This window comes from Anas platyrhynchos, chromosome 4, assembly GCF_047663525.1.
Source record: "Anas platyrhynchos isolate ZD024472 breed Pekin duck chromosome 4, IASCAAS_PekinDuck_T2T, whole genome shotgun sequence".
NCBI lineage: Eukaryota > Metazoa > Chordata > Aves > Anseriformes > Anatidae > Anas > Anas platyrhynchos.
In genome coordinates, this window is record NC_092590.1 from 10,838,444 (window position 1) to 10,895,468 (window position 57,025).

General features: G+C 41.5%; 2 protein-coding genes and 1 long non-coding RNA gene across 5 annotated transcripts; 2 read left to right on the plus strand and 1 right to left on the minus strand.

Moving 5' to 3' along the window:
- Window positions 1–386: 386 nt before the first annotated feature.
- Window positions 387–22,471, minus strand: METAP1 (methionyl aminopeptidase 1). 2 transcript variants are annotated; one of them, XM_038179005.2, is made up of 11 exons: window positions 22,299–22,471; window positions 16,329–16,380; window positions 14,325–14,434; window positions 12,999–13,059; window positions 11,615–11,706; window positions 10,703–10,786; window positions 9,259–9,397; window positions 7,013–7,144; window positions 4,297–4,440; window positions 3,087–3,152; window positions 387–2,898 (listed from the first exon to the last, which is right to left on the minus strand). In XM_038179005.2, exons 1-11 carry the CDS (start codon window positions 22,410–22,412, stop codon window positions 2,738–2,740), a joined length of 1,155 nt encoding a protein of 384 aa, XP_038034933.1. In that variant the 5' UTR covers window positions 22,413–22,471; the 3' UTR covers window positions 387–2,737. The 2 variants fall into 2 exon arrangements, with proteins under 2 accessions (XP_038034933.1, XP_038034932.1); XM_038179004.2 differs by having other exon boundaries at window positions 14,325–14,437; window positions 22,299–22,468.
- A 59-nt stretch (window positions 22,472–22,530) lies between these two features.
- LOC101794146 (uncharacterized) lies at window positions 22,531–31,441 on the plus strand. 2 transcript variants are annotated; one of them, XR_011808862.1, is made up of 3 exons: window positions 22,531–22,809; window positions 27,385–27,528; window positions 30,669–31,441. It is a non-coding gene; the product is annotated as an uncharacterized lncRNA (long non-coding RNA). The 2 variants fall into 2 exon arrangements; XR_005265790.2 differs by lacking the exon at window positions 30,669–31,441 and adding an exon at window positions 28,598–30,109 and having other exon boundaries at window positions 22,532–22,809.
- A 1,453-nt stretch (window positions 31,442–32,894) lies between these two features.
- On the plus strand, window positions 32,895–56,131 carry EIF4E (eukaryotic translation initiation factor 4E). Its single transcript, XM_038179007.2, has 7 exons — window positions 32,895–32,987; window positions 41,123–41,229; window positions 43,409–43,504; window positions 45,492–45,555; window positions 47,431–47,544; window positions 50,003–50,142; window positions 51,565–56,131. The coding sequence occupies exons 1-7, from the start codon at window positions 32,970–32,972 to the stop codon at window positions 51,677–51,679; spliced, it is 654 nt and encodes a 217-aa protein (XP_038034935.1). The 5' UTR covers window positions 32,895–32,969; the 3' UTR covers window positions 51,680–56,131.
- Window positions 56,132–57,025: the final 894 nt, after the last annotated feature.

Genomic DNA, 57,025 nt, shown 5'->3' on the forward strand with positions numbered 1-57,025 from the left:
GAAAACGCAGCAGCACTGAACTAGTACTTGTTCCCTGGCCTCATGCTGTTCCTTTCATTCAGCATTACCTAACACATCATCTTTCCTTAAATATTCATGCCAATTTGCAAAAACAGCATGAAGTTTTCACACCATCATGTGTCATTTCAGAATTGGAGATGATAGTAACGGGAAAACACTTCCCGAGATTGTTTCAGAACAAACTGCACACTTGTGTTTTTTGGTAAGCGTGAACGACTTCTAAAAAGCACCATCAGAAAGTTAAAATCGTGTTGTTTTTCCTTTTGAAGTAGATAGCAATTCCTGCAAAAATCAAACACAAATCATTTCCCACATCCAGTCAGCACAAGTGCAATACATAATGTTCAAGCAAGGCTACAGCTAGATAGGTGAAAAAGGTCTTTTGCAATATTTTTATTAAATAAGTTCTGTTCTCCAGGCTGATGTGTCACCTCATGTTCAAAGAACAAGGCGGAGATGTTCATCAAACTTTCCACTTGTTTAAAAATACTGCAATCATATGAACTCGGTAGAAATTGTGGTTTGAATTCATAGGCAGAAATGCATAGCATCAGAGGTTACCTGTGTTGAAAACTTGCAGTGTTGGATTTGGTCGTATCGGTGCAACAACAAAGAGGTATTCAGGTTACACATGCACAGGTTGAAGACTGGTTTTGAACTGGCTGCATGCATCTATGAGTGGGCTTGCGCTAGTGCAAGCAATCCTGGATATAAGTGAGCACGCTATATCCGGTTTTGGATCACAAAAATGTAATTTCTGTTAAAAGCAGCTGCAACTTTTTTATTTTATAGACCAAAACTGAAGTCCCCCATCACGCGCACACACACGCACATAGAAAAGGCAAGACCGCTGTAACCATTCGAGCGAGTGATATGGTAGGCAAACCTCCAGGATAGCCACCGCCTCGGCACGTTACGTTTCGTTCAGCACAGGTAATTCCACTCGGAGTACTACAGTCTGTTTTGTTAAAATCTATACACACACACACGCATACGCACACGCACTCTAGATGCATCATTTCAGGTCACTTTACTGCATAATTAAAAATAATAATAAAGGTAATGAAAACATTGCAATGGAACTCTTACAGCAACAGAGGTCTGAGGCACTCAGGGCAGAGAAGACGGTTTCTGGTAAATTTGGTATTTGGTAGTGCGCGCGCGAGTCCAGTTCTGTGAAGCACTAACCCCTTTTCCCCACCTAAATTCTGCAGTGCCAAGGGGAGCCGAGGGGATCCAGTACCTCACGCTTGGGTCTAATGTGGCAGCAAATCCACCAGACACCTTGGTAAAAGGTGGGTTTTATGCCCGTGATGGTATGATTTTATGTCTGCATTGGTTTGACTACTTCTTGCATGACAGTGGTGTACGACTTCTAAGTCTGCAATGGGGTCTGAAAAAAGTTTCATTACGATTCAGAGAAGAAAAGAAAAAGTAATCCCCTCAGCAAAGATAATGGAAAGGAAGTGGGCAGGGGAAAAGAAATAGTAGAGAGAAGACAGAGGCTTAATCCACCCTTGTTAAGGTGACAGTTCCCAGCTCACTGTGACCCACCGATAGAGAAGTGCATATTGATTGTGAGATTGCCCACTATAAAGCCTGAGGACAAAGATTTGTTTTCCTATGTCCCCCTAAGACTTTTTTAAAACCACAAAACTCTCTCAATTGCTTGACTGGGGGAAAAAGACCTGTTTTAGAACTACCAAAGAAAAAAAAAAAAACAGCATTTAAGGTGTTTTGTCTTCTCACACTCGGCCTTTTGAGATATATACTCATCTCACTGTAAGTCTTGCAAATCCAGCCCCCCACAGCTACTGTGGATGTACCTTTATAAAACGTCCCACAGCTGACCCACGCAGGGATCTCATTTCTCGTGGAATCTTTTTGGTTCTCGTGTCATTCCTTTCCCTAGCCAAGTCTGATACATCAGCTTCACCAAGCGTTTGGAGCAGGAGACTGCCTGCAAGCGCTGCTCCGCAGAGAGGTGGCTTGTTCCAGGGAGCTGCATTTAAGACCAAATTTAGTAATTTTCCATGTAGGAAGCCCATACTACCCATCTCTGGTAAAAGAAGCCCTGCCACTAACACAGCGCGTCACCTACAGTCATAATTACCACGGAGGCCATCAGCAGAGAGATGGGAACAGAATTAAAGGTAACGGTCACCTACTCTTGGCAACATGCGTGTCTCTCTCCCCTCACCCACTTCTCAACTGATAAACAAGGCCCAGCCCATTAGAACAGTATCTGCAGAAGCAGGAACAGGTCTTTGGAACTAGAAATGCTTAAAATCTCAGGTGCCACTCACACCCAGAGAGACGGGGCACACTGAAGTAGTGAAAAAAAACCTGGATCCCAAAGTCCCAGTGGGAAAGGTTACCCACACTTTTCTAGCTAATACCATGGCGGCAACAGAAGCAACTGCAGGTCTAGTTGGAAGAAAGGTGCAAAAGAGATAATTGAAGAAAAAAGAAAAATACAGCTTTGAGTGTTGTAGGTAGGAGGAAAGCAGAAAATTCTTTAAATTCTTCTCTGCTTTACCAGACATTGGGTCAGGTTGTTCAATGTATTCCTCTCTTATCTACAATCAGTGAGAACAAAGTAAATGATGAAATTCCTCTCTATTCTGTACTCTTAAAAAATGCATAGAACAGAGACAAAAAAAAAAAAAAAAAAGAAAAAAAATGTATCGTTCAGATCCACCTGCTCAGTCTGCTATCACTGGGACATGAAATGGGGACGAATACTATCTAGCCTCCGAGTGAGGATCTCACAGCCTGTATCGGTGACCAGAAGAGTGTGTTCAAACTGGGCAGATCGCTTCCCATCTCTTGTTACCGCAGTCCAACCATCGGGCCATGTTTCATCTTGCCAACCACCTAGAAATATTAAACAAATCAAAAATTCATCATTTAAAGACCAGATATTAGTTCCCCCCAAAAGAACAGGACCAGCATCCTATTCCATCGCTTCTTAAGAGTCAGTATGAGTAACCATTTTACTCGGTTCAGGCATTATGCAGAATCAGTTTAGTTTAGTGATTTTTGGCTTTTGCCAAATTGCTTACCTTCACAGATCATTGGTTCGATTGTAAATACATGACCTGGCTTCATGACTCCAACGGCCTTATTTTCTGCAATAAAGCAAACAACCAGGTTAGAAAATTTATCCCATCTTAGGTAATAAACGAATCGAGTTCACTTGTCCATTATTTTTTATAATAAAATTTCCATTAGTTGTTTTTCCTTCTCTCCATGCTCTAACACTGATATATTTACTCAAGGAACGGTCAAGTAATCCCATGATTCCATTTATGAAAGACATCCTCATTACTCGGGAATACTAAAGAAGTCAAGGTAGTCTTGGGGTGATAATGCTGCATTTCCTTAAGTAACAATACTTTAAGTAACATTAAAGGAAAAAAAGAAAACAGTTTCCAGCACTGGAACTTTCTGATGTTAAATTCACCAAAAGCATTTGAGTGGAGGCATAAAATGCTTCTCCATCTGCAGAGTCCAGATTCTCAGAATTGTGGAATGACTTGGGTTGGAAGGGCTGGAACACTTCCAGGGATGGGGCATCCACAGCTTCTCTGGGCAGCCTTTTCTCTTCGTTTTACATCACAAAACTTAAATAATATGAATTCATACTTGTTGACTAAGAGATTTTCTCTGTTCTCTGAAAAATCATTTACAGAACTGATTTTCAGCAACCTGATAAACCAGGGACATTGCCGTTTCCAAAAACTAAAGCAGAGAACCTGTGCGGGCAGCAGGTCCCTCCTCCTCTACCACACACTACAAAAGTTTTCCAGGAAGACCACAACACTCAAATAGAGAAAAGCAAAATATAACAGGATCCAGATTCAGGCACACCACCTGCCTACACCATTCAAAAAACTTATTTACATCTGGAAACGGCATTAAGCTTTCACTTAGACCTTCTGACTGGAAACATTTGGCTATTTGGGGCAGACAAGGACTGATGTCTGAGGGATTAGTTGGGAATTCATGCAAGAATGTTGACCACTAAGTAGTTCAGGCGAGGGCTAATCATTAGCGTAGGCACAGATTGCCTCAGTATGTGACACAAGACACCTTGCTTAGCTTCATGAAGCACTCTATGGTCCAGAGTTCAGGAAAATATCTCACAAGTGCACAAATGCTAACTTGATGGCTGTCAGGCAACGTGCTATTAAAATATAAGCAAGAAATAAATTGGGTGCGCTCATTGCAAAGCATGTCCTGTCTGCAGGACAACACAACGGGAATACTCACTGGCATAGTGTGGCACATTAGGGGCTGTATGGAAAAGTTTATGGATTCCATGCCCACAGTAGCTCCGAACGACCGAGAATCCATTTGCTTGAGCGTGTTTCTGAATAATGTTTCCCAATTCTCTATACCGAACACCTGGTTTTACTGCAAAATTAAAAAGATAGTTACAAATTTATAGAGCTTCCTTTCAACATAAGTAACCATCTAACACCATTCAGGCTCATATCACCTCTGTAACACTCCTGGCTGGCGAGCCCATCTGTTCTAGTATGCAACCTCCTCTCTCCACTATGTTCACTTAATTCACCAAGTACATTAGTGAGTGTAATAACGTGAAAAAGGGAGTAAACAGCCTCACATAAAGGAGAAAGTGAGGAGGAAGGAGAGAAACTCCTTTGCAAGAACACTACTTATTTCCTTTCATGGACATAAGAGCTCATATATTAAAAGGATGTTGAAGTTGGAAACTAAAGACAAAAGATTTTCAACACGCTTGGCAACTTCTCATATCCAGAGTTTCAGTGCTTCTGTATGTATGAACTGTATTTTAATATGTACTTACCTCTCCACTATGTGAAAAATGCACACAAATTAATAGGGAAAATGATTACAGGTGAAGCACCAAGAAGGGAAAAAAGATAAAACGGTTATCTCTGCTCTCAGACTCGGTTTTTAATGGCAAAGCTACAGCAAATAAGAATGTTCATATGCAGGGCTAGCGTTTTTGATGGTCTTTTAGGGAAGCCTTGAAAATTAAGTAATTTGCCACTGATGAAAATGGTGTGAGGAATTCACTTTGAGCACAAGAGATTGATAGCACCATGAAAGCAACGATGCCTCATCTGTCAACTAATAAAGCTGCATACTGAAAGCAACCTTGAGCAGCTAAGAGAAAAAAAAAAAAAAAAAAAAAAAAGGAAATTTTATTTTATTTCAAGATCATTCAAAACTCCCTGAACATGTGCTGTTCTTTCAGGAGCCAGACCTTGGGTGGTTAAGTGGAGCCATGTTAAGCAAGATAAGCCTGAACAGTTCGCATACACAGCTCAAAGCTTGCATTAAGCAAGCCATATAGTTCACTTCTCTGCTAATGTGAACAACTGTAGCTTATCAGTTCTGCTTACTGAACTTCCAGAAAATGACAGGAAGTTTGGCTTACTATCAGAATGTGCATGCTTTTCCCAAAATATAAGACAGACACGGTGGAGAAGACGAAAAGTTAATCTGTTGGTGTTGTACTAAACAGTTGTGCAATAACCTCAGGCCTCACAATTCCAAGCAGCTCACTGCAATGCAACAAGGAGCTCTCTGCTGGGCTCTCTGACACGACTCCCCTAGTTAGAGCTTTGCTGGTCCAACAGCCCGAATTTAAGATGGCACAACCAGGGCTATAAATGAGACATTTGCTGCTGGAATTCCTATTAGCAGGGAGTGGCTGAAAGACATCAAAAACTGTTACAGCATCTGAAAGGGTACTAAAAAACCCACTTATACTGAGAATTTATATATTGGTATCACAAACACAAGAGTGAACCGCTGTAGTTTACACATCAAAGCCAGGATATGAAAGATAGGAGACAACATATTTAACTTTTGCTATAAAAAATTAAGTAGAGGAGCAAAGATAAACAATCTAAGTCTAGCTCTGGAAAATTAAGTCGTCCTTTCGGAGCAGTAATCCAACATAAATAACCTATGTCCTTCACAGCTCGACTCTACAGTATTTTCTCACTCACAGAACAGATGTGCAAGATATCTTTCACATGGATTTTTGTCTTTGCAGTTTGGTTAGCTACCTCCAAATTATTAACCACAGTAAGCTCACTTTTTTTTTTCATTTAATTAAATGCATGTTTAAAGCCTTCAGATATAGTAACGTAAACTTCAGCCTGCAGGGCCATGAAGTGAGTAAATTTTACTGGAGATTCTAAGAAGCTACAGGATATGTAACATGCAGAGGATACAATTATTTGCAGGGGCTTGAGAGATTTTTGTTTTCCCTGTTTGTCCAAGAGAACTTGGGATATTCATTTGTGAATACAGTTGAACACAGCATTCTTTAGCTACCTTTCTATCTTTATGTATGTCTCAGTGAAGGTGTCCTGATTTAATATATTTAATATATTTAATATATTTATAAGCAACATAATCAAAGTCCTGCAGCTACTGAAGGATATAGATCTCTCTTCCCCAGCACACTCTCAAAGTTTAAAATCTAAGCACGTAATTAGCTTTATAAAATAACCATCAAGTTTATGGGAGTAAAGGGGTGAGTTTAAAAGTCTTCAAACAATGTTTTACCTTATTGATTCATTTTACAATGCCACGTGTGTTAGAAAAGTAGAGAACCATACTCTCATTTTCCAAAACGTACTTTGTTCCTCACATTCCCTAAACAATTCAAATCAAGGACGTCTTACTCATCTAAGTAGCCCAAAAAGGCTATTTCCACGTAAATATCAGCGCTCGTGGATCACCTCAGCATCAGTTACATTTCCCTCATCAGCCCACATTTCAGATAAAAGTTGCAACCACCACCCACAGGACCGTAGGGTTTGAACCATCACCGTGTTATACAACATACATCATCTGCTAGTGACGCACACCAACACTTCTGTGTTCTGCAACAAAACTCATTCTCAGGGGATAACAAATATGAGCACTTGAGCTTGAGAACCAAAGCCGTGATGCTTCAGGCCTCAGCAAGAGCATTTACCTGCATCGATGGCTTGCATTAGGCACTCATACGTTGTTTGGACAAGCCTCCTTGCACCCTCATCCACTTCTCCAACGTAAAACGTCTCGTTCAGATCTCCATGGTAGCCATTACGATAGACAGTAATATCCACTGCAAAGAATACCAGACACGTCATACCACTGCCACTGTATTTTCCACTGCTTCTCTTTGTTTGTGAAAAGACAATAACCACATACAATGTGTTACTGTAATTGTGAAGTTATTTCTCTAATTGTGGAGAATTCCTCATATCAACTCTTCCAGCAGATTAAATTCTGACACTTACCCTGTAGAATTTATAGAATTAACTATTAAGATAACATTTCACTGCTCAATGATTTAAGAAAAAATAAAATGGAAAAAAAAATCCACCTGTGCAATACAGCCATGACAAGCTTATGATTGGTTTTCTAGACAAATATAAAAACAAGAAACAGATGCTCTTTACTCCATGGTGATTTACCTGGGTAAAATATTTCCTTAGAACTAACTCCAGCACTAACAGGAGGAAATTAAATTTAAAGTAGGAATGTAATCATGTTTTAAAGCCATATTTTAGCTTCAGTACTTTCAATGCACATTTAAAATAATAAGTCACATATTTGCAGGAATCAGAATGCTAAAACCCACTGTTTCCAGCCAAAAGGTAAAGTTTTATCGTGAACATTAAACACAAAGAAATTTTCCAATATTGTTCCTAAGAAAAAATACACCAGATGGCTTAAAACTTTTTTTTCTTTTGAATTAAATTATTTAAACATTCGGTATCAGGCAAACAGCAAGAATGAGAAGGGGTATGCTTAAAACAGCTTAAGTTTAAAAAACATAAAATTAGAGCTTATAACTATGTTGCAGCAAAACCTGGTGTGTAAACTTGCTTTGTGTGTAAAGTTGGTCATCAACTTAAAGTTATAAATTTACTCTTGACAAATATAAATAAATATAAGCAGTTTTATTGAATATGTATTTATATCTATCATTTTTAGTTTAGCCCACTCCAAAAATACATCTTTTTTAGAAAAAGAATGTCTGTACAAGATGTTCATCACAAATAGTCCTTTTATGAAACATGGGAACAGGCCTACCAGTTGAGACATAGATGTCATCTGCTCTAGAATCATGTCTATGATGAGCCAAATATTAAAAACTACTATCTATAATGACTGTATGATAGCAAACACACAAAAAACATCATAGATTTTCATGCCAAGTTGATGTCCTGTGGTAGAAGACAGTACTCAGCAATAATACTTAAAGAATACATACAGCATGTGAGCTGCTTAGCGAGACCAGCACAACCTCAATGGGAAACATAGGAAAACACATCTGTGTCTGTACTGATGGCAAACGTGGAAGAAGGAAACTACACTGCCTGTTATGGGTGCATGCATGTACAGAGCTACCCCATACTCACTGCGTGATTATGTGGTACATTTAGATCAGTGAAGTTACCAGTAACCCACCACACAGAAGCCAGCAGCCAGGTAACTTACCCAGGTAAGTTTCTTGCAAACTACGTTACCAGTGTGTACTTGCTGCAAAGAAGCTATTTCCGGAGGCTACATGAATATAAGACTTTCTCTTGACACTGCCAGACATGGCCAAAACATCTCACTTTACACAGAATCTGCACACAGGGTACAGTATGATAATAAAGTATTACGATGCTCAGCTCGGAGCAGGAAACTGGACTAGATGTCACCTGGCTGTACCTCCTGGTCTACATTTTCCTATGATTGTAATGAAAATCCTGTTTTGGACCTGAAATGGATACCTTTTGCTTCTACTAGGCTGAAAAGTTTTAGGTAAAGAGAAAAATGGATAGGCGCTCCCTGCGTTGTACTTTTTCCTATCCCCTCACTTTACCCTGTGTTCCTCTTTCTAAAGCACCTTTTGAGAAACTACCTTTCTAAAAGGAAGTCTGCAAGCCTTGGAAGCCTTTTGAGCCTGTGGGGAATGTACATTTGATCCACAAAACATGGACCATTTTCTAACAAGACCTACCAAGCAACGAAAGAGCCAACAAATTCTTCCAAACCAGAACAAAGCAGTAGGCTCAAGGCTTGCAGAAGTATACTCAAGGCAGGGATATGAGCAAAGGTATTCCTAAATCCTCTTATAAAAGGTGTTTTCTAGTGCTGAGGTGCAGCCCTTGCATACAAACTGGTAGAAGGTAAAAGCGTGAAAGGTTAAAATCGTAAAAGTTAAACTTTCATAGCACTTACCATTAACAATATCCCCCTCCTGTAATGGCCTCCTGTCAGGAATTCCATGGCAGATCACTTCATTCACTGATGTACAACATGACTTAGGGAAATTATAATAATTCAGAGGGGAAGGATAGCAATTCCTTGCAATACAAGCCTAATTTAGAAAATACAATTACATGTATTAGTGAGTTTCTTACAATGAAAAAACATAAGCACAACAGATTTACAGTAAGAATGATATTTTGAAATGCTGTGACTCCTGAAAATAAGATTTTTTGAGCTTTTTTTTCATTATGATATTTTCTTATGCTTTGCACTTCTTAACAGCAAGACAGTAAGACTAGTTTCATTTTATTTCTATTCATTTTTATGTTGAACTATGAATGCTGAAATATTCAGGTTCCGAACAATGCATGGGAATATTTATTCAGGTAGAAAACTGTCATTTTCAAGGATTGTTTTTAGCACCTGGTCTAAGATTTTTAATGTATTTGCAAAAGCCAATCCTTATGTGCTTCCTTTGCATTCACTTTAATAACCTTTCTGTGATTTTTGAAAAACTGACATATACATGCTAAGAGACATACCGAGCAACTATGGAAAAATAATACTGTCTTAAAACTGCAAAATTTCAGTCAGTATCAATCTCCTATGCAAAAGTTTGCAAAAGGTGGAGGGCAAGTATATTACCAGTTAAGTTTAATGCAGTTCCAGAGTCCTCAGGCCTAGTTAAACCATAGGAAGTGCCTCAATCTCAGCTCAACAGCTGCAAATGCAGACCTATCTACATCAAAATCCTGGCGTTCTCCACACTGCAGATTGGTATCCCTCAACTATCAGTTTAAACACCTTACAGAAAGCACAGCTAAGAAAAATTAATATTACACAACTCAACTTACCTATGAATCGGCAAACCAGAAAAATACTTGGAACATACATTTCAAATAGTTTTCTAGACTGGGGTTATAGTTCACCTGACTGCATCAAACACCTCATCCCAATTCTATCTCAGGCTCTGCAGTTCTGATTCCCAATCATAAATAACTGAACTTTCTCCTCTGTATTTCCTAACTAACAACACTGGGCACAAAAGTCCATGGCCTAAATATAATGCTTTTTAAATAGCGGTATCTGGAACCCAAAGGGTTTACAAGAAAAAAAAATGTGATGTTAACAGAGAAAACATGTGAGGAAACTCAGAGGGAGTCTAAAGCTGGAAATCATCTAAGGAGCTGATACAGAGTCCCAGGAGTTCCTAACTGAGGGCTTATTTTGAATCTGCCATTGTGCTCTAACATACTTCTAACATCTGCTCTACCTATTAGCTTCAAAATGAGAAACAGTTCAAAATAAAGAAAAGGAATTCATGCAACAAAGAAAAGCCCACAACACTCACTACAAAACAGAGAAAAAGAAGAAAGCACATAAAACCACCAGAAGAACAGTAAAATAACCTTACTAAATGGACAGCATGATCAATTTCTTCAGTAGTCACACCTGCTTTCACCATCATGGCAGCGACATCCAGTACTTCTCTAGCAAGCTGCAAACAAGGAAACAAAAAAAGACTGATTTAAAAATGAGACCAGGGCTACTCCTTGGAAGGTTAGCAACTTATTTTCTGCAGCTACACTGAGACTGCTAGGAAAGCTGGGTAGACTGGGACTACAGAAAGTCTTCAAGATGCCTGCAGTTTATAGTACTGAGTCACCTCAGTGACATCTGAAAATAGTTTTGAAAACACCCCAGTTGAAAATACCCCAATTAAGATTTCTATTAAGATTTCACAGCATCACAGAACGGTTGAGGAATGAAGGAACTCTGCTGGTCATCTGGTCCAACTCCCCTGCTCAAGCAGGACCACCTAAAGCCGCTTGCCCAGGACCATGTCCAGAGAGCACTGGATCATGATTTTGTCAAATACCACATACATGAACCAGACTACATCTCAAAGTTGGACTGGTTTTGATAGAACAACTCTTTTTCCAAAATTGTCAGGAATGGGATGCTATTTCGGTTTTGCTTTTTAGTTTTTACTTGGCACTAACTCCAGGAGAGGAAAAAATTCTGTTCTCCTTCACGCACTATAAAATATATTCCTAACAGTAACAACATTTCAGCCACAGACTATTTCTCACTAGTAACAACAATGCCAGAAAACAGATAAAAGTCATCTTTCTGCTTGCAAAATAATTCACTGCAAGTTGGAGTCACAAGGAGAAAGAAAATATGAGATTTCACAAACTATTTTTCAGTGCTCAAAAACGGTTTGAAAGTCTGAACTCTGAAGTATGCTGTCACAAACTGGTAAAATAACTATATATTTTTAAAGAATAAAGGCATTTTGTAATGAAAACCAAAACCTCCTTACCCTACACACTACTCGCATCCCTTCTATATCCTCAGGTGAAAGTATTTTTATTTGAGAGGTTCCTTTTAAAGCCTGTTCTGATTCAGACATTCCTGGGGAATAAACAAACAAACAAAATTACATGGAGGAATGATTGCTACACATGTCCAATCAAGGAACTTAATTAGCTTACCAACAGCAAGAAAAATATATACTTTCCCACCAGAGACTAAAATAAGAAACCCAGTTATAGCATTATCAACATTAACCAGATTAATTTGAATTCGTAAGCCTTCCACAACATCGTAATGTCCAAACGTGTTCAGGATGCCCAGTCACTTACATTCGCTTGCCCAGTCAGTCAAAACACTCTCAAAACACAACTTTAAGATTTCTATGAATAAAATACTTCCCTTGAAAGTGTAAAGTCTTTTTTTTAGTTACCCTGGAGATAATAAATAATACTATCTATAATAAATAATATTATGCTATAATAAATGTGTTATAATAAATACTAAAATATGTAATATTCTAAAGCAGACCTTAAAGGAATATGACTATATATGGCTATATCTAGTATAATATTATAGTATCTAATAAATGACCATATCTAGTTATAGAATTGCTTGGGTTGGATGGGATCCTTAAAGATACCTAGCTCCAACCCCCATGCAGTCCTACTACTGTAATAATCAAGTGATAAATACTTCTAAGTTCTTCCTATAAGGTTTTGTGCAAACTCAGTTTTACTGTTGAAGAACCCTCAAAAAAAAAACAACGGTATTTTGTGCTGTTTAAATGTTTATCTTCTGTAAAGAACTATTAAAGACCCATTGAAGATCTAAAAATAATTCCAACAGATTTTTTAGCAGTTTTTTGAGAAACACAAATCACCGACACCAATGCAAAAAGGGGGACAATACCAAAACAAACCCATAAGCAAGTAAGTTTGAATCTATCCTCTCTCTGTCTAAAAACAGCTGTAAATCACCTGTTTCCTTTTGGGTGTTGCTTACTGGGGTTTTGTTTGTTTTAGTTATTTTACAACACAGTTCCAAAATGCCACTGACAATGTCTTATCAAACCTCATCTGTGTCTGCCACCTTTTGCTATCTTTGCTGTTTGTTATGAAGTTAAACACAGGAATACAGCTTGTGGATTTTTTTGTCTTTTCTTCCCTGAACACCTTTGAAAGACAACTCATTACAAACTAATCATTTTTAGTCTTATTCTTTTAAATCAGTAAGTTAACGGAGGGGGCAGGGAAAAGAAGTAGATGAGAAGAACATAAAAAAGAAGAGATTCCCTGCTCCAGCATCTCCTTCATGCTTTAAAGGCTTCTTCAATCAAAGGAAAGACAAAAAGCAAATATAACACGCCATAATTGTGATTAGTTTCATGTTACCTAGTGGATGATCAGCATAATCTGGTCTCTGAATATAACTTGGCACAGGTCTCGTTGGTGTCTAAATAAATCATAGTCAAAGCGAGTTAGGTTGCAAGAATACATACTAGAGCCACAAAAGCAGAGACCCACACAATAAAATCAAACACAGTGAAACACGGCTAATTCCACACAGGAAAAGATGTAATTATGCAAACAGTCCAAAACAGCTCCGATCTCCAGTTCTCAAAGAATCTCCTGTTACTCTTTACTGCTTTTATACTATACACCCTCTAATAGCCAACTTCACAGCTTTATAAAACCAATTTTGTGTCTGTCACATAAATTGTAGCATTATTATTGTAGCACTTCCCAGACTGCAAAGGTAGTTGTTCCAGGCACCTCCTTCCTCTCTATGATTACTAGTGTATTTTAACAAGATTGTTATTTTTAATCATCGCCCTACTTATTAGGGCTTTTTATTATTTCATATACATCAATCCTACAAGAGTCAGGAGACAAAAAAAGCAAATGCTCAGCAGCAACACTAGTAAATTACTTGGCCAGTGTCATATCCAAAAACAAAAACAAAATTCTTCAAAGACACAAAGACACACACATGGGATCAGGTTCTGTTAGTCTCTTCTCTCAGCCTGTAACAGATGCTATGGAGAGGATGCCACAGGGGCAGAATTTCTAATAGAGGCCAATTAGAAAAGACACATGTAAATAAAATGCCATTAATTCTGTAAAAGTTTTGGCTTATTCCACGTACAAACTTGTACTGATTTTAAAAATATAGCTATACTGTCTTCTAAACCCATCTTTCAACTCTGAAGATGTTGCTGTCCTTCACGATTCCAGTGCTGGAAGTTACTACACGCTCTGTTTCATCAGCTTATTTCAAACCATTTATATACAATTATATCAAACTATTTATTTCAATTCTAAATTAACCCCCTGATTTATTTTTTTCTGAAGCAGACTGCTCCATCATTGGTAAGAGCAGCAGACAGATAGAAGACACCATCTTAACTATCAGCAGCTTTTTGCAGAATAAATGTCAGAACATACAGCCAAAAGGCATGAACTGCTGCGCGTTCTCTCACAGGCTTTTGCTTCATTTTAAATATACCAAGACCTAGATCAAGTTAACTAAAAATGAGCCACGATAATAACAGTCAGAGACGTCCTTCCCATAAGGTTCAGACTGATAAAGAAGCTTTCCTTCTTCAGCTAAAATATGGAAGGCAATCAGGTCAGGACATCTGGTCCATCAGTTGTTACAGAACATAACCTGCACCTTTTCCTCCAGTGCTGGAGTGCAGAGTGCCACTGAACACTTACCAGGGGATAATGTGGCCTGAGTTTCCCAGTATATCGATAACCAGACCAGGGATTTGTGTTAACGTCACCTTCCAGCATCCAGGAGGAAACTTCATGTTTAGCTTTTTCATCTTCTGAAAAGAAAACAAACAAACAAACAAAAACAACAGCAAAATCAGTCCTACCAAGAACCGTGGGGTCCAGAAGGCAACCTACAGTAGATAAAGCTGACATTCATTCTGGTGGTTTTTTTGTTGTTGGTTTTGATAGTACTGATAGATAAAAGTGCAGGTCGTAATTTTATTTTTTGATCAAGTTTTTCACATTCAAAAAAAAAAAACACAGCCTGCCAACCTCATCTTTTCTCATCAGCGCACCGTGGATTGTCAGGACAGCAGTAGTGCAGGCACGAAGGCAGTGTAATAGCTATTTGATTCGTTCTTCGTTTGTGGCTCTAAAACATAGTTCTGTGCTTCTTTTCATTCTTGGGAGATGAGCATATTTCTACAGAAACCCTCATTATCCCTTCAATTAGCAATCTGGCACTGCAGACGAAGACTGCTTGTCTGTGATTTTCTCCTGATTCAGTGACAGAAATGACCTGGGGTGAGGAGGAGGGTATCCAACAACCAGTTTTAAATTGGGAGCCTGCTATCCCTCCAGATCTGATGGTTTTAATGTGGAGGATTGAAGCAAGTTGATCCTGGGCATTTCCAAAAGGAGAAAAATAAAAAGGGAAAAAAAAAAAGATTTACTTGGAAGGAGGAGGCAAGGGTAAAGGAAGAGCTTGGCAGTGTTAATCTTTAACTCATAACCTGATAGCTTGAGTTTGTTTTCCCTTTTCATATCTAACAAGAATGAAGAAATGGCAAGAACTCTAACACAGCAAGCCCCAATATAAATTTCTCAGTCTCCACGGCTGACTTCTGAGCCACCTGCCCACCTGACATCCAGTTTAGACAAACCACTGAGAAATAATCTAAAAAGCTAAAGTTATCGTGAAGGCGTATTTGAGATTCCTTTGAGATGCTTCAGTAATTTGTGACACTGAGGGCTTGAGGGCTACCAGAGCCAAGACCACTCATGCTGAGCTTATCCTGCAGTTATCCAGGAAGCCAACAAGATCGTGGATTTGGCGGTATCATCGAAAAATTCTCTGTCAGATAGAAAATCCTTGCTACACTGCATCCTCCTACCAATTGCAGAATTAGTGCACAAACCCATTTTTGTTTTTTTTTTCCCCAGAGGGGTACACCCCAAACATGTAGACTGGCTGCACCCTGACTGGTGCTCTTGCATCCCAGCAAGCACTGAATCAAAAGGCTTCAAAAGCCTTCTGCACTGCCTCTTACTTCACCAGGCATCAAAATGGTACAAGTTTGGTACAAGCTGATGGGCCTCATCGTCGTGGTTTATTGTTGTGTTTGTCCTCTATATCAGGATCTCTCTCCTTCTCTTCACACACCTGGTAACTTGGCTCAAGGAATATGTTACGCAAAAATGGAACAGAAATAGGGATTTCTGTACCACATGTGGTCTCTGAAATTGTACATTTTTACTCTGAGATGTATCTAATCTGCAGATTGCCGGGAACTGAGCACAATTTCAGATATGCCGAACACAATGCCAGAGATCTTGGAAAAATCCTTATCACTTCTTGGCACAGAATCACAGCTCTCTCAGCCTTTCTTCGGAAGAGAAGTGCTCCAGTCCCTTGGCCCTCGTCATGGCCATTTGCTGGACTCTCTCTGGTACACCCACATCTCTCCTGTACTGGGGAAACCAGGACTGGACGTGCTACTCCAGGCACAACCACGCACTTAGGTGAAGAAAAATGCAAAGCAAATTGCACCGTGCTGCTCTGCCACCAATACTCACACACACACACTTTATTTTGAAGCTACATTAAATAAAACACGATGATGCTGAATTATAATGGGGTGCAAATGCACAAAAAAGGACAGTTTTCTATAGGCACATTCAAAACAGAATATTAAAAGAGATAATAAAATAAAAGCAACTTACTTGCTTTCTTGTGTAGTAACTTGTGAGTAGCCCAGCTTCCCTTAAAGCATTCCTAGAATTGCAAAAAAAAAAAAAAAAAAAAGAATAAATAGCCTTATCCTGGACAGACACATCACTCCCAGGAAACTGAGAAGCAACTGTATTTTAAAATACCAAAAGATGGAATTTACTAACCTTTGTAGCAACATGCAGTAAATGCTACTTTCGCTGCCAGTCTCTGCACCAGAAAATACCACTTGCAACAGCTAATGAGCCAAAACAGTCAGAAAGCACAGGCAAACAGATGCGCCCACCCAAATGAAACACGCTGATCTAATCCCATCTACTAAATATCGTCCCCTTGTCAACTTGAAGAGTAATTGAACACCGTGGTTGGCCGAGATGTTGCGATGTTCAGGGGCACTGATGTAGGAGTTCACCTGGCCTGTCTCCACACCTGATGTGGTGGCGTTGCAGTGGGCAGGGTGATCGTTCCCTGGCTCCTACAAGGAGCCATCTCCTCCTGCTGACTGCGTCCCTTCTGCCTCCTTCCCCAGCATAAGAAAGCAGCGGAGGTCAATCAGCGTGGTCACAGGGGAACAAATTAAAGAGATTAAGGTGGGGAAAAAGCCTGAGAGCTACTGCATGGAAATGGGAAATGTTAATCACAGCAACAACAAAATGAAGTGGAAATGGAAAGCAAGGAAAGAGTGCACGCGAAGGGGTTTGTGTTTTTCCCTTTTCCCCCCAAGCACGCACAGAGCAGCTCACGCAGTGAATAATGAGCAGTGGGGCAGGTAGAAATGCCTGGCAGCTGGAGGAGGGTAAAGGAAGACTGAGGTGAGGGAAAGGCATGGAAAAAAGGAGAAATGGAAACAAAAAAAGCTGCTGAAGTAGGCATTTAAAGGCGATCCTTTAAGATGCTGACTAGGAAATTGATTATTTTTATAGACAGAAGTGAAATTCAATGGCTGTGTGTACACAAGACAACCCTCAGAAAACTGCTAATTCCGGTTATTTACGATAATGCTGAGCTTGTTCTGAAGACACGGGCAGGAGGTTTTCCTTTCCTAGGAAGGACAATACTAGTGGCTGAAACATCATCATAAAAACACGGCCCAGAGCCAACGACTGATTGAGCCTAACATACACAACACCAACCCAAACCAGGTCTGAAAACCAAACCAAGAATCGTAGCTGGGGCTACAAAGCCCTGTTGGTGTGCCACAGCGTGCTGCACACACCCTCACCTTGACAGCAGGCTTCCTGACAAGCCGTGGAAGAAAGCCACTCTTCGCCACCATCTGGGCCACTCTGTGGAGAATTTGCTGGAGAAAATGCTGCCTGTCGCTGAGCCTCCTCTGCCCAGACGCTTACTGCCATCTTCCTATTAGCATCCCTGTCTCTAACGAGCCTTCCGTGCTCCTATGCCATACACGGATCGAGACAGAAAACTGTCAATGACTAAATAAACAAAGCACCCAGGGTGAATTTCAATATTGAGATGAAGAAGTGAACACGACTCCTTTCTAATATCGTCAAAAAAAAAAAAGGAAGACACGGCTTCGTGTGGCTATGTTTGAAAACATTAAGTAGCTTCCGAAGGAAAGCACGCAGGAATAACACGGTTTTGGCCCCGAGCTTCTTGGAAGACTTCCTGCATTTTATTTCAAACGTTACAATATCCATTAATATCCTGATATTAATGCCCCACCCCATCACTTAGAGCATTGATCTTTCTATTTCATGTGTTTTCCACGTAGCAATCAGGACAGAGGACTGTGCAAAGCGAGAGGTCGAACCCTGCGCACAGCCAGGCTGTCAGCAAGAGAAACTCGACTGCAACTTTTAGCTAAAGACCATTCACATATTTAAACCTTTAGCAACATCTCTGACCTCGATCCGATGTTCGCCAGAAGCTGTGCACTTACCAGAAGGTAACACAATCACGTTACGCTCTGGAAGGACTCTTGGACCAGCTCATGGAAGCCAAGCTATTGCTCTAAATGATTTGTACCTTAAGGACTCAGTCCAGCACCTCCTGGATGACACACTGACAGCAGCACGCAGCCTGGCGGAATTTGTTTTACAGTAGAGAGCATTTTTGTGTGAACACAGAGGTCACTACCAAATGCCTTTGGCTTTAAAAAACACCAGTCATTGAAAGAATTTCAATCCCGCAGCGATTTCCATCCTTAGGGCTGCTGCTTTCCCCTCCAGGCTCCTTGTCCCCTCAGGTACGCCGGGACAGTTTCGGGGAACTCCAGCTCATTCCTGACTTCGCCGCGCTCACCATTTAGAGCCCCGGAGCTGAATTTCCAGAAAGACAGCAAAAAAATATTCTGCAGCAAAAAAAAAGACAGCTGGAATTGAGACTGCGGGGACAGACTGGCTGGCACTCTGCATGTCATTACACTCCGAGCTGTAATAGTTAGGCAAACGCCTAGTAAGCAGTGCCAAGCAGGACGGTGCATTTAAAAATATTCCAAGTGATTTATTTTTTTTTTTTAAGTACAGTTTTAAAGTGCCCTTTGGAAGGTAAAATTGTCCCTGAATTAATCCAAGATCATGCAATTTTACTTAATGAGAACCAGTTTTTAACCCAACCGCCTTTAAGGTATGCCAATAAAACACAACAAAACCCTTGAGTGTGGCATTTAGCTTAGGAAAAATATCAGGTTATCGGCGCTACGTATGTAACATGGCACAGATTAACCTCACAGCTCACCCGCAAAGACAAGCGCCTCAAGGGCTGTGATTGCTGCTGCACTGGCTGGTAAAACAGGTGCCTTTAGCACGCTCAGCTCTGCTCTTCTAGGTGCTGAATGAGCCTCTAAGATACCATGCACGAGCATGGCACCAGCTTCTGGGAGCAGTGAAGGAACAACCAGCACGAGAAATTCAAACTGGACAGGCCTTTCAGTGCACTGAACCCAGCTCAGCCAAGTTTTGCAACTGCAAATTCATCTTAGGAAGAGCAACGCCACGCTTGAGATGCCATGCTGGACACCCGTGTTATTTCCAGGTTCAGGAGATACAGTAATTGAGCCTGTTGTGCTGATAAACCCATGCAATGCTGTTGCAAGTCTCTACAAAAGAGAAAGCGAGACAGTGAAAGATAGCTGGTGGCGACAGGACCTGATTTACTAGGCTAAATGAAGATGGTATCAAAGGTTAATAGCAGACAGAATTCCTCGGTAGAATATTCCCTCTCATTATCCCTTGGGCTGAAAAGAAGGAAAAAAAAAAAAAGGCCAGCATTCAACACACTGCTACAGCTCCTGTGCTACTAGGAACTGTCTTTACCTCGCCTCTATTACCTGTTCAAAACCCCACTGTTAGGGCAGGACTCGGCATCCTCAGCCCCTTTTCCACCCCAACCTTCAACAGCGTTCCCCGGTGCCAAGGTGCACAACACCCCACTCCCAGGTCAAATGGAGCAGCTCGAAGGCATTTCCGAGGAGGTCACATGCTTCAGAGAAAGCATTTCCAGGGCATGTTGTTGAGATGTCCTCTTTTTGATACAGAAGGGGGAAAATAAATGGCTAGAATGATGCCCTTTATTGAGGAAAGGAGGAGCACGAATGATAAATCCACCAGGGAAATCGCTGTCCTGGTACAATTTACCTGAAAAGTTCACTCCAATTCTCCACGAGCAGTGATGAAAAATAATTTTTAATACATCCTAAGATTACTTCCTCACTACACGAAGATTCTCAGTCCTATGCTGCCCAAAACATTGTCTACCTGTTAGAGTAGTTCACACTTTTCTATAGCTTCTTCTCAGCACCAGAGAAATGAACTCCTACAAATTTGATTTTAGCTCTTATCGGAGCCTTGGCTATATGAACAAGCTATTGCAGGCTTCAGGCAGATTAATTACCATAGCACGTAGCACGGGTGTAGCTGACACCTCTGTGTTCAAAAAGGAGGGGCTGACTTTCCAGCTGTGCCAAACTGGGTGCAATGGACATGCCTGCCCTCAGGCTGCACCGTCCTGAAGCACTGGTGTTCTCTGATCCTGCAGCACAAAGCCGTGGGAAGCTGAACTAGCAGAAAACTTCATGCAACTGCTATTGCTCCATTTAAAAAAAAAAAAAGAAAAAGAAATCCTAAAAACCCATGAAATGGCTCACCAAAGAGTCAGGTCCAGCTGAATGGAATGGGTGGAAACCTGCAGCCTTGGAGGGAGGGGACAGGACCAGGCCTTCAGGTACGCAGGCTGCACCATGGAGTAACATCCCAGTTCCACTTACTAGCTTATCAAACAGCTTTTCGTGTGTGTAATGCCTCAATGGAAAGGAAACCACTTAGGAGAAACCTTCGGAAAAGTTTCCCAAATGCTACCCATTCCAGTACTATAGGCTGAAACCTGCTGGAAGTTCAGAGAAAATTTGGTGGCTTTGAAAATTTCCTGCTGAGCGATGATAAGCCTCTCAGTGCGTGTATAAACAGCCAGGCGGTTGTCAGCAGCACCTCACCTACCTTCCTGACGGTACCTGGTGCCCCCAAGATGCCATCTCCTCCATCGGATGATGCACAAGACTAAGGGGGACCAAAGCTCCTCACTGCGGGCTGAACATGAGGACTCCTCTCTTAGTGAGTGACATCTTTTGCACATCATGGAAACAGGCAGCTGTTAGCTTCCTTCTCTCTTCCGTGAGACGCTTCACCCCAAAATTTCAAAGCACCTTTCATGGGGGAATAGCTATGCCTCCCTGCTTGACTGATCAAAGGAACGAGGAGAAACAAAACACCCAAGGTCTCCCAGAACTAAGGAAAGCGGGATTCCCAGTTCAGTGTTTTACTGCCTAGGCAAGACAGCTTTACAAGTAGTCAGTCATCCAGCAGCCTATTTTAACAAGCCAGTAAACATTTCCAGTAGTTTTACCTTACAGCAGTAGCAGCTATTTCAACAGCATTAAACCTAGCGGACAGACGAGCAGAATCTCCACGTCGTGCACAAATGTGCTGAGCTGGGGATGGGTCAGAGGGGAACGAAGATATCACTGGAACCTCCCACACAGGCCTGTCGGCGAAATTTGGGGCTGCAGCCGGTGAAATTTAGGCTGGAGGGGAAAGCCCCAGAAGCGGGTGCGTGAGGCGCACGTGGGAAGCTCTCCCCAGGTCCTATGCAAACGCTAACTACTGGTTCGTATCCTGACTCAGAAGTGACTTTTTTTTTTTTTTTTTTTGCTCGATCAGGAAGTTCCTCTAGCTGATACGACTAAATGCTTCTGGTATCTACCAAACTTGTGTGGTTTTACCCCAAATTATACTTCTTGAAGGGAGCTGCACCGCCGGTCTCCGGATCGCAGCTCCTCGCTTGATGCTGAGAGGAGCAGCACACATAGAGGGCTCAAAGTCTTAAGATATGTATTTTGCTCTGCGTTTTCAGGTAATTCAAATGAAATAAATAAAAAAAGCCGTGCTCAGACATCGGGCAGCCCTTCCTGTTTAACCGATGGCCCTCACCATATCACCGCCGAGGCAATAACGAGGGCAGCCGAGGCCTGCAGAAAGCATTTCGCCGAAGTTGATGGTTAAATGACAACTGGCCTAACCTGAATCTCCCCGCCCGGCAGCCTTCAAGCAGCCCATCCAGGGGCGTTTAAAGGCAAATAAAAAAAAGCAGGGCGCCGAACCGTGTCCCCAGGGAGCCCTCGCCTCGCCACAGGACCCCGCAAAGCTGCTGGGCAGAGCAACAAGTCCGTGCTGCTGCAGCCGCAGAGGCACACGGAGCAGCACGCCTCGTTTCGCCCCGTCGAGCCCCAAAAAACCAAAGGGGGGACCCCCAAAGGGACCCTCCATGGGACGAGGAGGGACGGAGGCGCCCCGCTCCCTCAGCGGGACCAGCCCCGGGGCGGCGGCGGCGGCGAGCCCCAGGCACCCACCCGCACACGGGTCCCCCCCCACCCCATGAACACACGCACCTACACCCCCACCTCCGCATCCCCCCGCCGCGGGGGGAAGCAGGGGCAATGCCCTCACCTGAGAGCAGAAGTAGGAGCCCTGGATGCCCAGCTTGAGGCAGGTGGGGCACTGCAGCTTGGCCTCGCTGCTGCAGCCGGCCGTCTCGCAGACGCGGCTCTCCACGGCCGCCATGCTGCCCGCCTGCCACAGGCGCGGCGCGGCGAGCTGAGGGAGGAGCTGCCGGCTCGGGGCAGGCGGAGCCGCCGCTGTGCCGCCCTCTTTCCCTTCTTTTCCCTTCCCTTTCCTTCCTTTCCCTTCCTTTCCTTTCTTTTCTTCCCTCACTTCTCCTCCCGGGTCGCCTCATGGCGGCGCGGGGAGGGAGCGGCCGCAGCGGGCAGCCCTGAGGTGGCGGGGTTAGCCCGCCGGGGTCCCGCCGTGCAGGCGGCCAGGTGCCCCCCAAATTAACAAAAAATGAAAAATAAGTGTCGGGGTGTGGAGGTGCTGCCCCTCCGTGTCTTGCAGGTGGGCTTGTGGAACCGCAGCGACGGGCGACTCAGTGGCAAAACCACCCAGCAAAGCGGTGGCAGAGGTAAGAGCAGAAACCAGGCGCCCACATCCCCACAATTAATTCACAAAGATCATTTATGATAAGTGCTGGTGTTGCCATTCCTTACTCATCAGGATCCAAAGATGTTTGTGCTGGACATTTTAATAGCTTGGCTTGAAACCTGCGCTCGAGTCAACTGCATGTTTCCAGCTCTTCTTCCAAAGGAGGCTCCTGGTCCTTATACCTTGTTTTTCACACCAGTGAGGCTGTATTTTCAATTTGTTTCTTTGGTCACACCTTATTAAATTTCTTATGACGGCATGGGATTTTAGTCTGTCAGACTCCGTAGCCTATAATAATTCCTTGTGTTCGTAGCCCTCATTCGGAGAGACAAAGCTGTCGCATTCACTAGTCAGCAGGGCAGTAACTAAAATTAGAAAAATAGGCTGCAGAGTCGCAGCGGTATTACCAGAAGAATGCCAGTTTTCTTCCTAGAAAGAGAAAGATTAAAGATAAGTGATCTCTTTATATCACATAAAATCTTTGACTAAAGCACATGTTATTATGTATTAGTCCCATCCATTCTCCCATTTACATGAGTTGATCTCAAAAAAGATACCACCTGTGCCTATAGAGCTAATCGTGTTTATGTTCTCTGAATGTCAATGTCAAAACTATTCTCTGTATGTACTAAAATATCTCCAACATCAATGCGAGACGCTTTTTACTGGTTTGTATGTCAAGAGGAAGTTGCTTTTTATAATGAACACAGCGAGATGTCTGTTGTGTAGGAGAATCACTGCAAAAGACTTCAGAGCACATGTTTGCTAGATACAGCCATTAGTGCTGGGATCCCACTCCTTGTTCAAATCTCTATTGTCTTCCCACTAGCTGGCAGGCACAGCCTGTTATTTCAGTCAAAACTGCAGGATCAGATGCTCTTGTGGTGTAATGAAGCCTGCTTCAACTTCACTGAGTTCAATGAAACGGCACTGATTTATTTCCTGATCTTGGTACACAAAATATTCCCATTTCCTGGCATCCAGATAACTTCCCAGACAGTGCAAATCAAAATCCAAGCTAGAATTTCAAGATTTTCTACAATTTTACTGTGTTCTGTTCCCTTTGGTGTTCTGGAACTGTTTTTTAATAATAATAATAATAATAATAATAATAATAATAATAATAATAATAATAATAATAATAATATAAAAGCCTAGGCATAGAGGTTAAGTGAAAATTTCCATTTACTAAATCCAGAACAACAACAACAAAAAACCATATATCTGATCAGTTTATCATAGTAACTGTATTCACACAGATGTCCTCGCTGTCTTATGTCAATAGGTAAAAATGGACTAAGTAGTCCAGCTGATTACAAGACCAAGTGACAGATAAGACAGGATTTAATCCTGGTTTGTTGTGTGATAAACACTCGCACTAGCAAGTCACACAAAGTGTCAAACTACCAAAGGAATTTGATACCATCCTGTTACTCAATTTTAATCACAGGTGGGCACTCGTCTTTGTGAATTCTTCTGACAATCCTTGCCTTCATTTCTCTAGCATCAATAATATTTTTATCAGCCTATTTTTTTTGTAGAAAGAGAATGGCGTGAGAGTGAATTAGCAAGTGTTCCTAGGAAGCTTTTAAAATACAAAGATTACAACTCTTATTTTCTTCAACAGGTAAAAATAGCCATGTATTGATTTATGCAGCTCATGTTGTGCCAGCATTTAGGTCCAGATTCCAAAGATAGGCAACCAACGTCATGAAGTATCTTTAAAGGACTTATTCACAACCCGACTTCACACATTCCAAGTCCAAACCATTATTAAAGTCTTGGCTTAACCTTTTTAAAGCAGAATGTTATTGATTGGGCACAATCACTCTTACATGATAAATGTTGCTAGCAGGTATTGCATTGAGTGCAGCCCATGAAAAATCAGTGCTCCTTTGGTAAGTAACCAGTGAATCGAGCTACCAAGCAACGTAGGACAGATGCCTTTGTACACCTGAGTTGCCACTTCATGCCTTGTAAAGAACCCTGAGGAGCTGTAGGCATCATTTACCTGGCTGAGCAGGGTTTACAAGTACTGTGAGTCACTGGTATGGTATAAAAAACCTGAAGCGCTCTGGTTGATCTAGTCCAGTGTACTCCGCTCAAATGCCATCTTTTGCTTCTTGATGAGATTTCAGTATAATCATCATTAGTAATTTTGCATACTTCACTACATTTTATGAGTATTTAAATCACATTTAATTTCATGTCTGAGTGTAACTTCACAAATGGGAATAAATTATCTCTCTCAGTACCCTTACTGGGATCACATCACTGGATTTTGTAGCGGTTGACAATGATGCAGGTTAGGGACATAAAAGAGGACCCCCTTTCTAGCTAGTAGGCAGGGTTCCTTCTGCTACTTCGTTTCATTTATTTCCTGCATTTCTGAAGCTCAAAATAAAAGCATAATGTTTCACTGCTTACTTGGAGAAGCCAATGATGCATAAGCTAATAAAATATTTTTTAAAACGTATGTAGTTAGAACAGTGAGTTCCCTCATTGAGGAATTGATGAAGTTACTTGTTTGTTCTCCTCAGTGTTTGGAGATAACACAAACCACGTTTGTGGATCAACCTTGAATAGCAAATTCTGAAAGATTTGGCCTAAGATTTTTTTTTGTTGTGACTTTAGGGCTTTTTAAACAGCCCTATCTTATTTTCCCCGTATGAAAATTATATGGCGTATGTGGTGTTTCAGTGCTTTTGATTTCCCAGTTTGGCCTTGATTTTCTGATTTGATAAGTGAACTGATTCACACCTCCTGGAGGCCCATCCACTGCCATCTCCCATTATCTGGTGGTTTGCTTACTCTCACCAGGCAATTCCACTGACCTTTGCTGTGACCTTACTTGAGTACTTTTTTCTCTGTCAGGCTTTTCACGTCACCTTCTAGCCGCCTGTCCCCTGGTGTCACACACAAACACACACAAGAGGTGCGTGTGAGTTGGGAATTGTGTAGCCCGTTTGTGATCCTTGATTTATGTCCACGCTGTATTCCTGCTGCCCTCGGAACTCCTCCAAAGTGATGCAGGGCTGGGTGAGTGAGGTTAGCAAACGAGGGCAGGAGGAGAGGTCAGCAGTGTCTCATGGGTCACACAGTCGCTGCAAAAAAAGGAGGCGCAGCTGGCAACTGAGACAGCTGCTGGTTAGGAAGAAAATGACCACTGAATTTGACATTATTTAATTAAGAGAGTGCCTTAGCTCATGGATCCCCTTGTCACTTTGCTTATGTCCGTTGTGGTAGTAGGGGGTGGGTAATTGTGCTTTCCCACTGAAGCTCTTGGGCATAGCAGCAGTCTTCTGTTTAGGCTCATTGAAGACCCAATTAAATGACTCTTTGTTTAGTGATAGCTGAAACAATGAAAAAAATACCACCCAGGCACTAGAGCACATGCAAATATGAACTATGGCTTGGCCAGATGGCATGGGCACTTAGTGGGATTCCCATACCAAATGCAACAGCTCCGTGTATCCATATGTGCATGTAAGAAAGAGAAATAGCAAAACCGTCACAAGTGCACGCAACGACAAATACTTGAAAGATGACCACAAAAAAAAAAAAGACTATAAACATTCTTCGTAAATTAACAGTTGCATTAAAGAAATATGTCTCCATTTTTCCTTTTTAAATAAAAATGATGTGGGATTTCAAAGCCTGCCTGATTCTGTGGGCCAAAAGATGCTGCAATTCGTTGTAAGCTCCTGAATCAATCTTGTTCTTTCCATTAGGGGAAATGCAAATTAAATTACTGAAAGGCCCATTGCAACCACAATTCGTAATGGAGCAGGTGTATTCAGAGGCAGTTCCAAGAGCGTCTTCTCTAGTTGTGGTTGAAAGGAAGATCCTGCACATCCTTCAGTTTCATTATGTTTGCATAAGTAAACGCTGCCTTCTGCAGTGTTCATATAGGGAAGCAAAATTTCTGCTGTGATTTCAGAATGGTTTTCTCTGAATTCAAGACCACTTTTCTGGTATCCAGTAATCTTAGCATCTTTCAGTGTATGTATATGAAACCTGTTGTTTCTCATATAACAAGAACAAAGGAAAACACGCTGCATCTTTTTTAATAAAATGATACTTTATAAAAAACATTCCTATTTAAGCACCAAGATAAAGGTTTTAAAGAGAACAAGTCCATCGCTGATGATATTTGGAAGAATCCACAGATGTTTCTTGAGGTGAGAAAGACTTTTATTCTGTAATATGGTCCTGTTGTGAAGTTCTGGTCCAGTGAATTCAACAGGAATCTTACACTGATGGCAATGTGGATTTCATACTTCAGCTTTTGTCACTGAAGTCAAGGTCATAAGAAAACAGACTTAGCAGCAGTAAAATACTAACAATATTTTCTTTCCACTTTAGATAGCATCGACAATGCTTATGAGACATTACATTTTTTTTTCTATTTTTAGGTTTCAAAAACAAACTAAAATGATGAGATTAGTGATGTGAGTGATCCGATACATTTCCACTCAAATCAGTGAGGTACAGATGTGAAAGTTAATTAGAACTTAGGCTTGCATGCCTCTGACTTTGATGCCATGCTTTGCAGAATGAAACAGAAGTTCCTAACGGCTACTTAAATTCACACTGAAAACTGATGGAGCTCTGAAGTGCGCAAGGATTACTGAAGCAGAGGCGTTTAACACTTCTTTACTTCAGACCATTCTTTTGTTTCCTAAAGCAACGTCAAAAGGTATGATTTTGTGGATGTAACTATGATACCTCTTTGCCTTGTATGTTGATTTTCCTTTTAGCTTGAAGACGATGTCACTGCGCAAGGTAGCCATGCCACTTTGAGGATCTTGAGGATTCCTATGTCAATGAATTTAAAGAAAAGATTACTGTAATTCATAATCCTCTCATTGCTGATCATTGCTGGATAACTTCTGATGTCATCTTTAGAGGCATTGCACCTCTTTAACTCAACAAATCAAAGAAAAATATGTACCAAATCACATGTGCTTACTTGTTTGCTTGGCCATGTTCTGAACTCAGTTGTACTTTATTTATCCATCTTATTCAAAACTGTTAGTATGCCTACCTGTCTTTTAGGGGGCTTTATGTGGTTAATGCTGCATTCTCATAAGAAAAATGAACACAGCCACATGCAATATAACATCAGTATCATTTGGTGGTTACCACACATTAACATTTCTTTCCAGTAAAATGATACTTAAGGCTCTAAAGCATAGTTCTGTACACTTGGTTCATTGAGGATGAAAACACAAACACAAAAGAAGCTGAAGAGAGAATGATCAGCAAAGAAGAGGATTCGGGATGGATTATCTTTATCTATGTTAAGAGGCTTAAAGGCAGGATTAAAACAGAGGCAGTCAAAGCATGTGCATGGTTGCCAAACAAGTAAAATGGAATATCAGATCTATCTGGCAGCATATTAGGCAAATATATAGGAAGGCTCATTAATTACCATATTCACATTAAACAGTCTGTAAACAATTACTAGGAACCAAACATTATAAAGCATATAAAATCAAGAGCATGGCACAAGGCAAGAAAGTAATGCTTCTGAATGTACTGACATACCTTCTAAATGTACAAATTTAATAGATGATGTTCTTTTGCCACCGTGAGTTAACATTCTACATCATATGAAGAATTATTTTTGTACTAGATTTCTGTTTTATCACTAGGAACACATGCCCGAGTTATTTTCTTGTGAAATTTCTGTTCAGTATTTATTTTTAAAACAGTATTATAAAAGATTAAGAACGTCAACGTATTTTTGTTGTGTTTTTATTTAGAGACACCAGGTGGCAGATAACACACTACTTCATTGAGCCCTCTCCCTTGATTAAATGAAACCAAATCATAACACTAACGTGAATTCAATGGTGGAAAGAATGCAGCAGAAAACTTACTGTGCCAAAACATTTTGGTGAAAAATGATGACTATTCAGTGGTCCACAAAGAAATGTAGGGGCAGACAGCTTTATTGCTTCTCTAAGTAATAAAGAAACAGCAATAAAATACGATGCCCTAAACCACTTCTTAGGTATCAAATGCTATACCCTAAACTAACCTTGACTTGGAGACCATGGCCCCTCTTCAGGACTTTGTACTGATTTTGCCAGTGATAGATATTTTTTTATTAAAACATTCACATACACGCCCTCTGTCTGGAGTCCCATAAAAAAAATCCTTAGTTCTAAAGCCAAGGCATTTGCCTGAGTACTTTAAGCCCTTCCTGGTACTTTTCTGCTGGCACAGTGTCTCTGTCGACTTGGATTTACTTGAACTTCTGAAAACATTCTTCCAGAAACAGTCTCAAAGTACCACTGCCCTCATGGGAGTTAGAGCCAGGCAATTTTTTTTGGTCTGGTGTCAAGATATTGGAGTGACAGGAAGTCCACCTCCCTGTAAAAAACAGTTTGGGTTTGGAAAAGCAGCTCTTTCGATCAATCCAATTAACAAACTCATTATTAGCAATGAAATTGTATCTGCAGAGGTTAACATCAGGCCTGAAGAGGGAGATGATAGAAGAGTACAAAAAATGACTGAGTTGTTCTGTAGTTAACTAACCCAATGTTGGGTCAGTTTCACTAATAGTGAAATGCCAAGGAAAAGTGGCTTGTTCAGCAAGGGAAGAAGGTTCAACAGGTACAGGAGAACTCATTGCTTGTATGTAGATTGTACAAATGTTATGTCTAGATATGAAATACACGTGTTGGAAACAAAAGGTCTGTACACGCTTGGATTATTAAGGAAGGGTTGAGAACGCACAAAAGGGAGACAGCATAGGTAAACAGCAGGATAAGGAAGGTTGTTAGACACAAGGAGACATCTTTTTAAAACGTTCAGTAATACTCCAAGAAATTAAAAAAAAAAAAAAAGTAGAAGGAAACATAGATTCCTGCAGATTAGATGTAAGAAAACAGTAAGATTGGCTCCTTCCAAAAGGAATCAATACTACTAATAAATCTTTCTTCGGTCATTGGTCATTAGAAGCAGGAAGCCTTCCAGAATTCTGCTGTATGAATCGATAACCATGGTATTAACAGGAGTACTCAAAGAAAACATGCCATTGCGGAGAAGTTTATAAACTATTTGAGTCAGTTTTCACCAGGAGGAAACTGGAAACCTTGGTGAGAAACTCACCAGTAGTTTCACCTTCCTGGAAATGGAAGGGATTTTGAAGACAGAGTGGATAAATCTGATGAAATGGACAGTACCGAAACCATTAGGACCAGAGGGAAGTTACTAGCAGGTGTGTGAAACTACACTTTGAAAAATATAATGATACCCGTTGTATGCAGGATGGCAAATACAATGTCAACTTTTAAAAAGAGTTGCATGGAAGATAGGGGGCCTGACAGCTGGACGCCTGGGTAAGTATGATTGACTTGGTAGGACCAGCATGACTTCACAGAGGAAAATTCTGCCTTACAAATGTACTGAATTCCCTGAGGTCAACCTGCACGTTGAAAAGAGTGGCTCGTATAGCCTCGCTGCATGTACAGGGAACTCACCTGCTTGGACATGGGAATGCAAGCCTAGCTGCAGCATCTGGAGTATTTATTTCCAACCTCACATTACTTAGCAACAGCTAAACAGCTGTTTTTCTCACCTATTCCCAACACCTTCCTTAAATACCTGTCTCTAAGTCTTGGTGATGAGTAAAGTGCAGCTCAGTCCCTCTATCACCTTCCTTAACCTGCTCTTTTCTTAACACTAATGTCTTACTCTGTCATGAGAGGAGCAATACCGTCCTAGTTCTGGAAAGTGATTTCAAGGAAGAGAGCTTTCAAAGGTAGATTTCTAGGAGGAACTGAAAGCATTCTAACCACTATAACTACAAACCCTCCGTTCCTCTAGTTGTAGCTCCACTTCTAGGTTCCTGAGAAAAGGGATGCTGCATGAACATGCATGAATGAACTCAGTCTCAAAGCCTGAAAACACCCTACTTGCTAACAAAGTCTAGCAGGTAAAGCAGAATGGATGCGTGCAGATCCCATACCAGACTTCCCGTGACAGGAGCATTTCAAAAGGAAAATGAAATGTCTCTCTCTGGAGGCTCGCAGGAATTCTGCACTGCTACAGACTTTTACCACGGAACCAAGTGAGAGCTCAAACATAGCGTTATCCCTCTCCTCCTGCTGTGTTTCTACTGTTCATGTGATTGGGTGTCATTTTTAATCATGACCAGCCGTCTAAAATACGGGCCTCACTGTACTGTGTGAGGATCTTATTTCTAAAAATCGTTCCATTTAATTTTTAGACCCTCCTTGTAAATTAGGGGTAAATTAGGGGTGGAACCTTGGCATCTTTTGATCTCCTGTGAAACCATCAAAAATCTGAGCTGTGGTAGGTCTCATTTTGTGAGAACCTGAACCCTGCTATTTGCACACAGCAAAGCAATGTTTTTCTTCCACAGCGGTTGGAATAAATTTCTCCGGACTCCTAATTTATTTAATCAAGGGCCAAGGGGTAGGGAAAATATAGCTGCTGCAACCCCTGTAGTTGTGGTTAGAAATACACTTCTAACTGGCAGTGGAATGGGACTGGGACAGCTGAAATAGTGGAACAAAAAGCAAAACATCAGCAAAATGTCAAGACCTTTCAGTTTTTAAATGAGTCACTTTCACCTATGTCTTCTCTTTAAGAGGACACCATCTCTAAGGATTCTGTATTTAGAGATATTATTTTCTGAGGATAGGAACAAACACGATTGTTCTCCCAAAAACATAGCCCTTTAGTAAACTGGCTTTATGGTTGTCACTGACACACAAATGCTGGATGTCGGCCTGCCTCTAGTTTCAGACACCAAGGGAAGACGACACATCTTTAAGGCCACTATGTGCAAGCATGACCTCAGCTAAAACCCAAAATGCTCAGTGGCCCACCAAGCGGTAGACATTTGGCTGGAGGACAGCATGCCCCAGTGTGCCTCGCAGTGCTTTAAACTGCCTGAGGGGCTTAGGGATGCAAAGACCAATGTCCCCAGGAGGGCGGGAGCTGACGGGAGCTGTCCTTAAGGGATGCAGTGCCCTGGCAGCCCTTGCCCCCATGCAGGCATGTCTGTGGAGCTAGGCACGATTCCTGGCACTCTGAATTACTGCGGAGAGCCTGTTTTGTGCCAGACAGAGACACGTGTCTGCCAGCCGTGATTTTCTGTGCTTCATCTGCCAGCAAAGTGCTCAGCTGGTAGCGTTGTGTGCCTGTGCCTTCCCCGCCGGCACACACCCTGGGTTGCATTTCTGTGCTGGGATGAAATGGCTGGACATTGCTGGCTTCTGCTGCTGTGACACACGGGCTGCAGCAAGCTTTGACCAAGTCCCTGATCTAGGGGATCGGACTGGGTGTCCAGGGCTTGCCAGCTTATTCCTAACTTTTAAGCATCCAGCACCCTTGTCAAAGCTGGCTTGTTCTTTGGGTGGACAGCACTCCTCCCTTCCCTCCTCCAGCACACCTCGGCCTCCTCTCAGAGATAAATAGTGATGAGACCGGAGGGAACAGCCTCAAGTTGTGCTGTGGGAGGTTTGGGTTGGCAATGAGGAGACATTTCTCCTCAGAAGGAGCACTCAGGCATTGGGACGGGTTGTCTGGGGAGGTGGTGGGGTCACCGTCCCTGGGGGTGTTCAAGGAGAGGTTGGATGTGGTGCTTGGGGACATGGTGTTATTGGTGGTAGGTGATATTATTGGTGTTGGTGATATTATTGGTGGTAGGAGACGGTTGGAGCAGATCCCGGAGGTCTCCTCCAACAGCAGTGACCATGCAGCGAGCCGCACCACGCTGCCGCGCATCCATGTGGGGCAGCGAAAAGCAGCACAAAACAACACACAAAACAACCGGGGCACACAGAACAAGAGCAGCAGGCGATGCAGAGCACCGAGCTGCCCTTCCCTCAGCGATTTGAGACAGCGACCGCCTCACGGGGGGCTCCCAAATCCCTCCCCCCCCCTCAGCCCCGGGGGGCCGCCTCTCCCCACGCCTACAACTCCCATCAGCCACCGCGCCGCGCCCGGCGGCGCCATCCTCCCCTCCCATCCCCTGAACGGCCGCCGGGCCCACGTGACGCCGGCCAGCCAATCGCATGGCCGGATTCCCTCCTCCCCCCCCCCTCCCTCCCTTCCCTTCCCCGCCCCGCGGCGCTGGTGCGGCCGGACCGACCTAAGATGGCGACCGTGGAGCCGGTGAGCGCTGCGCCGCCGCGCGCCTCCCCCCCCCCCCCCTTCATCCTCCTCCTCCTCGCCTTTCTCCTCCTTTTTCTCCTCTTTCTCCTCATCCCCTGCTTGTCCTCGCTTCGCCGCGCTGGCACCCGGGGCTGTGGGGCGCGGGCGGCGCCGGGCGGCTCACGCGGCGCGGCGGGGGTGGCCATGTTGAGGCGGGCGGGAGGGCGGGCGGCCCCTCATGGCAGCGGGACGGGGATTGGGGGGGGAGGGCTTCGAGTCGGGGTCCCCCCCCAGCTGTCTGTGGGCACCCCGGGGTGGGGGCAGCTGGGGGTGGAGGGAGGGGGGTGGGGGCTCTGCTGCTGCTGTTCATGTGTAAAAATCCACTATCTTTTGTGAGGGAGGCGGTGCTGCGCTCTGGCCGGTTGGTTCTCGTGGTTTTCTCGCCTTTAATAAATAAAAATCGCCCAGTTTTTACTTGCGAGGGAGGTGGAAGTGTCGCGGTGTTGGTAAATGGCCTGACAGTTGACCAAGGCCGCACCGCGGGGGGGTGAAGTGGCCAGCAGCGCCCTTCCCCTGCTCGCCCGCCGGGCTCCAGCGCTTGGTGGTGTGCCCAAAACGCGACCCCGGGGTCAGCGGAGCCTTTGTGCCAGCTGGGAGCTCGGCAGGTGGGAGTTTGGTGGCCCTGAGTAATTGAAGTGGCACTAAAGGCATGGCTTTGACTCTTCTTGGCCTGGGAGCCTCTCTCCACACTATTCTCTGTTCACTATTCACTATTCTCAACTATTCATTAATTTTTGCACAAGCCCGTGATCATATATCAAATCAGGCCCGGCGCCTTATCTAGCCCCAAATAACTAATTTTACCAAACCGTTTCCCAACAAGTTTGCTTCCCCAGATCCACTTTATTGTGTGGTAGTTGCTGTGCTGCCCCAGTAAAGCTAGAGGATAGGGAAACACTTCGTAACACCTCTGAATATTCTGCTTTGTTCAAAATATACTCGACTTAAATAAATATCAGCCGTACTTGTTTATTTTCAAATTTACTTAAATAATTTCTGTTTATTATCCTTTCAGGTGGCTCACAAGTCTCCTACCTACGCTTCAAGTTAGACCTACATTGTAACTGAGATTATAGATGCTTGATGTTGCATAAATCCTGTGTGATTTTCAGTTGTGTGTGTGTGTGTTTAGGGATCTGATTACCCTGTGATCATAGGGAGCGTTCTTGCAGACCTTCAAAATCTGGACCTAGGTTTGTAGAGAAGTCTTTTTTAGCAAACGTGATAGAAGTCATTGCAAGAAGTATTCCGTGCAACTGCAAGGTAACCTCGATTCTCTAATTAAGTTAAAGGGGAAAATAGGCTAGGGAGTGAAAGAAAAGGGCAGTATCAGCTGTCCCTCTTAGCCCTGTGTGATGCTTCCCTAGTGTGAGATGTGTCTCTGCTAATGCAGAATACTCATTAATGCATTTCTTTTTAAATGCAGGGTCCTGCTCAAATCAGCGATGTGTATAGAACTCGCGTGTTCTCAAATGTAGCATGCATTTTATGTCCGGTTAAGAGGCTGGAAAAAACTATTGAAACTATTTAGGAATATTGAGAATCGAGGTTAGGGTACTGTAAAGACTTCCGTGGAAGTTGGGAAGAACAGGAAGGTTGTTCTAGGTAAATATAAGCCCACTGCACAGGGTGCAAGGAAAGGAAGACTTGAACCTCTGCAAAACTGAAAGGTTAAGGCTGTCCGCTTATCTTGTGCTATCCAGGTGGTTGCTCTTTTAAGATGATTCCAGATTAATTTGCTAGAATATGCAGAAATGTGTCCTGTTAGTGTGCTTGCATTTGTAGCCTTTGGGGATTGAATGTGATAAGATAACAGCGTGCAGAGGTCCACAAAGTCAACAAGAAAACCAGTAATAACGCTTTAGTAAACAGCAGTTTACCAAAGGTGACTCTAAAACGTAGCCGTGCAGGGCTAAGTTGCAAGTGGGGATAAATTGCGTGGAAGTAACTCGGGTGGGAGCACCTGATCCCTTATCGCTCGTGCTGGAAGTGGGCATTGTGCCTGTTTGCTTTGCTCTGTGACAGTTACCTTTACACCTGGGCAAGTGCAGGTCTTACGAACTTGGTTCCCCGTTTCAAGGCTAAGGTATGCAGGTGAAACTCAAGTTACGGATAGCTTGAAAAGTGCTTGTTTGTGCAACTAACCATCAATAGGCAGGGCTCAAAGCTAGCCCGCTCTGTCTTTAAACGAAATAATATGACTTCTGAGGGGTTACAAACAGTGGCATAGAGCCTGGGCATTGTAGGAAGTTCAAAATAGCTCCTGAAATACAATTTATGCTGAAAGGTATTTATTTTGTATTAGTGACAGACAGTATGTAAAGGAAATGCAGGTCAGGTTGAACTTCAGACTTAGTCTTAAGCAGGTCTTTCTGCTGAAGTGATGTCGGTGACCTGCTGTGGCTGAAATCAGTGCAGTATTCAGGTTTAGTACAGTGAACACTTACTCCTGCATGTTTCTGAAATGCAGGATAAATGTGTCTTGGGTGCTCGCTGAGAGCTTCAGTAACAAGCTGACTTCCTAACTGTAAATTCCCTTTCTGACTGAATGCAAAGCTTCCTATAGTACTGTAAAAGAAGGAGGGCGTTAGATGGTTTGTAACCAAGAAAAACATTTTTCTGAAAGCAGTTCAAGAACAATTGTATTTCACAGAGCATATAAAATTTCAAACTTATTTGAAACGAACACACAAAAATAGCATATGAGACTGAATCATGTTGCTTCTGCTGAGGCTGCCTGCAGGTGTGGAGGGCATGGGAAATTTCGATGACAAAATGTGACCCCTTCAGCAGCTCTGTGAAGATCAGTGTGAATTTTGAGGGGACAGAGGGAAATCAGCTGCAGGATGTTGGTAATATGCCTACAGTGTGAAAGGGAAATACAGATTTTAAAAAGAAATTAATGACTTTTTCCTCAATGAAATTAATCTTTTTTTTTAAAGCTATTTTTAAACTAGAAACCTCTAAGTAGCCACTCATTCCTAAAGTCCTGAAACCTAGTCTGCTTTAACTTGTTTGTGTTGTAAAGATGTTACAAGTGTGGTCTACAGATGTGGATGTGCTGTGTGCTGTAGGTGGTTTTTTAACGCCTGCAAATGACACTTTGTCATTTATTACATAGTGGATGTAAGGCAGTGAAGTTTTACCATTTTAAAAGAGTTTTTTGCTAAATGTGCAGAACAGTTGTTCAAATGAATAATCTTTTAAAGAGCACTCTGTTTTTCTCATATCCACTGCTGTTTGTCCAAGTAGCTTGTGTACATTTCATGCTTTACAGTAATCGGGCATACCCGTGATATGTCCAGGACTTTGTTTTTCTTTTTGTGCTTGAAGACTGATCTCCTCAGCAGCCATACGCTATTAAATAGCTTTAAATTAATAGCCAGGGCAGCAGCAGCATGCAGACTGGCACGCGATGTGGCAGCACAAGGGCAGCCTCTTATACAGGTAGAAAAACAGACACTGAGATGTTTTGATCCACCGTGTAACCTTTAGACTAATTCCAGACCTAAGATTGTGAGTTAAATGTTGAAAATTTGATGGATACTTTTAAGTAACCACTTTTAAGTAACTTTTATGTAACCACTGTTTCAGAAGTCAAAAGGGCTGTTATCTTTTGCTTCTTTTAAAAGCCAAGATTATATTTTCTGTAAAAACAAACGTCTCCTTCAAACTCTGGAGGAAGCGTGTGGCTCTTCCACTTCAGTCTCTTGTTCCTGTCCTCCTGTACACGTGTTGCGTTTGTGTTCTAATTTGGTGGGATGTTGCTGTTAAAATCACGTCGTAATTTGTGTTCTAACAGCGAATGCCTTTCTAAAAATCTGTGGTGTTGTCAGTAATAGTGAATGCTGTTAGGGTGGGTGCTCCCTATTAGGCCTTGGTTACGTCATGCCTAGAATGTATTTGTCCTGGTGTCTGGAAAGCTATTTATCAGTGCTTAATTGGTAGTAGGTGGCTGTTGGTACCTTTCTTCCATCTAGTAATACGCATGCCACACAGGAATGAATACACAGAGGTAAAAATCCTAAGAGTTGGGCATCAGTCCTTCAGTTCCAGTTGCTCGTAAGAATACTGAGTTTATTTTGTGTTTTCTTACGACGCATACTTAGTTGTAGGTGGGCCTAAATCCTTTTTTTGTCCAGAATATTTGAGATAAATAGATCTCAGTTTTTGGACTTGGTGGATTGTTATCCTAAGCGCAGTAGAGTAGCAGCTATCTGTAGTAAGCGCCAGGAGATAACTGACAGGCTTTTGCCCTAGACTGGAGCATGCATTTATCTTGTTCTGCTGGGAACCCTAAACAAGGAGGTGGATGTAACTGAGCTTGGTTTAATGCAAGGAAACTTCACAGGCTTCTTCCACAAGCTGAATCCTCTTAACTTTCAGCAGGAATGCCCAGCAGTGCGAGGTGGCATCCTGCTGGGACACAAACATCTCTTCTAACTGGACTTCCTGACCAACTCCTGTAGGTCATTACAGGAGCAGAATGAGGTCTGGGCAGCACCTGGAAACACTGGGTGAGACCTGGCAGAGCTGGTCGATTCTCTTAAATAGCCCAACCTGATTAAGCAGCGTTTACTGTAAGTCGCCCTCCCTTCCTGTCCCCGTGGCACGCACGCCTTCCTCGGATATGTCGGTCATTACGTGCCGCGGAGAAGGGCTGAGTAACGCCAATTAAAGCCACAAGTGTCAAGGCAAGTAACGTGCAGATGCGCACAGTCAGTAAATGCTGAGTAGGCGAATGTTTCACAGACTTCTGCAGGCTCATTCCTACATCAAAAAGCATGTGGGTAGTGAATAAATGTCACTCGTAATTACGTGCTGTGGTGTGCGTGAGGAGCAGGGTTGGCCCCGTGAAGCTTTCCAGTTGGGCTGGTAATGCTACCTGGTTTATTACGTCTGCTTTAAAAGCAGCAAACCCGGTGACAGCTTAGCTTAATGGCAGACGCAAAGTCAATTTTAGGCTAAAGGATGCGTTGGGTATGAGCAAGAGCTAAATATTACGAATAAATTTTAATCTGGAAGTCCAGAAACTGCTGGTGGAGATGGTCTGGCTTTAAGTTAGTAGTGTAGCAGCTGCAGGATTTCAAGGTGTGTGTTGTTAAAAATGTATGTGGCATAACTTTAAGTGATGCTGTATCCACAAAATCACTGGAAACATGTGTTAGGTGCTTGCTTGGGGCTTGCTGTTGAATTTCAGTGCCTGGAAAGAGGTTGGGCGCAAGGAAGGGACTTTGCCAGTTGGTGAAGTTGCACCGCTTTGTATTTGATTAATGGGAAATGCTGTACAAATATTTCTGTCTGGTCAGAATGGTGAGATAAATGCAAGATGAAAAGACGTGGGAGCTGGGATGGTTAAATAGCTAAAAATTGTTTTCTCTTTGACAGCACAGGGAAATAAATGGTGGCACAAATTAGCTGCTTTAAGCTCCTGCCTGGGACCAAGCAGAAAGCAGTGTTGTGGCAGAAAGCTCTGCTTGCAGCTTCCCACCTGTTCCTGAGTTGATGGTGTGTGCAGCTGTGCCTATCCTCAGCGGGCAGCCTGGTCCCGAAAAATTCCTCCTCCGGCTGGCTCCATTCTTGAGCGGAGCTGTGTAATCCTGAGCTGTGGCAGCAAGCTGTCAGGTGCTGATTTGGGGCAAGAGCCTGAGATGTTCACCTGTGAAAGGTGGCCATCAGTACACGGGGCAGGCGCTGGGGCTTGTCAGGTTCTTGTGTTGTCTGCAGGTGCTACAACAAATCTCAAAATCAAAATTTCAAATGTGAAATTGAGCACGTGCAGGGCTAATAACATATAAATAGTGATAGTTTTTTATCGATTCTTTCAGTTACATTGTTGTACTTCTGGAGGAGTGACCAGGGAGACATTAGGATCCACCCTTTGTATGGTGACAGCTCTTGGCTCAGCAAATGTGAATGAGATTCTCAACTGACAGCATTTTTGTGAAGATGCTCTGCATCTGTCAGAGTCCTTGGGATGTAAATCTTCAGTGCAATAGCACTTCTAAATCAATCCTAAATATTAGAAGTCACACTGTGAATGAAAACAAGCATTATCACAAAATCCTGTGTTTAGTTTACTTCTAAAACACCAGTAAGATTTTTCTGATTATTTTTTTATTTACACATCTGTTTTCAATAACTTTTCTAAGTTGCAGATGGGGCAGCACTGCAATTGTAGTTACTTGTATGTCTTCACCTCTTCCAGCATAAAGAAAACTGTAACCAAAAGGGAGATACTGAAATACCTCTTAGATGTATTTGACAGCCTCTGAGCATTAACCATCCCTTGTGTGCTTAAGGGAGAAGGTGTCTATCTGATTGCATCAAATTAAAATAAATGGGGCTAATGCTGGAAATTTTATTTAGATAAAATTTGAAGCACTTGCTGACAATATTTTTTTAAGAGCTGTTTAGTTTTTTATAACACTGAAGGAGATTTGACAGATTGCTTAACACCGTGCGTCTGTGGGTTTGTCAGTGATGGCTCTCATTAGGGGATCTTGAGGAAGCATTTCTTCTCGGGAGAGGCAGGAAACATTACTGCCTGCCCCTTGCACTCAGTGAATCAAAGCAGTATCCTAATTGTCGCTGCCCCTTGCAGGCCTTCTCGTTTCAGTCTTCTCACTGTGAGCATGGGGGTGTACGAAGGCATTCTCAAATGTGGCAGAAACTATGTTTAGCTTTTGCACTGTGATCTCCGCTAGTTAAACTAAGCGTGTTTGGGTTTTCTTTCCCGAGCCTAGCAGTGTAATTTCTCTGAAGCAAAACATGCTTGATGAATGGCACTTGGTCTGTTGATAATGGAAGGAAAATCCATGTTAAGCCAGATCTCTAGATGTGACCTGAGGAGTTTGCCAACTGGTCCCGTGGAGGTTAAGAAGTGCTGGTTGTTATCACTGGAAACCCATTCCACTTTTCAGCAGCTTCGGTGATGATAAACTGGAAATTGCTCCCTTAATTAGATGACTAACTTAATCCGCTGATTTCCTTAATCCACTCGTGCGCTGCTTTATTCTTTTAAGACCACAAAGATTAAGTTCAGTTTTAAGTACTACTTCTGCATCGCTGCTCTAAGGGATGTCCAGAGTCTTGGGACCTGCTGTAGTTATTATGGTTTATATTTACATATACCAACGTGCTTTTTTTCCCTGGTAGCTGTAGGAAATGAGCTTTATTCCTCATTTCTGGTCGGCACTATTCTAGTAGGGACTGCGGATTAGGGAGAGGTGGCAGTAACTGGGGGAGCATTGGCCTCACAAAAATGCTTTGTTCCTGCTCTGAAGGAACGGCATTAGAATTTCAGACCTGACACAGTGGTTTCTCGAGTGACAAGCTTGAGGGGTTTCACATGCAGAGGGAATATATTACTTCACTTCTTTGTGTTAAAGTATATTTGACATCTCTCATACTCTCTGGAGATTTGAGAAAATAATGCATGGAATCCGCCTCATCTGTGGTAAACCATATGTGTAATTAAATTGCAGTTTGACATTCGAGAGCTAATAGTTCAAACACGTATGTTTGGTGCCTGAAGCCTTGTTAGCAGTGATACTGAAATAAAGGTAGTTACTTACTGTTTTGTATGGTACCTGATTTCAGACCTGAAAGTTCTGGTCATGTCTCAGACTTGTAATAACATTTTTTTTCTAAATAAGCGAGGACTGCATGTCTGTTTCCAGTGATGCTTTGTCTGAACCGAAAATTCACATTTTCATTCTGAAACATGATTGTTCTGGGAATGAATTTAGAGGCGCATATTCTATATAACGTGCCGTAATGTGTATTCCTGAAATAACTTCTCTTAATTTGAGACAGCGCTAAGTGTGGTAAGTAAACAGAGATGGAAACGGATGGTGTAGGAAGCAAGTCAATGCAGAGCAGAGTGTGAATTCGTGCAGCTAGTATTATTGGACCCGTTCAGATGGCAAAGAATAAAGGGATGCAAATTCTGCTGCTGTGGTGTGATTTGTCCCCCCCAGCCTGAGATGAATTAGAGGGAATTTTTAGCTTCAGCATCTTAAAGTTACTTGAAAGAGCTGAGGTACCTCAATAAAAATTGAGAAGGGACTTATTAATCTCCTTTCTTCAAACAGGAAACCACTCCCAACCCTCAGCCTTCAGAAGAGGAAAAAACCGAGCCAGCACCTACCCAGGAGGTTGCCAGCCCTGAACAGTATATTAAGCATCCACTACAAAACAGGTAAATAGTACAGAAGCATGACGGAAAACTTGCCAAAGATGGAAGAATGCCTGTGGCTTTCCAAATGTCTTATTTACCTTATTCGTTTTCTAGCAGCATTTTGAGTGTGTTCTGAAGATCTTTGCAATGAATGAGGGTGTAGAGAAAAATGTAATCTGATCCTGTTTAAATTTAGAGCTTTTAACACTTTTCAGAGTGTTGTCATGGAAGTTGAAATCTTTTCCAAGTTTTCATACTGCAGCAAGGAACTTCTGCAGACAGGTAATGAGAGAGTACAGGCATCCCATTTAGGCGGAGGCAAGCGGAGATTTTGTTGCTTTTGTCGTCTGATGTTTTAAGAAGCTGCTGCCTGAGATGAAGTTATTGCTGAGCAGAACTGAAGGTCCTTCTGTTCTGCCTCATACTTCTGGCAATTAAGGTGCAGTTGTAAAGGCTTCTCATATTTCTTCTTGGGCTTACTTCTTCGTATCTTACGACTTTTCTCTCATTTAGAACAGGAAGTTGTAGAAAGTGAGTCAGCCTAAGAGCTTATTATTAGACTTGGATCATCTGGGTGGTTGGTGTCTGCAGTTACAATGTCATTACCTGTAGGAAGCACAGCAGAAGAAACCCTGCGGAGTAGTCATGCATGCGTTTGTGTCAAAGTCTCATTAAGAGAAAGCTGCAAGGTGCTTGAATTCTCTCCTTTAACGAGGAAGACGTGGAGCAGCAGTTGAAAGTAAAGATGCTGAAAATCCCAAGCCCTCCTTACTAAATTCTGTGTGCAGCATGCAAAAATAGGTGCTTCTTAAATTAGTAAGCTGCTACTGCTTTATGACTTTGCTGTAGAGACAGTGAGGACTTCTCAAGTACAAAACTTCTTGATAAACCTGCGCTTGGACTAACTTCCTGCAGGAAAGCAATCTTAAGCTCAACAGGGTGAATTCCTTTAAATGTACGCAGAAGCGACTCCAGCACTCCAGATACATACACTTCAAGCAGAGCAGCTAGGAGGTAGTTTTTCCCCAAACTGCAGTGAGCTGCAGAGCTGGGGAGTCCTTAGCACTTCCTGTTGATAAGCACTGCCCTGAACTGAGCATGCTGCCAAGTGGCCCCTTTACTCTTTTCTCTCCTGTAAGTGTTGAACAAACATGGAGAATCATGCTGTGCTACGTGCATTTCATTTTCCCCTTATTTTCTCCTCTCTGCTTTTATCCTTCCTCTTTTTCCTGTAAATGCTTTGCTTAAATTGTTGCTGACACTCTCTTGGAAGCGGTCACGGGGCTATTACTAGAAAAGGGTAAATTTCCAAAACAAGGTTTGAAGTGTCAGGAAAGGCCACAAAACAACAGACTGACAGCAGGTGACTTCAGGAGTACTCTGGGAAGATAAATCCACTCTAGTGCTAACTTGAGTGAGCTCAAGACTACTGAAATGATCAAAATGAAAAATAAACCTGTTCTATTAAATGCCTCTTCAGATATCCTCTTCCAGCATTTCAGACAATGCTCTTTAGATTCTTAAATAACATCTTTGAGTGTAAGGGTTCAGTTTATGCTACGTGTTGTACTCAGTGGAGATGATGTTGAAGAAAATGGAGTGGAAATTTTAATTTAATCTTCGTGTCTATAGCTCTATTTCAGGAGTTCAGATTTAAAGTTAGTGATTTTGTACAGATGGTTGCCGTTAGCAACAAGCTCAAAGCAGCTTCCTCTCCTAGTATTTGGAATGCTTGGGAAACTTTCGTGTCATATTTAAAACCATGGAATTATTAAAATTATGTTTTGGAACTTCCCTAAAGAAATTATGGGAAAGGGAGCTGTGTTCCTAGTTTGACTAGTTGATGGTGGTTGAGATCATAATTGGTTATTTGTGGTAGGAGACTGTAGTTAACCAGTGGTGATGAGGAGAATCATCTGTGGCTTTGAAGCTGAGTCATAGAAATGATCCAAAGGTATTTAAGTACATACCTGAACGGGAATAATCAATTCTCCCACGATTCTTGTACCTTGAACACAAATACTGTTGAGTTGCAGAGTTAGATTTGAGAACTGAGGTTTTTCATGTAGCTTATTGATGAAAATTGGCTTCCACGCTAGTCTGTTGAGATTTGCATATAGTGATGCACAATACTGAACTTTATTTGTAAGGTGCTCAAATTTCTAGATGCTAATTTTTTTTATATTCTTTTCCCCTTTAGATGGGCACTCTGGTTCTTTAAAAATGACAAGAGCAAAACTTGGCAAGCAAATCTTCGTCTGATCTCAAAGTTTGATACTGTTGAAGACTTCTGGGCGTAAGTAAAGGTTTTGCAATCTGCACACTGCTGGCATACATTAGCAAAGTTTTATACCAGAGTCAAAACATGAAAAGAAAAGTACTCCATTAACTACAGTTCCTTGGATACAGTCTGAAATTTGTTTACAAAGTTGAAGGTGGGGTCTTTGAATTAAGTTGGAGAATTCCTTTGTATTTGATGCACTTTGTTCTGCTGATAACACCGCTCACACCTGGTATATGTGATGTAAATAATACACAAATATGATTTTCTACATACTAACATGAATTTGTAAACTCTCATTAAATTCTCATAGCTTGCTCGCTTCAGATGTGCAAGAATTTCTGAATCTGGAGCATAGTGCTTGGAAGACTGAAAATTAATGGCATCCTTGAAAGAACTTTATTAGAGGTTAAAGAAGAAGCTACTTTCATTCTGAATTGCAAGTCTGCAGAAACAATTAGATAGGCTCAAAGAACAAGAACAAAGCCTGTGAAGGGAGCACTGTGCTTTCCAAACGCTTCAGTTAAATTCAGGTGGCTGACTTGGAAGGTGTTGCCTTCTGAAATGATGGAATATGGGGAAAAAAATCTGTGTAAAGTGGCATGAGACTGAGAACAGAAAAAATTTACTACGTGCTCTGTCTTTCTTAGGTGCTGCATGCTACCTTGAGTGTTAGGGTTCCTAAGGTTTTTGTTGCGTATGTTCTTTCAGATGCCATCAGTAAGTGAGAGAGGGTGTCTCAAAGTTTGGTATAATTAAACTCATCAGTGAAATTAGCACCATCAGGGAAGAAACAGATGAAGATGCTGAACAAGTATTTATCAGTGTAGTCTGCGGGAGAGCAGTGGGATTCTGTTCTTGCAACCAGCTTGTGCATTCCTGCTGTGGGGGAGGCTGAAGGTTGTGTAAATAGTAGTTTGCAGGGTATGTGATGAGAGGTCAGATTAAGTTCATCAGTAAAGTTGGTTAGGGGTACGTTTTTGAGGTCATAATCAAGACTGGTCTGGAAAATTAAGGTTTTAGATATCTCTGTTCTAGGTGTAAAGTGAGCAGCAACTGAGAATTTATGCCTCCCTAGTGGTCACACTGGGAAGTAGGGGTGTTGTTTTGGGGAGAAATTAAGGTTAATGTGAGCTTAGGAGGAAAGCTGGTAAATCCCTAAGTTGTTCTTTAAATTCCTGTGCCTGATTCCTAGTTGTTAGGGTATCACAGTAATTAGTTTCCTTCTTAGCACTGGACCATGACTGAATGTTAGTTGGTCTTGGACTGAAATCTACTGCGATGTGCACGAGCCTTTTTCTGAAGTCAGACCTTAACAGTGCAGGAAACAAAAGCATTCCACTCATTGCTAGAAGAGACTGTGTGCCCTTTTGGCCTTTTTGCTCTGAGTTGTATAGCTGTGAATTTAATTTTGAGTATCCTTTGGTTTGCTCATTCAGTCACCTGTTCTTGCCTTCTGAGTTATTTCAATTTGTACTTTCAGACCTACATTCTTCAACCACAGAGTACTGTAGTAAATAAGATCAAGTTGAATGTTCATCTTATAATAACTCTGCAGAGAGAGTAGCCTTAGAAGTGTGCATTGTTATCCTTATTTCATGTATGGGGATAGGATACACACACACACACACACACACACACACACACACACACAGAACTTTCTTTGTTGCCATGAAAGTTCAGTGAGTTAAGCTTCTAATAATCGTCAGAAGGACGTTTAGAAGAAGGAATGGTACTTCCGGAAAATACTAAGGTCTAAGAACCCAGCAAGTGGTGATAAACCAGGTTCCATTCTGCTTCTGTAAGCCCAGAACATCTTAGAGCTAATGCTTTTGTACTGCTGAAAAATACTCGGGTAATAGAATTGCTTCTGAAATACCTATAATGATGTTTAATTCTTGTATTTTATTGTCCTGTGTATTAATTTCTTTTTAAAATTTTGTATTTTAAAGTAATGCTTATTTTTTAATCCTGCTTTTTTTTTTTTTTTCCCTTCCGATAGTTTATACAACCATATCCAGCTCTCTAGTAATTTAATGCCTGGTTGTGACTACTCGCTCTTTAAGGTATGTTTGCTAACCATTTTTTCTTCAGTTGTGGATGTTGATCAATAGTTTCACAATTAAGCAATACACTGTTCAAATGTTTCACTTCAGACACGTAGGAACATAGTTGGAGATGTCCTGGAAGTGTCAATTTTCAGGAAGTCTCAAACATATGCCCTGTGAAAATCAGATGGCTAGTCAGTGGTTCTGAAAACGCAAGTAATTCCTTCAACATTTAACATAAAGACTTTTTAATCTGCAGCTATGTTTGTCTCTAGGTTTGTTTGTGTGAATAATTAAGTCTCAGTTTATATGATGTGGAAGGATTTTCCAACTCTGTCAGTTAATGTCACGTGAAATGAGTTAAGATGTGTGAGCTCTATGCAAGATCGCAATGTTCTACGGTATTCTGCATGCACGCTACCAGCCAGGTGCACAATATTCCTATAATGAATGTTCACAGCACCAGTTAAATGCCATACTCCTTAGACATGAAACAGAAAATTGTGCATGAGGCTGGCAGTTAAAGCATCCTGACAGTGTTCAAGCTAGCAATAGGAAATGCTGAGGAGAAATTATGTGTGAAATCCCACCTCTTGTCTGGAGTGGGCATCTTATCTGGAGCTCTAAATTAAATCCTAATCTCTACCGAGTGCTTCTAATGTACAGCTTCCTTTCTGGATTCCGATATGTAAATGATCCTGTAAGTACTGATGCCTCGTTCCTCCTTTCCTTATGAAACACAGCCACTGCTTGGGCCTCCTTATTAGGCTGTATGCAATTTGTAAATCCCAGCAGCTTGAGGCATGGAAGAGATGGTGATGCTTGGGTTTGGGAGGTAACAGTGGTTTTGGTGACTGAGAAATGTTACTGGTAAATGTTAAGCATGACCCGTCTGCAGGGCCCACGGTTTATGTTTTTATCAGAATCCTAAACTTGTCTTTATGTGCATCTATTCTGTTTGCATATTATCAGCAAAAACTTAATTATTAACAAGTGTGTGGAAAAGGTATAAAATTGGCAGCTGTTGTGGGCTTCTGAGTGATCTCCTGCTGTTGTCCTTCAATCGTGACCTCATAAGAGCTCCCCTTAAAGGTGATGAAGTTTGAGCTCTGCAGCTGCCAGCGAGGGTGTTAAATTTGAGAAAGTGAACTGGCAGCGCTCCATCCTGTATGCTGAACGCTTAGCTGATGTGCAGCTCTCAGTAGCCACTTCTTATCTGAATTTCTGTCTAGACATTTACCTTCTTTTTTCATGACTAACTTTCCTGAAGAGCAGTGTAGCTGCTGGTGTGGGAGTGGCAACCAGCTGCTTTGCTGGAGCGCTGCATCCAGAGTCGTTAAATTCAGTGCAGGGCCATTGGTAAAGCATGAATGAGACCGCGACCTGCTTCTAAATGGTCTGCTGATTTTTGTGCTCCTAGCAATTAAAACCCTCTTATTCCCAGCCTGTGTGTGCAGGAAGTCACTGAGATAGCCTGCCAGGGTATCTTTCAGCAAAGTAATCATCACGTAAGTCAAGCACTTGGCCAATGTTGCACTGAGTCCAAGATTTAAAATAAGGACTCCGGAATGGAGCTGCTAATTTTATCTGGTTTCAGAGAGGACAAAGTGAGTGTTTGACTTTGCCTGTTCCCACATTTTTCTTCTGCAAACTTCTGCATGAGCTGTGAATCTCCTGTAGAAACAAACAAAAAGAAATCAGTAGAGAAAGCGTACTTTTAAAGCTGTTGTGGAGCTTTGGTATTGGTATGAGACTGTTTTTGGACACAGATGTACCATCTTAAACTATACACATCTTCTCTTCTGGTGCAGATTCGGTTATCACTGTTCTTTTGGTTATTCCTGATGAAAAATACAAACCAAATCTGATTTAACTTGTGACTGTTATTTGCAGGATGGCATTGAACCCATGTGGGAAGATGAAAAAAACAAGCGAGGAGGCCGATGGCTAATTACACTAACCAAGCAGCAGAGACGAAGTGACCTTGATCGCTTCTGGCTAGAGACAGTAAGCATTATGGCCTCAAAAGTCACAACTGAGGAAACTTTTGTTTATAGTTAACACTTTAACTGCTCTGTTATTGCTGTACCCCACTATGAACTTTGAATTTCCTGCCAGCAGAGCATCCACATGCAGGCTGTATTTTATTGACAGGCTGTACATGAAGCATGATTTTTCCAATTGATGCTCAATGTAGTGGTATGTTATTGAATACTTCCTTGCGAAGAGCAGTGATAAGGATGATTGTACTAACTTTTTCCTGCAGAGTATCCTAGATGTATTTGCAGAGCTATCAGTAATACTTTGTCTTGAATGTGACTCCCAAATTTATTTTAACTGCTCAAGGGTAATGGTTTGTTTTACAAATACTCTTACAAGGGGATGGTTTCCAGGTTTTGGTTTTGCTGAAACAAGTTTCAGATTTGTTTTTTCTTCATTCTGTACTTGTCCTAATGCTAAGGTAAGAAAGAATAGCAAAATCTTCTTGTATACTGTAAAAGTACTTCCATTGCTACTGTCTGTTTTGGGGTAGATTTTTTTTTTGAAACTAAATATATTTCTAGAGATGATATGGGTTGCAGTAGGTGTACTGTGGAAAAGAATACAACTGTGCTATCTAGGAAACAGCTAAGAGTAGTCTAAGAGATGCTAATAAGGTCTGAGTTCTAGGGGCATCTCTTACAGGCAGTGTAATGCAAAGCAATTTCATAAAATTAGCTTTTTTTTTATTATTATTATTATTATTCCCTGCTTGTTTGAGAGGAAAGCATTCTGCCTCTTGACAGGAAAGAATGGCCTTCAGGATCAAAGCAAAGACGTGCAAATACAGGAGCTTTTAGGATATTTCTAGCCACTGTAATTGTGATTTGAGGAAAGGATGACAGACATCATGCTGTGGGCACTGTCTACCCGAGTAGACAAGACTCGGGCATTTGTGCATTTGGGCTTTCCACCTGACTATCTGTGTGGGCCCTTCTGACTCATCAGAGCCACCTCACGTGGATTGGAAACATACAGTCTGTATAAGCTTAGGCTTTGCTTTTTGTGTACTGACAAGTACTGGCACAGCCCAAATAGCCAGGTGACTGATCAGTGCTCTAGAACAATCCTGTCACTTATAATTCTATTAACTATCTACAACTATCTCCAATAAAAATCAAAGTTGCTTCCTTCTGGAACAAATTTTTATTAAAATCTAAGAATCTTTACCATTAACTGTAAACTAAACATGACTTGAAGACTTTCCCTCTTGTATAGCATTCCTGAAAAATGTCCTCGACTGTAGTGCTTATTCAGTGTGGTGGTCATCTTTGCTTACATACCTGCCAAGGCTGTTGATCAGTATTTTTGAATGTTTATGAGTGGTTTAGCCTTAAACATTTGCAGCTTTCATTACTCAGTGACTATGTGCATGCTGCAGTTGGGTGTAACATTTGAAGTGTGTGTAGTTAAACGTAACTTTCTGTTGCCTCGATGAAGTCAGCCCTTGCAGCTCAGGGGTGCTGAAAGACCTGCTTTGTTCAACATGTTGCAAGAGTGTTGGATTTCCAAATGTCATAAGCAATTCTAGAAAATTAATGTAATGGCAGTATGCTGAACGTAATGTGCAAGTGAAGCAAACAAGTATTCATTTGGCGATGAATACTTCAGAAGGATAACTACAAGAGGTTCAGCTTTGAATATCTAAAAATTGCTTGTTGTATGATTTGAAAGGTGAAAACTTTAAGCGTCACTTTGACAGTGGCATAGTGACATAGCTTAATCTGAGGTTCCTGAGGTGTTACTGCTTTTGCTGTTTCCAAACTTTGCCATTAGAAATCTGTGGGGATATCCTCGTGTAATTCATATGCTTGTGTTGTTGCATGTGCAGTACGCTGTTCACAATGATTGATAGCCACTTCAGAGTCTGTGGGAGCTCTGAAGCTTCTTCAGTGTGTTGATAGGAAGTAATGCTACATCCGATTGCAACTTTGATGAAAAGTGGTGTCTGATTTACATTTGAATTGATACGTTTCAAAATTGAAGTTGGATCTTGTATAGCTGCCACATTGCCCAAATAGTTTTACACAGGTTCTTCCCAGGTAATGAGTGTAAACTACTAAAACTTGAGATTTGTCTACCCGTGTGTCAAGTGTACTTTAGAAAGAAGATTATATTCCTTTAATTCTTCATGTTTTTGGATCGGGAGAGTGGGAGATATAAATGATCATCTGTCGGAACTTGCAGCTGTCAGGACAGGAGAGAAACTTTAGGAGGATACCCTACTGCAACTCAGTTAACAATCGCTTGTAATGCTTGAAATTTTAATATGATACTCTGATAATTAGAAGCTCATTGTTCCATGGCATGGGGCTATGAGCAGTAAAAAATATTCCTCCCAGTCCTTCTTGTACACAGTGTTTTGTCTGTGAAGTGGGATTCCAACTTTGGATTGCTACTTTAATGGTTAATCTTTATTTTGTAGCTGCTGTGCCTTATTGGGGAGTCATTTGATGACTACAGCGATGATGTATGCGGTGCTGTTGTTAATGTTAGAACTAAGGGTGATAAAATAGCAATATGGACAACTGAATGTGAAAACAGGGATGCTGTTACGCATATAGGGTAAGTAATGCCACTTGCCTTGTTGCTTCACGTTCATTCAAGACGCGTTTAAAGCCAGTTAACTTGGTTAAATGTGTGCTTCTGGCAGATGTAATCTGAGCAGAGCTGTATTCCAAATTCAAGTACCTCAGTACAAAATTGCTTGCTTTCTGTAGTTTTTATGGGCTTACATAGGAACTTCATTGCGCAGCTGTACTCTGTTTGCTGTAGCTTAGAAATGATCAAGAATTGAACACAAATCTTAGCAGAAGATTTTTGTTTCAGAAGATTTTTGTTTTCATCATAAGTAGTGCCTGGAAGTAGTGTAGATTCTATTGCAGCATGCAGTGGCTAACTGCGACAATTTAATGGCACTACAGTCTTATTCAGACATGAAAGGTGATTAACAATATTAACAACAGACAAACTACTGTGGTACGCATCTTGTGCTGGTAGAAAATATCTGCTAGGTTTGATGTAAGGTTATCAGAGCGCACTTCAGAATGGCATTAATGACTAACAAAACAGCTAAGATACTTCTGTTAGAGAACTAACTGCAAAAGTTGAGATTTTTGTAAACTGACCCACGCTTGACGCTACGCAGTCCACTACCTGCTGTTACATCGCCAAAGACCCTACATCAAGCTTTTATTTAACAGTTAAAATTGGAGTAGGTTATGGTCCTGTAAACTGCCCCATTATGATCAGGGTAAGTTAAAAGAATTAACTTTGTGTATAATTTTGTTAGAACAAGCCCGTTCAGCTGCACAAGTCAGAGCTTGCAACCTACAGCCATTAGTAGCTTGCATCTCTTACTCTTTTCTAAGCAACATAGTGTGTAAGGGGCTACTACTGCCTCTGTCAGAAGATCCAAGATGAGCTTTTTCCTCGAGCTCTTGTTGGGTAGCTGCCCATGAAAGTGCTGTAATGAACTGGAGGCGGGTTCCTGCTTTCTCTAGGTAGTTAAAGAAAAGACAGCAAGTCTGTTTAAGTGATATGTGTACTGGTAAAAAAAACTGTGTTCCATGGAATTGCTTTTTAATTTGGTTTAGGTTACTTTATCACCTCTGGAACTGTGGGCCTTGACTTTTTCATAGCTCTTTTGCTTGTGTGGGGGGGATTATGGCTTGATGATACTAATAATATTCACATAAATGCAGCAGAATCCCTGTGCTTGATATTTATGTAGTATATTTCTTTTGACAAGAGCTTGTCCTAACTTGTACGGTAAGTTATTGTTCATACAGAACTGTAAGCTGATTTTTTTTGATGCAACAAGCTAGAAAGAAAAATTCTGTTTAAAGTCTTTATACCTGAGAAAATGATTCTAAATAGGCAACTATTTTCTCATGGAAGCATCAGCAGATGTTAAAAGCAGGTGTCCTGTTACTAATTCCTTCCTAAGAATTGTGTGTAAACTGTTGTTCTGTTTCTGTTCTCCAGGAGAGTATACAAGGAAAGATTAGGACTTCCTCCAAAGATAGTGATTGGTTACCAGTCCCATGCAGACACAGCTACTAAGAGCGGCTCCACCACTAAAAATAGGTTTGTTGTTTAAGAAGACACCTTCTGAGTATTCTTTCATAGGAGACTGCGTCAAGCAATCGAGATTTGGGAGCTGAACCAAAGCCTCTTCAAAAGCAGAGTGGACTACATTTAAATTTGATTTCCATCTAAATGTTGCTAAGATTTGTGAGGAGTCTCATTCGCCTTTGTCTTGTACTTCTGTGTTCAATTTTTTTCTATTTTGGCTGAAGTAACCATTACCAATCAGAATTTTAGTACACTTCACCCCCCTGAGTCATAAATGTTTTTCCTGGCCCACTCTGTGATAGCTTGGTAGAAACATTACTATTGCAAAAAAAAAAAGAAAAACAAAAACACATTTGTTTATCCACAGTATTCAGACAAGTTGCATTTCTGTACCTGCAGGAAATTACTCTGTTTTACATTTGCATTGTATGCAGTAACATTTTGCTGGTTTGGAAAAGAGTATGGTGCATACAGTTTTCTAGCATTTTTTTATACAGCATCACTTTTGCTGTAACCTATGCTGATGGCTGCTAGATTAATTTATTTGTTTTCCCTATTTGATAACATTAGTGATATTTTGATTTCAGTTGTTTTTGCTCATGTAACATTGGTGAAGAATCTGGGAATATGACAAAGGTGGAATAAACATTAATTTTTTGCATTCTTTGGTAATTTTTGTTTTTTTTTTTGTAACATCAAAGCTTTGATACAAATTGATGCATTTCAGTCAAATCAGTGATCTGTTTGTGTGATTTCCTAAACATAATTGTGGATTTTTTTATTGTAACACCATAATTTACATTCCTTACTAGAAATAGTATGTCTGTTTTTGTATCTTATGCTGTATTTTAACACTTTGTATTACTTAGGTTATTTTGCTTTGGTTAAAATGGCTCAAGTAGAAAAGCGGTCCCATTCATATTAAGACAGTGTACAAAACTGTAAATAAAATGTGTACAGTGAATTGTCTTTTTGACAACTAGATTTGTCCTTTTTTTTCCTCCATCTGTACAGCAAGTATTTGTACTTCTTGTGACAAGGCGGTCTCTGCTGTGGCTTCTATTGTAGTGTCTTCCAAGAAAGATGAGTCTGGAGCTATAGTTTATTGAAACTTAATAAATCTTAGGTAGCACCCTAAACGAAAGTGGAATGATATTGATGTGGCTACTGTTTTTTCTTAGTGGTTGGTCTAACTGATCATGGCTTGTGCTGTTTGACTTTGGTGCGTACCAAGGAGTTTGAAGGTACTTGGCCGTTTGGGTGCAGGTGGTAACTACACTAAAAGCACTGAAGTGAATGACTCTAAGGAGATGAAGCACAAGCAAAGCGCACAAGGTAGAGACGTGGCTGCAGAGCAGAAGTATGAGGCACTAGGTAGTTTGCTATTGCGCATGTCTTGCTATGAAACAAAGCTTTTGTTGGTCTGAAAGATCCCACGGGAGATGTAGGTTTGTTTGACATGCGGCATTAGGGGGAAATTTTGGAGGAGGCCATTGTGTTAACTTTTTGTTTTGAGTACAGTGTAAGAAGCTTTTTCTTTATAAAAGTAGAGGATACAGCAAATTGGTGCTGTTGTTAATATCCTAATTCTTAGTCCTTTAGGATCTTGCCAGGGCTATGTAGCTCTCTAGTTAAACTTAAAAGCAGGTGCGTGTGAGTTTTTTCGGTCTTTAAGTGATAACTCAGAGCAAGTTTAGTCACTGCGGTAATGAAGCTTTAGTTTAATCAGGCTTTTAAATCTGCCTCTGATTAAGGCACTGAACAGTGTTTCTACTTGCATAGATAGACTTAAACACTCTCTTGCACGTTTTTTAAGAAATATGTTAAGTAGAGCATTAGGTGATACCAAAAAGGCATTACGTTAGCTTCTGAATATCTTGTATCTATTTTGAAGAAACACTTAGAGTAGCTATCTCTATCTCATGATACTATGCCTTCAGTATTGGTCACTAACCAGGCTGGATGTTGGCGGTGCAGAGCTGTTAGGCTGTTTGTAAGCTGGTTTCTGTGGGTTCTGGTGTAACTGGTTGCCTGCCCTGACTCTGCAGGAGTGCTAAGCCAGGTGGGTTTGTTTAATAGGGCCATTTGTAGGTGTCGTAGGCCCTACCTGTCTTCCAACTGACTGCTCCAGTGAGTCATCTCTTCAATTAAAGTAGGCTCAACGTTTCTGTAAACTATTTCTGTTCTGTATCATCAACCTCAAGCTAAGTAATACTTAAATAGCTTTGACACTTCCTAATAAGCTAGTACGCATCCTAAATCAGTGATGTTCTTGTGCTTGGAGAAGTTAAGATGACCTGGTTTCCTGAGTGGTAACATTGGATTGTCTAGCTATAGCTAACTGGTTGTCTAGCACTATGTAATTTGGGAGCACTGTAGCCAGGCTTGCTAAAAAGAGCATATTTCAAAAACGTAGGTAGTGCTGTCCTTCTGTAAAGAACTTGGAGTTGAAACCAAGTGCTCCTGAGAAAAGGATGGTGTGTTGTTTTTGTTTAATTTCACTACAAGGCTGAATGGAATATCGTTCAGGGTAGCTGCATTTTGTTCATCTGGAAAGGTGGTCGACTGTATTCTCAGTGTGGCCTCAGGTTTCTGAGCCTGTGCCTGTTTAAGCAGCCAGCTGACTTGCACCATGATTTGAAACCTTGCAGTAGGTTGATTTGAGGTTGCTCGGATAGTAACTGCTGTGTTTCTAGGAGACTCGAGTAGAAATTAAATTACGTACTTGCTTTATCGAATATCTAACCGATGCCTGTGACTTCTTGCCAGAAAAAACAAGTGACCGTGAACCTTGTTCTCTCAAACTTGCAAATAGCTTTGTGCTGCATAATGTGCTTCTGAGTATAACAGTGGCGTTTGTATTCTACAGGATGCTGTGGGAGAAGGCTGAGAGCTGTCCCATCTGTGTATTAATAAAATAGTCACAGGCTTATAAAACAAAAGGTAGTAAACATTTAGGTTTGTTTACATACCTAGTTCTGTACAAAATACTTAATGTCATTAAACTTTTCGGTAAATGGGTAGCCATTGTCAATTTCTTGCAGTAAGCCTGAGGAGACTGAAGAGTAAATGTCTGAAGCATCAGTTCTGAAATGTGTTCATATGGTACAAAACCAGTAAAGCAAGGAAAGAAAAAACTGTTGCTGTACTCAAAGAGGTGCAAGAAAGTGCCAAAATAGAGCCTGGGAAGAAGGGGTGACAGATGATGAGGAATGTGTGAACTAACAGCATCTGGGTGTACTGTAAGTCTTGGAACATGCAGTGCTTTGCATTGTCCCTTGTCCAGCTGCGCTGTCACTGTCTTGTGTTTCAGGCTGTCTGTAGCTTAGAAAACTTAATTTTTAATGGGCTGCCCAAATTCTGGGAGTTTGAATTGGTAGTTTTTAGCAAACATTAGGCTGAACTCAAAACTTCCATCCAACGTAATGTTACCTTTTCCTACAGAAAGGCTTGGAAAAATACTCTGGACTCCATGAAACCCTTACTAAAAGCAAAAAGCATTGTTTCAACCTAGTAAAGTGGCATGCATTTTCTCTTGTACGTGTCAGTCTGGGCCTCATGGATTTAAAACTAGATTTTTTTGAAGAACATTCTGTACTGTGGAGTAGTAACCAACATGGTTGAGCTTACGAGTTAAATCCATAGGGCTGCCAGACTGCCTACCCCTGAAGTTTTAGATGACTTCCCTGTGAATCCATTGCCCTCTTGAGAACAGGCAGTGGTTTCTACAGTTCTGACTAGCATTTCATTGGGTCTTGCAGTACAGTTCAGGTGTAGAACATGTGCCTTTCCACATGGAGCAAAGTGTTGGCTTGCTCGGGAACTTTGTGTGTCAAGAGTTTACTTTGTTCAGGTGACTTGGTGTTTTCTGCTGATGCTTGTATGCTTTCTTCCTCCCCATCTCTCAGCTGCCAGTTGAGAAACAAATGAAAATGACATCAGAAGTAAAGGGTTTATACCCAGCTAGTTCATTTTGAATCTGTCCCACCTAGACCTGGTGAGCAGGAGTGCAGAACGTACTAGCAAGCAGTGTGGAACCAAATCTGCCTTAGCTATCGATGCACCTGCTGAACCTCTCCATTGCCATTTCAAAGCTGCACAAGCTGTTAACTTTGATCATCATGCATTTTGAGCCCTCCGGTGTAGTTGCTTGAACAGAATTACTGCCCTTCAGCCCCAAAAGCTTTGTGTTCTACCAGAACTTGTTTGCTGGAATCTAGTTCTGCAGCAAAGCCTTTCATAAGCACTTAAATCCCTTCCCGTGTAACAAAACCCGTGGTCGTTTCTGTTCGTGCCTGGCGCTTCCCCAGAAGACCACGGGATTCCCCAGCCTTCCTGTTCTTGGAGTGAAGCAAATTCTGATGTCCAGAGCTAAATGTTAAATGTGAATTGCGGCTGAGCACATGATTGTTTTGCTTCCCAGCACTAATTTGTTTTGTGTGATGCCTTAAATGTAAAAAAAAAAAACAAGCAAAAACCTTCTGGCTGAAGTCAATCTGTTGGTGTCAGTTGCCTGCTAACCAAACATAACTCAGTTGTCTTACTCCCTGCTAGTACTGAGCCAGTGATGAGTTTAACCATGCATTTGTGAGGTTTGTGATCACCTGTGCTCCTGTGCTTTTCCCATCTATTTTTTTTTTTCCCTAAATCCTGGTCCTTTTCAGCTTTATTAAAATGTTTTTAATAAAGGTAAAAACCACACTGAGTCCAGTCGCTGCTTTTTTGGTCACTCTGATGCTATGTGGAATTCCACCTGTTGCTAAACCCAGATAAAGACTGTGTGACTTCTTTGGCATAATCTACTTAGGGGATTTTCCTTAATTTTTTTTGTTTTTTCTTTTTTTACCTCTAGCCATGTAAGTATGATAGCAAAACTGATACTTGAAAGTGTGTGTGAATATATCATAAAAGCAAAAATGACTCATCTATTTTTTCAAAGTAGAAAATGACTGTTTTTGTTATTTCTAAAGGATTTCTTTGGATGACTTTCTGTAATGAATTCTTGGATTTTGCTTACAGTAGGTAGTTAAACGAAAAAATACTGATCTGATGTTGTGCCTGTTAGTGTTACCTAGCAATTGGAGCCAGCCTCATAGGCAAGGTCTGGCGTTCTCTGACATAGAGCAACTTTTTTTTGTTTGAACTTTCTCTTCCTTCGTATGAACAGGGTAGTTACCTTAGTGCATCTCACCCTGAGCCATATAAATATGCAGAAAGTATAATGAGAAAAATTGAAAGGTACTACTTTATTTCTGTAGTTTGAATGAAAATAAAGCTTCTGAGGAACTGAATGTCTCTGCTTCTTGACTGTATGGGATGTTGAGAAACGCAAATCAAGGACGAATGAGGAGTTGAAATGTGTTGAGTCTTC

What these genes read in the sequence shown, in the direction of transcription:
- EIF4E (XM_038179007.2), top strand. An exon ending in AAGCATCCACTACAAAACAG is followed by an intron (nt 41,230 to 43,408) that starts GTAAATAGTACA and finishes TTTCCCCTTTAG; the next exon opens with ATGGGCACTCTGGTTCTTTA. An exon ending in ACTGTTGAAGACTTCTGGGC is followed by an intron (nt 43,505 to 45,491) that starts GTAAGTAAAGGT and finishes CCCTTCCGATAG; the next exon opens with TTTATACAACCATATCCAGC.
- METAP1 (XM_038179004.2), bottom strand. Translation starts at nt 22,412, where the DNA reads ATGGCGGCCGTGGAGAGCCGCGTCTGCGAGACGGCCGGCTGCAGCAGC. An exon ending in GGAGGGGGATATTGTTAATG is followed by an intron (nt 7,145 to 9,258) that starts GTAAGTGCTATG and finishes TATTCTTTGCAG; the next exon opens with TGGATATTACTGTCTATCGT. An exon ending in TAATGTGCCACACTATGCCA is followed by an intron (nt 3,153 to 4,296) that starts GTGAGTATTCCC and finishes GCTTTATTGCAG; the next exon opens with AAAATAAGGCCGTTGGAGTC.